At 41.0% G+C, this 70676-nt stretch overlaps 6 protein-coding genes across 10 annotated transcripts in view; 4 read left to right on the top strand and 2 right to left on the bottom strand.

The window, feature by feature from the left end:
• oatx (organic anion transporter X) overlaps positions 1-12608 on the top strand; it is a gene marked incomplete at its 5' end in the record, with an annotated part of 15379 nt that extends 2771 nt beyond the window's left edge. The window contains 14 exons of the mRNA XM_083772771.1: positions 1429-1605; positions 1970-2043; positions 2234-2369; positions 3304-3407; positions 7554-7708; positions 7901-8069; positions 8485-8608; positions 8905-9020; positions 9411-9465; positions 9949-10108; positions 10403-10511; positions 10661-10739; positions 10827-10954; positions 12119-12608. Coding sequence (XP_083628897.1) covers positions 1429-1605; positions 1970-2043; positions 2234-2369; positions 3304-3407; positions 7554-7708; positions 7901-8069; positions 8485-8608; positions 8905-9020; positions 9411-9465; positions 9949-10108; positions 10403-10511; positions 10661-10739; positions 10827-10954; positions 12119-12263 — 1731 coding nt within the window. The 3' untranslated portion in view covers positions 12264-12608. The remainder of the gene's footprint in view (positions 1-1428; positions 1606-1969; positions 2044-2233; positions 2370-3303; positions 3408-7553; positions 7709-7900; positions 8070-8484; positions 8609-8904; positions 9021-9410; positions 9466-9948; positions 10109-10402; positions 10512-10660; positions 10740-10826; positions 10955-12118) is intronic.
• A 960-nt stretch (positions 12609-13568) lies between these two features.
• On the bottom strand, positions 13569-28791 carry tmprss15 (transmembrane serine protease 15; the record flags this gene model as incomplete). The annotated part of the gene is made up of 26 exons (XM_083789744.1): positions 13569-13733; positions 14140-14194; positions 14876-15015; positions 17083-17178; positions 18113-18294; positions 18923-19067; positions 19636-19725; positions 20171-20220; positions 20712-20807; positions 20928-21039; positions 21304-21414; positions 22468-22611; positions 22741-22869; positions 23390-23479; positions 23707-23848; positions 24097-24268; positions 24364-24469; positions 24607-24756; positions 24860-25000; positions 25165-25274; positions 25547-25655; positions 25753-25881; positions 27926-28068; positions 28167-28234; positions 28430-28551; positions 28668-28791. The coding sequence occupies 26 exons, from the start codon at positions 28789-28791 to the stop codon at positions 13624-13626; spliced, it is 3066 nt and encodes a 1021-aa protein (XP_083645870.1). The 3' UTR covers positions 13569-13623.
• Positions 28792-31748: 2957 nt separating this feature from the next.
• On the bottom strand, positions 31749-36294 carry LOC310863572 (deoxycytidine kinase 2). Its single transcript, XM_083772017.1, has 8 exons — positions 36133-36294; positions 35342-35457; positions 35136-35219; positions 33035-33144; positions 32700-32847; positions 32462-32577; positions 32285-32384; positions 31749-32036 (listed from the first exon to the last, which is right to left on the bottom strand). Exons 1-8 carry the CDS (start codon positions 36224-36226, stop codon positions 32010-32012), a joined length of 795 nt encoding a protein of 264 aa, XP_083628143.1. The 5' UTR covers positions 36227-36294; the 3' UTR covers positions 31749-32009.
• A 1135-nt stretch (positions 36295-37429) lies between these two features.
• Positions 37430-47325, top strand: LOC310873070 (heterogeneous nuclear ribonucleoprotein H2-like). Of its 3 annotated transcripts, none has more exons than XM_083785354.1 (11): positions 37430-37506; positions 38849-38945; positions 39519-39674; positions 40656-40799; positions 41081-41216; positions 42122-42297; positions 42491-42603; positions 42753-42888; positions 43178-43252; positions 44679-44774; positions 45848-47325. In XM_083785354.1, exons 2-11 carry the CDS (start codon positions 38864-38866, stop codon positions 45916-45918), a joined length of 1185 nt encoding a protein of 394 aa, XP_083641480.1. In that variant the 5' UTR covers positions 37430-37506; positions 38849-38863; the 3' UTR covers positions 45919-47325. The 3 variants fall into 3 exon arrangements, with proteins under 3 accessions (XP_083641480.1, XP_083641479.1, XP_083641481.1); XM_083785353.1 differs by having other exon boundaries at positions 42122-42309; XM_083785355.1 differs by having other exon boundaries at positions 42122-42309; positions 45844-45883.
• A 1077-nt stretch (positions 47326-48402) lies between these two features.
• Positions 48403-58694, top strand: hnrnph1l (heterogeneous nuclear ribonucleoprotein H1, like). 3 transcript variants are annotated; one of them, XR_014570452.1, is made up of 12 exons: positions 48403-48463; positions 50357-50453; positions 50685-50840; positions 51131-51274; positions 51958-52096; positions 52867-53042; positions 53235-53347; positions 53485-53620; positions 53843-53917; positions 56129-56221; positions 57266-57667; positions 58683-58694. XR_014570452.1 is itself a non-coding variant. In XM_083785382.1 (11 exons), the coding sequence occupies exons 2-11, from the start codon at positions 50372-50374 to the stop codon at positions 57334-57336; spliced, it is 1197 nt and encodes a 398-aa protein (XP_083641508.1). In that variant the 5' UTR covers positions 48403-48463; positions 50357-50371; the 3' UTR covers positions 57337-57696. The 3 variants fall into 3 exon arrangements, 1 of the variants encoding a protein (XP_083641508.1); XR_014570453.1 differs by having other exon boundaries at positions 52867-53054; XM_083785382.1 differs by lacking the exon at positions 58683-58694 and having other exon boundaries at positions 52867-53054; positions 57266-57696.
• A 3354-nt stretch (positions 58695-62048) lies between these two features.
• pfdn1 (prefoldin subunit 1) lies at positions 62049-69567 on the top strand. The gene is made up of 4 exons (XM_083773672.1): positions 62049-62110; positions 63581-63747; positions 66483-66567; positions 68985-69567. Exons 1-4 carry the CDS (start codon positions 62078-62080, stop codon positions 69066-69068), a joined length of 369 nt encoding a protein of 122 aa, XP_083629798.1. The 5' UTR covers positions 62049-62077; the 3' UTR covers positions 69069-69567.
• Positions 69568-70676: the final 1109 nt, after the last annotated feature.

The following is a 70676-nucleotide window of genomic DNA, read 5'->3' as shown; positions in this document are numbered from 1 at the left end:
TCGAAATGAGGACGTGTACATTAATCAATTGCTTAAGAAAACACATAAAAACACTGCAGTGTATTATAGCCTACATAATATTCTGTCTGTCTGTCTGTGCGTGCCGTAAACATGGAGTGCTGTCACTGTGTGGGACTGGGGAGTTATATCAGTGCGCTCATGCAGCGCTGTGCCTCCATGCCCAAAAGAACAGTGTGTGGCGGCTGCGTGCGTAGAGAGAGAGAGAGAGAGGAGGGGGGGGGGGGGTCCCAGACGGCACGACACATGCACGTTATATGAGTGTAATTTTATCACCATAGATTTCACTGTGTAGGCTATAGTTTATGAATGGAACACATTGATAAAGGTCCCCTCTGCTGCGTTTCCAATTGCTGCGAATGACAGTGTGAAGGCAAACCCCAGCCAATTGAAAATGCAATAATCCCAATTCCCCGCCCATACGGATCTGAGTCTACCGAAGTATTAGGTGAGAATGTGACCTAAGACTTGCACCTGCTGCTGGGAAGTTTGTTACAGATATATGGTGCATAAAAAGTAAAAACTGAACGTTGATTCTGCATTTTTAGTTCTGATTCTGGGGACATAAAGTAGACATACAGTATGTCCCTGAGTCATCTCCATGGTTCATGATATAGCACAAGATCAGAAACATTTGGAGATCCTTGATAGCAAAATGTTTAAGAGTCACTGAGAGGATAGTGTGTCCAGAACAGGACACATGCGCACACACATTCCTTACAGTGAAAGAGTATCTCATTTGGTTACATACATTTGATAAGATGGCTCAAATGACACGCACATGCACACAGACACACACATGCACACAGACACACACATGCACATACACACACAGACACACACACACACACACACACACACACATTGTGCTCTAAAGAGCACAATCTAAAGAGCACAAGACCTTAGTGTATCTTTTTGGTTACATTCACTTGATAAGATGGCTTGAATCTCTCACACACACACACACACACACACACACACACACACACACACACACACACACACACACACACTGATATCAATCGATCGATCGATTGAATACTTAATAATTTCCAAAAAAGCACAGGAAAGTACAGTTCATCGAAACATTTAATGACAGGCAAATATACAATACTATGCAAAATAGTAAACAACAACAAGATATCTATCTATCTATCTATCTATCTATCTATCTATCTATCTATCTATCTATCTATCTATCTATCTATCTATCTATCTATCTATCTATCTATCTATCTATCTATCTATCTATCTATCCATCCATCCATCCATCCATCCATCCATCCATCCATCCATCCATCCATCCATCCATCCATCCATCCATCCATCCATCTATCTATCGGTATGTTTAGTATTTAAATACAGTACATGAACATAAGTATCCTCTATCTATCCTATCCTCTTGGCTAGATAGGGGGGTTCGGGCGGTTCCAGTGGATGCATGTGTGCCTGATCAGTATCCCAGGTCTGCTCATGGCCAGCCAGAACCTGCTCAACAACTTCACAGCCGGCATGCCAGGCCATCACTGCAATCTGCCAGTGAACTACACAAGCAAAGCTGCTGCTCAGAACTTCTCAATACCTGAGGTATTGTCAATTTCTCTGTCTGTCTGTCTGTCTGTCTGTCTGTCTGTCTGTCTGTCTGTCTGCCTGCCTGCCTGCCTGCCTGCCTGTCTGTCTGTCTGTCTGTCTGTCTGCCTGCCTGCCTGCCTGCCTGCCTGCCTGCCTGCCTGCCTGCCTGCCTGCCTGCCTGCCTGCCTGCCTGCCTGCCTGCCTGCCTGTCTGTGTGTGTGTCTGTCTCTCTCTCTCTCTCTCTCTCTCTCTCTCTCTCTCTCTCTCTCTCTCTCTCTCTCTCTCTCTCTCTCTCTCTCTCTCTCTCTCTCTCTCTCTCTCTCTCTCTCTCTCTCTATGATGTTGATGTCATACAACTGATGTGGTTCTTTGATTGCAGGTGGACGAGAGGCATTTGCTACGCGCCTTCATCCCAACCGATGGAACTGGAACCAAACTGGCCAAATGCAGGAGGTATTATGAAAGAAAGAAAATGGCAGCAAAGAACAGAACAGCTGTGTGTGTGTGTGTGTGTGTGTGTGTGTGTGTGTGTGTGTGTGTGTGTGTGTGTGTGTGTGTGTGTGTGTGTGTGTGTGTGTGTGAAAGACACATGACATTTTAGAGGTCATTATTTCATAAATCATCAATCTTCTGTCTTGACGAGGTACGTGGAGCCACAGTGGTATCTGTTGAGCAACAACAGCCAGCTTGCTGTGAACGACACTCAACCAGAGACAGAGGACTGCACAGAGGGCTGGACATACGAGCGCACAGAGTTCCTAACCACCATCGTCTCAGAGGTACAGTTCTAACTTCTACAGAGACACGGCTTTCCCCTGAAGGGAAATGCACTTGAATATGCTCTGACATTTAGGGCATATTCTAGAGTCTAAATAAAGTGATGAGCAGTGTTGTTTTTGGCAGCAAATTTTGATTTTAGTTTTAGTCGTAGTCTCTGGAGTAGTTTTCATTTAGTTTCAGTCTAATTTTAGTCACCTGGAATGTTTTAGTGTTAGTCTAGTTTTAGTCGTCTAAATATACAGTTGATTTAGTCGAACAAAATGTATTTTGGTGGGCCTTGATGCCGTCGTAATGACAGTTTTTTTCCACTTGCTGAAAATAGCCATCCCTGATGAGCAGAGCGCTCACGTACTGCTACTAACTAATGTCTATTACAACTGCTGCTATTACAGACTGCTGCATGGGCGAGCGATGGCGCTTTGGCATGGGGGGTCAGATCAACATATGAATTCTGTACTGGCCATATAAGGAGCATGTCTTGAGTGTACAGGATATGATGAGGCCAGATCAACATAAGGAATGTCAGGACAGGTCAGCCCCATATGGAGATCTAAGGGTGGCAGCGGGGACAGTGTCTTGAGCGTACAGGGTTTGATGAGGTCAGATCAACATATGGAATGTCAGAACAGGTCAGCTCCATATGGCAGTGTCTTGAGTGTACAGGGTTTGTCTGTCTGACTGTCTGTCCCTGTCTCTCTGTCTGTCTGACTGTCTGTCCCTGTCTGTCTGACTGTCTGTCCCTGTCTCTCTGTCTGTCTGACTGTCTGTCCCTGTCTCTCTGTCTGTCTGACTGTCTGTCCCTGTCTCTCTGTCTGACTGTCTGTCCCTGTCTCTCTGTCTGTCTGTCTGACTGTCTGTCCCTGTCTGTCTGACTGTCTGTCCCTGTCTCTCTGTCTGTCTGACTGTCTCTCCCTGTCTCTCTGTCTATTCTAGTGGGATCTGGTGTGCACGCTGCGTCCTCTGAAGCAGATGAGTCAGACCATCTACATGGGCGGAGTCTTAACGGGAGCCATCATCTTTGGAGGCCTTTCTGACAGGTGTCATACGCACACACACACACGCACACACACACTCACGCGCGCACGCACACACACACACACACACACACTACAAACTCACAACGCATTGTTATTTTCATTATTTCAAAATATTACAAAATGCCCATACAGTAGATCAAGTGCAGCGCAAAAATAGGGCCTTTTGTATCCTCACCACAACCATCCACTCACACCTTTTCTGTTCTCTTAAGTCTTGACTCCGCTACTCTTTAGAGCTGTCATGATTATAAAATTGGACTTGACTACTAATTTTCATAAAAATACTTGTGATTAATTCATTAATGTATTGTTTGGCTTTAACAAAAATCGCACATGGGAAAGAACTAACTTAAATGTGCAAAGAAAGGACACACTGAATGTGTATAAATAAGTAAATAAAATATAATATAAATAAATAAATACAAAAAAAGAAAAAGAAAAAAGAAAAGACATTCTTTTGCAATTAGGCATACAACTCTTTTCTATTTATTTACCTCCCCAGCTCTTTGGGTCGCCACGTTGGAGACAAGACAAGCTCTTTGAGTCTCAAAACAAGGTTGTTGTTTGGGTTAAATGTCAGCCAGTTGATGAAAATGTCAGTGGTCAGAAACAAAAGGCTTTCTGGTGCGAGGAGACACGACAGCGAGGTCTTTATACTGTAACAACCTCTTTGTCCGGCAACCACGCATGCATCACCCACTAGCCTCGGTCCCAGGCTTACTTATCTGCGAAAAGAAAAAGCTATCGGCGGTTGTATCCTCCGGAATATCCGACAGATGTACAGTATTTCCCCCGGATACGATATTTTCCCGACCAATCACAACACTTGTTTCATTCGCGGAGAATGTAAACTGATTTGTAAAGCATCAACGTCATTTATCCTTTGGCGATCACCCACTGGTTATACTGCGGCTTTATACATAGCCACATGTAGGTAAGACATGACCTTTGACACAATCCTGTTTCTGGTTTGACCAGAAGGCCTGAGCAAGCAGGCATATGGCTCTATTAGCTCAATAGTAAAGATTTTAGCAATTATGCAGGAGTCAAGAGAACTGTGTTCAACTCTGGGGTCGAAGAGGAAAGTTACACCGTTAGCAAGGAATCAGTAGCATAGCTACATAAACAATACCCCATAACTCAGTTTGACTGTAACCAGTAAGCAGGTTACAGTCTTAAGTCTGTGAAAGATGGATTAGCATTCTCCAGATTTCTTTCTTTGTTTTTTCCACATGCAAATATACAGTAGGGCTTGTTCCCATTTGGGTGATTTATTACTGCTTAGTAGAGCTTTAAGACTCTTTGCTTTAAAGCAGAAATAACATTTTAAAACTGTTTTTAATATTTAATATCATATTGTCTATGTCCCTCAAACATTTCTTTTTTTTATGATCAGTACTTTATTTGATTTTTACTTTTTACAAATAAACAGAAAAATCTAACACAAGCAACAACAACAGAATACGTATGCATGGACATTATGTATGAGCACAAATACATAATATAAAACAAGGATAGACAAAGTTATTACTTGCGCAAGCAGAGCGCGCAAGTAATACTTTCGCCCGGTCTCCTTCGTCGTGACAGCTGTTCCGCCATTCGAGGCTTACGCAGAAAAACATCAAATCTGTGCCTGTGTTGCTGGACCAAATGACCACAAATGACCATATTTCCTACGTCATCATTTAGAGCTAGTCATACGTATACTATATACATAATCAGTAAAAAATAAAATAGCAAATTGTGCCTGATCTGCTGGGACCAGAGTACGTGGTGTGTATGTGTATGACTAGCTCTTAATGATGACGTAAGAAATATGGTCATTTGTGGTCATTTGGTCCAGCAACACAGGCACAGATTTTATGTTTTTCTGCGTAAGCCTCAAATGGCGGAACAGCTGTCACGGTTTTTGGCGCAAAGTAACCACAGTATACCGCTAATCAACTTACAACTACACACTTTATACAGTATAGAGTATAGAGTGTATACGTATATAGTATATGCCTATATACTATATATATTATACTATATATATTTCTTACGTCATCATTTAGAGCTAGTCATACACATACACACCACGTACTCTGGTCCCAGCAGATCAGGCACAATTTGCTATTTTATTTTTTACTGATTATGTATATAGTATACGTATGACTAGCTCTAAATGATGACGTAAGAAATATGGTCATTTGGTCCAGCAACACAGGCACAGATTTGATGTTTTTCTGCGTAAGCATCAAATGGCGGAACAGCTGTCACGGTTTTTGGCGCAAAGTAACCACAGTATACCGCTAATCTACTTACAACTACACACTTTATACAGTATAGAGTATAGAGTATATATGTATACGTATATAGTATATGCCTATATACTATATATATTATATATATTTCTTACTTTGTTAATACAATAATTATACTGTATAATATATTTTAATTCAGTTCATATACTTTTTTTTCTAAGTGTTTACATGCATAAAGTAGTAGGTAGTAAATAGTTACACCTAATAATTAGACATTTCAAATGTTCCTTCACAGAGATATTGAGATTCCACCGTTTACAGAAAAATTATACTGTATAACATATTTTAATTCAGTTTATATACCTTTTTTTTCAACACATATAAATGATTTATTTGTCTCTGAAAAACTAAAAAGGGATCCAGAATATATCTACAACGATAAAACAGTATTTCTTATATAGATAGAAACTTGAATCATACTTAATAATACTAGATGTTTATATGTATAAAGTAGGTAGCAAATAGTTACATCTAAACATTAATCATTTCAAACGTTCCTTCACAGAGATACTGAGATTTGACATTTTACAGCGGTCGAAAGGACTTGCGCGCTCTGCTTGCGCACTAGTTGGCCATTTATGGCCTACTAGTGTGCAACAAGCAAGTATGCACTCGACAGAGTGCAGTTCTAGTTTCTAACGGTTTGAGCCTCAATCACCACTCTGATATAACCAGTCCATGTCATTTTTATCTGGACTTTGAAAGCAGTTTTAGCCGCAGTACCACAATGTCCTGAGGTGGTGGGGGCGCTGATATGGTACAGGGCACGTACGGGCTGATGAAATATGGAGATACAAGGTTTCTGTCCAACAGCGTCAATTTACTATATGAGTCTGGACAGACGTAAACGGCAACTGGTTGATCGAGGCATACAACGGCATTGCAGTATTACTAGTTTAGTAGTTTTCAGTGTGAAAACTAAATTTAAATTGTGGACCAAGATCTGTGGCTGTGTGACTCTATCATGGCTGGAATGCAAGTGTTCCTTTTTAGTCAAAAGTACAGATCACAGCTGTTATCACACGGTATGAGAATTAACGGCACAGCAGCAGACTTTAAAAACAAAATGGAGAACACCAACAGCTGGGCGAATGCATAGGCAGTGATACTGCCTATATGTGCGCATGCACGTGTGTGCTTGCGTGCATGCATGTATGATAATTATTAAAGAAAAAGTGCCTCTCTGGGCACAGGTCTCCACCAGGCCAGGTCAGGTTGTGGCCTCCTGGTGGCGCTATATTAGGCCAATGTGAAAAGGCTGCTATTTCTTCTCACGCCTTTGATGGCAATTGGATGCTTTGAGGCATTTTGTTCCAAAAACGTGTTTTGCACAAATCCACCTGTTGGTGGCGCTATAACAGCCCAATGTGAAAAGTAGGAAAGTGCCTGAAAAGATTAACATAATTCATGTTCATGATTTGAGGTTTTTGTTCGAAACGGGCCAATCCCGCAAACTTTTAGGATTAGGATGGAATATGAAATATCGGACAGATCCGTCTTGAGCACATGACTATAGAGATACTGTAACAATTTGCGGGATTTTTGGACAGAATCTGGAGGAGTAATATAAAAAAATGTGTTTTACAAAAGTCGGCCTCCTGGTGGTGCTATGAAAGGCAGCTGTGAAAAATGCAGGTCAAAGGTTTTTCCTTGGCCTCTACGGAGTGTGCCTGCAAGCAGATTGGTGCAGTTATATAGGTAAAGATGTGTAAATCTGCCTCATGGTGGCGCTATAACAAGCCGTTCTACAAAGGTTTTGAGGCTCATCTTGGTGTTAGTAGAGCAAAAAACATATTCATTGCACATTAATGTCTCTAATAGTTTCTCACTCTCTATTTTCCAGGTATGGTAGGAAGGCAATCCTAATTTGGTCATACTTCCAGTTGGCTACATTGGGCTGTTTCACAGCTCTGTCTCAGTCCTACACCACCTTCTGTGTCCTTCGCTTCCTCACTGGAATGTCTGTGTCTGGGGTCATCCTCAATGCTGTGTCTCTAAGTAAACATATATAGGGTATCTTTACAAACACACGCCTCATGCATGCACGCACGCACGCACACACACACACACACACACACACATACACACACACTATACTCTATCTAAATCCCATCTAAATCTGTGACTCTTTTAATCTTAGCATCTTGCTCTCTCTCTCTCTCTCTCTCTCTCTCTCTCTCTCTCTCTCAGAGGTGGAGTGGATTCCTACCAAGTCACGGACCCTGGTGGGGACTCTGACCTCATTTTTCTTCACCTTCGGTCAGATGATCTTGGCTGGGATCGCCTCCAGTCTGAGGGACTGGAGGAAGCTGCAGGTGGCAGTGTGTGCACCCTACTACCTCTTCTTCGCCTGGAGCTGGTCAGTCCATGGCTATTCAGTCCAACTCATTTACAGACAACAATTCAATGATCCTATACAAGTGCTTTGCGGCTAGAGTTTACAGTAACATTGGTTTATGTGAAGGGAAGGCGATGTCAAGGCCCAGGGAACGTCACCACGAATACAATTCACCTAGATATTTAGGTCAAGGGATTTTTAGGATGATTGATTTACTGCAATATTGCAATACGTGATTACATTTATGCTACACGGGGTGTTCACTTTATTTTAGATTATCTTGCTGAAAAAAGCAAGATGTTTTTCAAATATCCATTACAGAACCAGTGCAAAATGTCATATTCAAGACAAGTGGTGGGTCACAAAGATCATGTAGTCTGAGAATAACATTGATTGAGCTTCCATCTGACATTGAGAGTCATTTCTGATTGACCAGGTGGTACTCGGAGTCAGCTCGTTGGTTGGTTCTGAATCGCCGTTCGGAGGAAGCTCTGGCGACCCTGCATAGAGTGGCCAGGCTGAACGGAAAACCAGAGATGGTGGAAAAGATTACACTGGAGGTAACCTGTCAACCTGTCACATGCACTGAGCTTGTATCTTGTATGACTTATTTCCCCCCTGATTAGATCAAATTGGTATCCCGGCCTGTAAATGTATTTTCTGTTTACTTGGAGAAGCAGTATTATGTATTTTGCCTGCTATCAGAATATAGAGCAAATGACCACATATTGTAACAACAAAACCGTTTACTGCACTTACATAATAAATAATGACACAAGTTTGTGTGTGTGTGTGTGTGTGTGTGTGTGTGTGTGTGTGTGTGTGTGTGTGTGTGTGTGTGTGTGTGCGTGCGTAGGTCCTAGAGTCCCATATGTATAAAGAGATAGAGTCCAGTAAGCAGACCTATACAGCGTATGACTTGTTGAAGACCAAACAAATGAGACGGATATCAATCTGCCTGGTAGCTGTATGGTGAGAAAACAATGGCATATATTTTAGGACATACAATTTTGTTGGTTTGCTCAGTCTATGGTAATGCTGTATGATCATTTACCTTCGAAATATACAAAAATGCGCAAAATATACATTATATTCTATAATTCTACTCTGTATTGGAGAAATGTGAGAAAGGTGATTTTAAAGGAGAATGCATTATGTTTAGCATCTAAACGCATTCAGGAAATGCTATCTGATATCCAGGAATTCACTTAGTGGAAACAGGAAATTGCATACATTATCCAAGAGATAGAATAGTTGAGTAGTTTTTCTTTTCTTTATTGATTAGTTTTTTATTACTATGAAGTACTTTTAAGCTGGAACTAGTATGCGCAGCTGTATGAGTTTCTTCTTTATTGCCTATAGGTTTTCTACCAGTTTTGCATATTATGGTCTGGCTATGGACCTACAGAAGTTTGGGGTAAGTGCTTCAGATATTTTTCATTTGTATTTGTCAATATCCATCCATCCATCCATCCATCCATCTTCAACCGCTATTTGTCAATATCTAAAACACAATTCAATTCCAATTCAAAATCCAAGACTAAACAGGAAGTTCAGGAACCTCCATTTTTGCTGCATACCATGTAGCATATTTAGGCATTTGAGACCAACCTACACAGGGACCATGAGTTGTCCCTGACTTGCAGGGACGATGTAAGTCAGGAACGATGCAAGTTGAGAATGCATTATTGTAGTGATACGCATAAAATATGGATGTTAATGGCTCATCATGGATTTGTTCAGCATGACAATATCTTAAGGTGTGGTATGAATAAAAAATGAGCGAGGTGGTGGAGTTAGTTGCTTTAGGCCAGGGGTTCTCAACGTTTTTGGCCGGGGCTAGGTGATTTCCTCCTGACAGCAACGAATAATAATGCAATCCCATTGTCTCATTTGGCAGGTGAACATCTACCTCATGCAGATCATCTTTGGTGCTGTGGACTTTCCTGCCAAGCTGTATGCACTGGGCATGCTCACTTTCTGCGGGCGACGAGTTACCCAGGCAACCTGCCTAATCTTCTCTGCCATCATCATCTTCGCCAACATCTTTGTTCCTTCAAGTTAGAAACACACATGCACATACCGCACGCACGCATATGCGCGCACGCACACACACACACACACGCACGCAATATTAAAGGTGCATGCATCGCGATGTGACACATTATGAGCTTGTAGATCGTCTATTTTCTCGTCTTTTTTGGTACTTTAAGCATTTTGATACCAATACTTTTGCACTTCTCAAGTATTCATTTTTTTCCCCTTTTTACTTGGGAAGACTTTTACTGTACTTGTAACAGAGTATGTGTGAGCCACAAGTTGTGCATAATGTGTTCTCCTCTTCTCCTCTGCAGACATGCAGACCGCCAGGACAGCGATGGCCTGTATAGGGAAAGCTTTCACCTCTGCCTCCTTCACCTGCGTGTATCTCTACACTGGGGAGCTGTACCCTACTGTTATCAGGTACATCTCATGTGTGCAGTATGTAGGGGCTACCTGAGGGGCAAAAGTAGAATGAATGAAACAAAGAAAGAAAGAAAGATACCCAAGATGTGATGAGAGGATGAAGTGGAACTGTTTGATACATTGCCTCTTCTATTTTATATTTCTAGACAGACAGGGATGGGGTTTGTGTCGACCATGTCACGGATTGGCAGTATGGCAGCTCCTGCTGTGCTCATATTGGATGAGGTATGACTGTAACTACAGTAACTATAGCACACACTGACTAATTCATATCACCTGGCAAACTTTCCATAATAATTCTTTCTCCCGCAGGTGTTCCCATCACTTCCCAGTGTGGTGTATGGCGGGGCTGCAATGATAGCTGGGGTATTCGCCTGTTTCCTGCCGGAGACTCTGGATATCCCCCTCCCTGACACCATAGAAGATGTGGAGGAGAGATGGTATGCTGTTAGCGTTAGCATTATCTCATCATGTAAAATGAGTATTATTGCGACCGCTGGTACATTTCTCATTTCTCAGTTAGTTAGTTAAATAGTCACGCCCAGGCATGACCATATATGGCCATGCATCGTGACATCACATCACATCATCATGAGATCCCTGATGTCATCAATATTAAGCCCATATATGGAGACCCCTGATGCCATCAATATTGACCAGCAACTCTACATCTGACCTCAAACCCTCAAGGCCTATTCATAGTCTGGATTTTCGGTGGTGAGGTGACCACCGGAGCTGTAATAACGTGGTGCGGTGGTGAGGTGACCACCGGAGCTGTAATAACGTGGTGCGGTGGTGAGGTGACCACCAGAGCTGTAATAACGTGGTGCGGTGGTGAGGTGACCACCGGAGCTGTAATAACGTGGTGCGGTGGTGAGGTGACCACCGGAGCTGTAATAACATGGTGCGGTGGTGAGGTGACCACCAGAGCTGTAATAACGTGGTGTGGTGGTGAGGTGACCACCAGAGCTGTAATAACGTGGTGCGGTGGTGAGGTGACCACCAGAGCTGTAATAACGTGGTGCGGTGGTGAGGTGACCACCAGAGCTGTAATAACGTGGTGCGGTGGTGAGGTGACCACCGGAGCTGTAATAACGTGGTGCGGTGGTGAGGTGACCACCAGAGCTGTAATAACGTGGTGCGGTGGTGAGGTGACCACCGGAGCTGTAATAACGTGGTGCGGTGTTGACCACCAGAGCTGTAATAACGTGGTGCGGTGGTGAGGTGACCACCAGAGCTGTAATAACGTGGTGCGGTGGTGAGGTGACCACCGGAGCTGTAATAACGTGGTGCGGTGGTGAGTGAAAACAGAGAGAAGGGCTGGGGAGAGCGATGGCTTGTTCTTCACCGTGGCTCCGTGACGTCATGTTGTAGTTGCGGTGGTCATCAAACCCTGTACACTCAAGACACTGCCCCCGCTGCCACCCTTAGATCTCCATACATGGAGCTGACCTGTTCTGACATTTCATAATGTTGATCTGACCTGAATGTGAATTCCAGGAGGTTTCATGGAAAGGTTTACCCAGTGTGTCTTCTAGCCTACTTTGGTGGATCAGCTGTGTAATAACGTCTGTCTGTCTGTCTGTCTGTCTGACTGACTGTAGGTCCAATACAAAACCAGACGATTGGCAGCAGCAAGGCGAGGTCCTGAAGGAGGGTGTGGTTTCCAAAGAGGATGGCGTTACTAAGGAGAGCGTGGCCATGAAAGACTTGAAGGATGGAGAAGGGACTGGACTCAATGCACTCTGACCAATCAGAAGCACTTCCCATACAAAATAAGAATGGAATTCTGCACTGGCTGATTATGTCTGCGAGTCAATCAGTTAAAATGAACATTTGGGGAATATAAGAGATCATATGTAAACAGGATTACATTAATATGATTATAATTACAGTTATGAACTCTGAACTCAGTGCTATGTCCAACCTATACTGCCAGGCAGTATGGTAACTGGTCTGGATTACAGTTAATTGTAATGGTTACTGAAACATAAAACTTCTTTTAGAATGCATATGTCACTTGATACTGTTAGCAGTTGATTGTTTATTACATTATCAAGTACTGGTATGTTGATAAAAAAAAGCACAGGTCTCCATCTGCAAGGGGGCATAAAGCTAATACAAGTTGCTCTTTAAACGGAACACTAAAGAAGTTGGTTAGGAAAGAAATAACACACTCTGACAAAAAATGATTTGAAGAATATTTTTTATTTTATGTAAAAATATTGATTTTGGTCTGCTTTTGCCTTTTTTATATTAATTGAAAATAATTGGCCTTCATAATTTTGTTTCTCCCTAATTTACATTACAAATATACCTTCTGTTCTTTTGCTTGCAATGATAGGGTGATGTGATGCTTGATTTCAACTTCACATTTCACACCAACATCTATACCAATGCCATCCTACCATCTACAGACTACACTACAGCTACACTGTATGGATGCTTTCCCCCTGACATCCCCTTGCTTTCTATACATCAGTCCCAGTCTGAAGTATAGAAAGTATAGCAAGTATCCGGCTCATACGTGAGGTTGGGATTTTCAGGAGGTTGTTGGTGGTTGATTTGTAATTGGATATCTATTTTATACTATTAGGTACATATTGACATTAGAAAACATCATTTGAATATGAACAGCTAAATCTAACTGATAGCAGAGCCCATTGACTATACTTGTTTTCCTTTAAAATTCCACTTGGTAAGAGAACACAGAAGAAAATTACCCATTACAAAGTATAAACTGAAGAACTTCCAAAATCTTTGACACAGACACGTTCTCCGACAGAAATTGTTTGGTCTGAATAAAGAGGCATTAAAGGCCAACTTGTAGGTTAACAGCTATATTTCGGTTGTGACCATACCAAAAATAGACAATAAAAATAGATAGAAAATAGAATAAAAACATGAGATGATAAATTAATTTCAGAGAATAAATTGTTAATCTGCCCTAACTTCATTTGGACAGCTTGACTCAAACTTAACAATTTCTTCTAAACTAAACTGATTATGAAAGCATGTTAGAGATTTCTTAACCAGACATAACATTAAGTGCAGATGTGTTTTATGAGGACGGTTGACACTACTAGTATGCTTCCCTATGGAGGGTCAGTCAAGATGAAGAACGTCTGATGCGGGCGATCCAGTCTGTGAAGTGAGAAACCAGGGCATAAACGCCAGGCCTCTCAGGGCGTCCACAGCCAACCCCAAAAGACGTTACACCTGTTGGAATGTTTCAGTTGAACTGATTCAGTTGATTCAAATTTCAAGCATTTTGTTGAAGTAAATTAATTTACGTTGCAGTAAAACAAATATATATATATACTGTAAAAGCATGTTTTCCTCCAGGTCTCATATAGGTGCCATTGGATGTTGTTAAAGGGAGGAGATAGGGGGTCATTTCTTTCAGAAATAAATCTGTTTTTAGGAGCCGACCTGCACACTGTGCACAGCCGACCTGTAGTACATGCCAAATTAACCTCACTATTTTAAACACTGAGGTTTATTTATACGCAAAAGGCTATGCATTTGGACCATTATGAGTTGTGTGTGTGTGTGTGTGTGTGTGTGTGTGTGTGTATGTGTGTGTGCGTGCATGCTTGCGTGTGTGCGTGTGTTGCTAACACACCTGTTAGCAACCAGTGTCCCTTCTCTTCACACATAAGAGGACCCCCAGAGTCTCCCTAGAACACAAAACAAACCAGCAGGATCATCACGACAAAGAGGTTTACAACAAACCAGAATTCGACAAAGCAAAAATAACATAGCGAGCTACGTAGATAAGCCAGCTTAACCTAAGAAAATGCAAACAAAACTAAGTTGGTAGTGTCCATTTACAGTAACTTAACTTGACAAAGACCAGTAGTAGTGGAAAGTACATTTACGCATGTACTGTTTCCAATTTCCAGTACTTTTACTTCTAGGCCTACTTCACTACATCTGAGATCCAAATTTATACTTTTACCCCACTACAATTATTTGCAAACTTTAATTACTATTTACTTTGTAGATTTGAATGAACAAAACATACTTTAACCATTGCAGCACTATACACATTCTGTAGGAAAATAGCAGATCTACAAGCTCACAATAGTAGTGTCAACTAACAGTAACTTAACTTTGTGAGTTTGTACATATTTTCCATTTTATACATACATAGGCTACATACAAAAACTTGAAACTTTTGGTACTTTAAGTACATTTTGATGGCAATACTTTTGTACTTTTACGTACATTTGAATTCCGGACTTTTACTTGTAACTGAGTACTTCTATTGCAGTATTGGTACTTTTACTTTTGAAGTAAAAATGTAGTACTTTTTCCACCACTGACAAAGACGTCAGTGACTATCTGAGTTCAGCTACCTGGCAGGAGTCGACCCCTCCCTCAGCGTAGCCAGCACACACCATGCTGGCAGTGATGTTGTATTCAGGCAGCTGCTCCTGGCACAGCGCCCGGCTCACCAGAGGGACCGACGCCTCCTGCAACACATTAGCTGTGGAGCCTGTCGAGAACATAACAGCGTTGTGTCTTTGATATAGCATCAGTGGGTTAGCCAACATTGTCCTCGGACACTCGCTAGACTAAACTAAAATGAAATGAAAATATTTAGACTCAACTAAGAAATAATAAATTGCTCAATACTGAAAGCTACACGAGAACAAGACAACAATCTAAAAACATTGTATTTATTAATTTAAAAAATATAATCAATCTTCCTCTGTGGAGCATGAATGCACTATCAAATATCATGGCAATCAGTCAATTACCTTTCGACCCTTGTGGGTCTTCGTCGGGAATGACGAAGACCTGCAAGGGTGGAAACATTGTGACATCTTATTTATTATTTATATTAATAAACATGGTAGCTTAAGATCGGTGTGCGGACCTCCTTCCTCCTATCTGTACGGACTTTTCTGTTTGGATTCATGGGCTGTCGAGGCCAGAAAGTCCTTTTTTGCCACTCAGCAGGCATTCCTGCATAACTTCCGGGTTTGATGATGATGTCACGCGCATATACCCTCTATTTCCAATCCGTCATTTACACGTGCGAGTTAGATTGGCCTTCAGATAAAGCAGGGGGAACAGTCACGAGGGGAGCATGCATGTGCTCAGCAATCCATCTATAGCATTTTGATTTATCTTGTGTGCATTTGAAAGTTGTGACTAAATGAAAAGGATGTGGTGTCACCACCAGCAGCAGTATGTATGGGCATTACGTGGGGAGCATGAAGGTGCAAAGCTATTTCTTTGGCAATCCAGCCTATATTTTCACCGATGTTTGTGAACAAAGGTAAATGTAATCTGTTGCATTTAATGGGGATTGGGAAAGAGTCTGTAATTCTGTCAGGTCCAGGCCATGGAGATCCAAATTACAGATGTGTTTCATCTGCTCAGGGATTCATTCAGACTCAGAGCACCAGGTAAATGCAAGTAAATACAAGGTGGAATAGAAAGGCTCTGCTACTGGAATTGCATTTTAGCACAGCTGCCATTAATTCCAAGGGAAAACTAGAAAAAGTGCCCTTCTGGGCACAGGTCTCCACCAGGATTTCTTCCTCAGCCTAGTGGGAATATGCGTGCACAGTTTCATCGCAATCGGACGCTGCGTTGAGGAGTTGTGGCGATTTGTACAGCACTCCTGTGAACTTTGGAAGCCAATCTTAACCAATCAGGATGGAGTGTGAGAAATCTGAAAGACCGGTTTCGTTGAATGGCTCTAGAGAGACTGTGTACCAATTTGCGTGATGTTTGGACAAAATCTGTAGGTGTACTGTGCAAAAACTTGTTTTGCACAAAGCGGCCTCCTGGTGGCGCTATAACAGGCCGTTCTGGAAAGTTTGGGGCAGAGGTTCATCGTTGGCATCCAGGGAGTGTGTGTGCAAAATTTGGCATCGACCGGGTTGTTTTGCACAAAGCGGCCTCCTGGTGGCGCTATAACAGGCCGTTCTGGAAAGTTTGGGGCAGAGGTTCATCGTTGGCATCCAGGGAGTGTGTGTGCAAAATTTGGCATCGACCGGGTTAACGGTGGCCGAGATTAGCTGTTCACGGACACACGGACACACACACGGACGGACGGACACACGGACGGACGGAGTGCAAAACATACTCTCCCCACATGCCTTCGGCCTGGTGGAGACAATAATTGGTCATCAACACATGGTCCTAAGGCCCCCTTGTGCAACTTGAGCACTTAAACCCTCAATACTTATAGAGGGTATTATAGAATGTAAACACAATACTTTGACATTGACATACTGTGTTATATTGTATGTACAAATTCATGTTTTGACATTATACTGTTTAGACTGCTTATACATGCTTGGTTTACCTATATTCCTAGATTACTATTTCTATGCATTTGATGTATTACCTCGTGTTTGATGCAAAATGCCTATAATGTAAATTGTAAATTGATATACAAGCAGCTCATTTCAGTGAATGTTCCTCCCCAGAATAGGGATGATAGGGTTCAAGTAGTTAAATTCTTTCACCTGGTGGTGGTCTGATCAGGGAGTAGTTACAGTACACCTGGGAGCAGAACTAATCACACTGATTTAACTATTCTAACCTTGCTCGGCATCCCTCCCCCAGCCAGTGATAAAACACTTCCTTCCTGCTTCAAACCGCTGGTCGTCCTGAGGCAGGCAGATGGGCTGGATGTAATCTGGAAACAAACAAAAAACACTAATGATTTCTTGTCAAGGAAAGACTGTAGAGCAGTGGTTTCCCTGTAAATAACGTTTTCATCCAAGGCACCCCTGAATTACCACATTGTTACTATAGCAGTGAACCAAACGTAGCAGAAATAGCAGAAAACCACGTTTTCATGTCAAGGACTCCCAAAATGATACTCATTAGTCATTAGCTACTGACATTTGAAAATATATGCCAAGGACCCCCATAAGAGAAGAATTGACGGCTCTAGCAGTGATTTTCAAGCATTTTAATTTCAAGGGCCCCCGGTTTGACCTGAGTTAGGCTAATTAGGCATTTATATCTCTGAGAATTTGTATTGTAAAATCAATGTTCATTTAACTTTGAGAGTGTACAAATGGAACCAAGTCCATTTGGTTCCAAATCATCATTTATCTGCCTCAAGGACCCCTGGGGGTCCCCGGACCCCACTTTGGGAACCACTGTACTATAGCACCTTACATCTATGTCATATATACGGTATGTAAATACATAAATCTTAGATACAGTATGTGTCACATGAGGATAAAACATGAGAAAATAGTAGACCCTCTCTAGTAGTAGACTAGAGAGGGTCTGGGTCAGGCCATTCATTGAGACATTGGGTCACACATGGTGTCCTTGAGGCGTCTGGTCTGACCCCATCATGTTCACTCATTTTAGGTCTCTTACTCTCAGCAGTACTATTTTGGCCGTTCATTGCATGTCATACTGTGCAATGGAAACAAGGGTAGAATCTTGATTATGCATTTTGTCATACTGTGTGAGCTGAATTAAGTCGGCTGTCACATTGTGTGACGACATCATAACCTACAGCAGCTGTTGTAGGCTATGTCGCTGCACGTCTTGCCTTAATAAAACAATCAGATAAAGAACTAAAATGGTAAACCGCCATGATTCCTTACGAGTGAAGTTGACGGGTGTCTGTAAATGCATCATGGCGATGTCTGCCTCCTTGGTTCGCCTGTTGTAGTGTTTGTGCATGATTATCTGATCGACTTGTCGTTTCTGGACATCCGGGGAGTTGGAAGCACTGTGGGAGTGTAGACCCAACACTATAGACCAATATTTGAGATGAATATTCTTCCTGTGAAATGTGAAATGTTTTAGGAATTTAATATGAACACAATCGTTGTTTCAAGAGCATGCGCATTGTCCTGATGGTAGTGGAATAGTCTGCCTTTAAGATATAAATGTAATTTCTGTCATTTAAAGCTGCATTCCATAACTTCTTTTTTGTGAATACAAAATTCTGTTATTATTTTTGACCAATCGTTATGGTAGTGTACTAATGTAGTGTGGTTGGTCATGCAAGTGGTACTGATTGAAGCTCAAAACGCAATAAGTTGAAATATTGCCTTTTACGTGGGGGACATGGGTTCGAATCTCAGGTAGGACATTCAGATTGCAGCTTTCTTTTTTTTTTAAGATATTTTTTTGCGGCTTACGCCTTTTATTGATTTTTTAAGGGACAGAAAGTAGGCTGACAGGAAACGGGAGAGAGATGGGGGGATGACATGCGGTAAAGGCCGTGTCGGGTCCGGGAGTCGAACCCGCGGCACACCGCGACTGGATCACCAGTCCGGTGCCCAGACCGTTACGCTACGGCCTGGGCCCAGATTGCAGCTTTAAGATTTTATTTATTATGTCTATGGGTATTGCTAGGTCTATAAAGAAGAACATTTAAAAAGACAAAATAAACTGAATTTCCTTACCCAAAGACACAGTGTGCTGCAGTCACCAGCCACTCGTTGTCAATCAACGATGCGCCACAGACATGACGGTTTCTCCAGTACAGAGAAGTCATCCAGGGCCACGCCCCTTTCTGAGCATCTGTCCCATTGACCACTCTGCTATCAACTGGGGGGAAAACAAAACATATTTTAATTATTTTAAATAATCTACACTTCTCCCATTTTTGTTAAAAGCAGGAGAGGTCAAGACCATATATAAAGGACAGAAATGACATTTCTTTCGCACAGCAATTCTAGCTGGGAGATTCGACGCATTGGGAGGAAAACTGGTGCTGGAGTTTCAGTTGAATGCATCAAAGTTAATGAGAGCCGAGTGGACAAGCATATGAACAAAACAATATTGTACTGAGGTTTCTAAAATGCACCTGACTGGGCAGTATTGCTCTTTAGATACCTCAATCAAATGATAGTGTGCAGATAGTGTGACAAGATGCCTTGTCAGAAAACAAGGCATCAGAAAACATTATTTTATTTTCCTGAACTGATTATTTTAACAAGGTCGCAATTTTTGTGTATTTTCGACACACAATTGCTGTTTATTGACTATTGATTTTCCTACACCATCAGTCCACCCAGCTCTCCTGTGTTTACATGTTTGATAAATAATACACATGCGTCCAAAATGATGTGCATATAAGGTTTAATAAATCTGGCCTCTGCATTCATTTTATTACCTTCACTTTCTTTCTCTCCATTCTCACTTGTTCCTTCTCTAGGTGATCCACTGTCTCCCAGCTCCATGGAGACCAAACGAACACCACAAGCTAAACACAGGGGCTGGATTTAATTCCTCAGGATAATACAAACGTGTGACTCAGTTAAAAAATTGCAACAATTTGTATTGCTTTGTATTGTATACTTTACAGGAGTTTACATGCTCAATAATATCAGTGTAGGAAATACAGAGAATGATAATGATCTTTATTAGCACCGTAAAATGCAACTCAAAGTGCTTTACACAAAAAAGAAAGATCGTTAAATCAAGTACCGGTACATAAAATTAAGAGGACATTTAAAAAGCAAGCATAACAACTACGGTAATAAAATGAGCAGATAACTAAAAGACACTCCGAATAAATGAGCAGGAGAATAGGTAAAAATAAGCTATCGAATGAGTCATTGAGATAGGCAAGGCAAAAATTAATATAATAATAAACTTTGTTTGTATATTATGTCTTTTGTATGTGTTAAGATCTAGATAACACTCACGTTGGTTGTCACACGTCAGCGAAATCACCTGCTCACCAACACAGGTTTCACTAGTATGGAGTTGAAAATAATGCATTTTAATGTAACATATTTATATGTCTTTAAAGGAGCACTTCTCCCATTTTTAACCTTATCTTAATATAAATGGTCCTTACGAATTATAAGATAGCTCAGTTTCACACTCTGTGGCTCATTGGTGGGCTATTTGGACAGTTCCGAAATGACATCATCGATGGGGATTCCACGATAGCCTAATAGAAACTAGAAAACTTGAAAAGTAGCATGCTGAAAGAAATAGAAAATATTTGTTCTTACTTCTTGCATAATACTAATAAAATGAAATGAAATAAAGTTTAAAAATGATCAAACCTGCCTACTGATGATGTCAGTGGGAGGCAGTTATCTAAACTCTCCACAGCCCCCATTTGAGACACAGACTGCTTGACAGAAATGGAATCATCTTAAAATGAGCGTTGAAAGACCAGTTATATGAAGTGGTCCTTTGATGGTACCAAAACTGAATAACATTTTAGAAATGTACCTGACATTAAGCTCCAATGTCCCATTGTCACTGACTTTGATAGTTGCAAAGGGAGAATCACCTGCCACTGCTGAAACCACGTTTGACCTCCCTGCCCTGCAGAGTCAGAAATTATGTGAACATAAATAGGATATTTTTGGGGAAACTTTCTGATGATGTCTAATATAGTGTAACACTTATAATGCTTTAAACTATCTGGACTACACACGCTCTTACCTGTACCCCAGATAACTGCACATAAAGGGAGAAAGGCTGGTGTGCCAGGCTTGTGCGCAGACCGTGTACAGAGAGCTCTGCTGCTGAACTTGTAGACGTTCGGTGCCGTTCACTGACAACACATGGACTAAAACACACAGACTGTTACATTATGTTGTTACAATATATGTTGTTGTTATGTTATATTATAGACGTAGTAGCTTACGTGACATGACATATTACATGATTGTCATTTGAATTTTCCGCAGTAGATGAAAGACACAAGTAGGAAGGCATTGCAGGTTCACAGAACTTCACACCATACCATTGCCTGATGCCACGAACAACATTCATAGACTGAGGTGCTGCCATCTAGTGGACATGCAGGATAACTCACCACAGTCCGCCTCATCTGAAGCATCAGGACAGTCAACAACACCGTCACACTGAGCGTTACCATGGATACAGTCTCCTGCCTGACACTGGTACAGGCCTGCTGCACAGGACTCTGTATGGGCCGGGAGGCACACAATGTGAGTCATTATGCAGACTTTTTCAAATGTATAAAACTAGAATTTCAACTTTATATTGTGCCCTTCACATGTAGTAGTGGATGGCCACACATCGTAGACACACGCACACCCAGGGTAAATTGTATATGTATTGTACTGAGGCTCATAATAGGAGCGTCCCCCCCGCCTGTCCAACACAGCAGAAAGAAAAAGAAAGGGTTGGATAAAGTGTTTGTTCAGTGAAGACGTGCTGGTCTTCTAGTGTCACACTGCATGTATTTAGCAGCACTGACTTCTTACCTGCGCCGGCGACTTTCGTAAATGTATACAAAATCATTTGAAAATATGTGTTGTGACTTGTGAGGTTGTAGATCTGCAATTTTCTAATTGCCAAAGTATATATAGGCCTGCAGCCCTATAGGTCTTAAGTGGTTATGTAATAATCAAAATATACAAATACGGTAACCAGTAACTAAAGCTTTCCAAAGATTATAGTGGAGTAAAAGTACAATATTTGCCTTTGAGATGTATGTAGTACACAGAAAAGCACAATAGAGCATGCACATCCACTAACTAACGCCAGGTGCCGGGTGGAGGTAAATAATAGAAAAGAAGATAAGGTCTTTCACTCCGCACACTGGAACAAGCTCCAAAGCAAAATGTATTAAGCTTCCTTACACCATATAGTGGACCTGGTCATGCATGGTCCTATGGTGTAAGAAACCTTAATACACACAAAAAGCTTTGGAGCTAATTCCAGGGTGTGGACCTTATATTCTTTTCTCTGAAAATTGGAGTACTCCATTAAAGTTAAAAAAGTACTGTACTTGAATACATGTACTTAGTTACTTTAAACCACTGTTGATTACCATCTATTTGACTGTTGCAGATTGGAGCCTATTGGCCACCATTCATAAGTCATAAGTCATTCAACTTTCTTCTTCATTCCTGTCTGTCTGGTGCAAGAAGGATTCCAACCAGCAACTGTTTGGTTAGCAGCACATACTGTATCTAAACTCTGCTGCGGTGTTTCCAGTCTGTATAACTACCTGGTGATCCCAGGTTTAAGCCAGAGGTGAAGTTGGCGCTGAATCCTTTGCCATGTCCGGAGCTGTCAGAATAGAACCTCACTGTCATCCGATTGGTTGTGGAGATCAGGTCGGGGAAGGGTCTTTCACTGCCAGTGAACACACCTGGGTAAATTAATTGTACTTGAATATAACATTATATCTGTATCGCTTCTTCCTCTACCTGTATTGTACGTACGCTCCTTACAATCAAAGATCAAGACATTGCGGGTAAAAAAAACCTATTTCACTCACCGAGTAATTCTGAGTTGCTGTCAGAGGTCCCGTCACGGACCTCTACCGTGTCATAGGTTGCCTCCACATCAAAGTCCAGGAAGTGGAGCTGGATGTTCCAGCCTTCCCTCGCGTGAAGTGTCCACAGGCCTACAAGAACACATTTGAATACTCAAGTGGGTTCTTCTATTTGCTTTATGTAGGCTGGCGGTTTCCCCAGCACTCACTGAACACACTGGGAAGTGTTATGTCAGATTTTGTCCTGCTCACTATTGAACCATTGGATGAAATTGGTGAAGACTGGAAACACTGGACTCCACCAGCAGAGGTGTTACATACAGTAGTAGGGCAGTGATTCTCAAACTTTTTTTGGGGGGGGGGGGGGGGGTTTTATACTTTTATTGATAGGTAGAAAGTAGTGTGACAGGAAATGGGGAGAGAGATGGGGGGTGACAAGCTGCAAAGGTCGTCTGGATCAGGACTCAAACCCGCGACACGCTGTCAGGCTAGATTACCAGCGTAGGTACCTTGAACACTAGGCCAGCCCGGGCACTTCTATCGAATACCACCGCAGTAGGCATCAGTTAAAGACTATGGTTGTAATAGCCATGTTTTCTGTTGTGATGGTGCATAACTGAAGGAACATAGAGCAATATATTAAATGACATACACTTAGCTTGATTTCCATAGGAGTGTGGGTAGTTTGGGGAAGTGAATGTTGAGTTGGGCTCCCAGAGGTCAAAAGGTCCTCCACAGTCCGCTGGCCAGGGACAAACAACAAAGAACATTGGGACATTAGGTTTACAATGTAATGATGTAATTACCTAGATAGATAGATAGATAGATAGATAGATAGATAGATAGATAGATAGATAGATAGATAGATAGATAGATAGATAGATAGATAGATAGATAGATAGATAGATAGATAGATAGATAGATAGATAGATAGATCTATCCTTTATAGCCGATACAGCAGCAACCTACGTGGCATAGGAGGTGGTGTAGTGGGGATGGGGACTGGGGTAGGTTCTGGGGGACCTTCACCACAGGGACCGCCAGTCAAGCTCAGGTCATCCAGAGCAATATCGTTCCTCATCCCCCCTTTCTTCAGAGCCTCAAACACAACCTGATAGAAACACACAGTGATTCAGATTCTTTATTTTGGCAGACATGCTATATTTAAATAGAACGGTGAAGTTTATTTGAATAGCTGCACATTTCAACAAGGCAATTCAAAGTGCTTACATAAAACATTAAGCAATGGAAACAAATGAAGAACATATAGATTGAATTGGAAACACATATTCAGGAAGATTAAGAAAGGACATTTGAATACAGTTGTTCTACAGGGCCAGGAAGCTCTGCTGTACTGACCATGACCTCTGTGGTGTAGTTGAGGGTGACCTGGCCATAGTTCCAGTTATCGCCATAGTTGCCATCTTTCTGAAACACTACGGTAACCACAGGCTTGACCTGGACTTCCGCCACTGTCCTCCCAACAACCAAAACTCGGAGACGATGAACATCATCTCCAAACATGTGGTACCTGCCGTGGGACATAGAATTCCTCTAAAAGAGTCTGATCTTTAATATTCTAAACGGAATTTAAATCAAATGTGTGTGTGTATACTATGTTCTTACCAGAACTTCAGACACATGGACTGAGTGGGCAGAGTCAGTGGTAAGCAATGCATCCGGAAGCTTTTCTCCCAATTGCCAGGGCTTGGTTGAGTGACAACGTAATATCCTGAGTGTGGTCATGAATGATGAGAAGTTATGTGTTAAATAAGAAATAATATAGCATAGTAGTAGTGCTGCTGTTATACAATAGGCTAATATTGAATATGATATGATGAAATTAAAACAAATCCTACAATAACCAACCTGAGAAATTCCCTAGTGTATGGTCAAAATTTGGCCCAGTAAATGGTGGGAAGGTTGGACCGTGGGTTCGAATCCAGTCACCATCATCCTCAGGATCTTGCCTCCAGAAACACATGCCTTGTTCAAAGTTACAGTTCACTTTCTCTTCATCTGGAAACAACATACTAGTTTATATGAGCACTTATCCACTGAACACCATGGTCAGATACAGTCAGGAACACATATGTATTTATGCTTTGGGTGTTGTTTTTACTGGAGAGGTTGGTGGTGTTGGCTGTGCTGAAGGTGGCATTGAATCCTGGGAGATTGTTGAACTCGTCAGAGGAAAACTCCACAGTCGATTGGTCGGACAGCAGCCACACGGTCCCTGGGGGGGAGGAGCCTGACAACACAGCTGAAAATACAAACCTTGAGGTCACATTTAAGATGACAGTTTTGGTCAATTGGTCAGCAAATAATAGATAGTGTGATTTAGTGCAGTGGCATTTGAATTTATACTTTTACAATGGTAATGTTATGTAATGTGTGTGTTAATTTGACCATAGAATACAAACTTACTGACAAGATGTTTTGATGAACCAACACCCTCATACAGTCTCAATGTATCAGTATCCTCCTCCGTTTGAAATACATGGAAGTTCATTTTTACAGAGAGCCCTTTCTCCACTCTGAAATGAACACACACACACACACACACACACACACACACACACACACACACCCTCACACACACACACACACACACACACTCATGGTTCTCCTGACCCGGGAAGGAAAGTAGTTTCGAAATTCTTCATGACTTTTTTCCCCAGAAATTATTTTTCTATATTTGGCAAAAAATGCTATGTTTTTATTTCATTGTGAAAATAAATTGAAATAATAATTTATAAAGTTGTAGGAAATGATAAACAGTGATATAGGCTGTCAGTAATTGAACTACCTTATGATCCAGCGACAGATGGTGCTGCTGTTATAAGGAAGAGGGAAGTTTGATGAATGGAATGAGCCTGTGGGTCCAAGGAGGAGGAACTGTCCGTCACAGGTGGTGGCTGTGGACAGTTGAGTTGAGGACATGAACATTTGAATTTGTAATTCAAAATGTAATAAATATTACTATTTAAAAATAAAAATCTCAATTCCATTCACCACAGAGACTTGCTTCTTCGTCAGAACCATTGGGACAATCTTCTACTCCATCACAGAACTGAGCTGTGGCTATGCAGCTAGAGCCGTCTCCACAAGCCGTCTGGTACGGTGGACAAGTGACTGTGGGAGCTGTGAACACGGAAGAATATCATGAAACACTGCCTAAACAGTCCTTTACATTACATTTACCTTTAAATGTCCACCATCAATATCACAGGCAATCGATGTTAACATGTTTCAGGTTTCAGAGGCCTAGATAGTTGAGTTCTATTCAATTGTGCCTAGAATGGTTATGTATGATAGAGAAGTGGTAGGTATAGTGAAAAAGGATTGGGCTAAGCTCTGTTGTCATGGTTAAATTAGCTCAAACAGACTAGTTGACTTAACTTTTCTTTCCATGGTGGAGTACATATCTCTGACCTTCGGTTCCAGTCAGCCTAGATGATATGACATGACCAGAACTGCCCCCCCCCCCCTCTTTATACTCTGGAACTGACTCATGAAGTTACACTGGCCGAGTGTTACTTCCTGTATCATTTGTTTCAATTTAAAAGACCTCAGTCAGTGTTTCATTATGTTGCAGCCTTAGCCAAATGTTTTAATGTATAGTTAACAGTTCATTTAGTATTTTCCTCCCTCTCTGAAATCTGAAATTACCTTGTATACAGATTTATTTGATTGTAATAGTAGTCGATCTCTATACTCGATACTATAGACGGTGACTGCTTAATTAAGTTAATTTAGGACCTTCTAGCAGTTAATTTCGTTGTATTAAACACATTTCTTCCATGTAGCCCATGTTTGTCTCCACCAGGCCGAAGGCATGTGGGGAGAGTATGTTTTGCACTCCGTCCGTCCGCGTGTCCGTCCGTGTGTCCGTGTGTCCGTGAACAGCTAATCTCGGCCACCGTTAACCCGGTCGATGCCATATTTTGCACACACACTCCCTGGATGCCAACCATGAACCTCTGCCCCAAACTTTCCAGAACGGCCTGTTATAGCGCCACCAGGAGGCCGCTTTGTGCAAAACAAGTTTTTCGATGCCATATTTTGCACACACACTCCCTGGATGCCAACCATGAACCTCTGCCCCAAACTTTCCAGAACGGCCTGTTATAGCGCCACCAGGAGGCCGCTTTGTGCAAAACAAGTTTTTGCACAGTACACCTACAGATTTTGTCCAAACATCACGCAAATTGGTACACAGTCTCTCTAGAGCCATTCAACGAAACGGGTCTTTCAGATTTATCAGACTCCATCCTGATTGGTTAAGATTGGCTTCCAAAGTTCACAGGAGTGCTCAGTTTCAAACAAAATGCTGCAAATCATGAACACATCGCGTGATTTCCGTGAAATTGTGCACCCACATTCCCACTAGGCCGAGGACGAAATGCCACATGAACAATTTCAACTCAGCCTCAAGGTGGCGCTATAACTGGCCGAAAAGTGTTTTTACCTCCAACTGCACGGATCTGTGGATAACCTGGTGGAGACCTGTGCCCGGAAGGGCACTTTTTCTAGTTTGTAATGGGATCATCGAATTGTATGCTACCTAATAAGTATTCAAAAGTACAAATTACAAAGTACATTTTATGTTTAATATCAATGCATTGCTGTAAAATGAAAAATATCAATAATAGTTCAAATCTACAACCTGATGTAGAGGTTGTTGCTGCTACTGTAGAGGTTGTTGTTGCTACTGTTGGTTCAACTGTTGTCATCTCTTCTTGTGCTAAATAAAACAAACAAGTTCACTTCATTAGCTCTGTGCACTTCTAAAGCACACTGGAGTACATACATGCGATTTACATGTACATATTCAAAAGTACAAATTATAAAGTACATTATATTTTTAATTTAATTCAATTGCTGTATTCAAATATACAAGTACCGGTACATGTTAGTGCTGCGAAGCTCACGTGCACTCAGAATACCCTTACCTACAATTTCAGTCAAAAGTGAATGTACAAAATTTAAACAATTTAAACAATTTCAAGGGGTAGAGGTCGAGGAATCTTAATAGCCTTGTGTATGGTTTTTTTCTGTATTTATCCTGCCTAGCTGTAGTATAACCATTATGTTTTCTCAGTACTGAAAAGCACTTTGACCAAAATTTGATGTATAAAGGTAACGTTAAGTCTTATGTAGGCTACAGTGTATGCACCCAGTATACCCGAGATTAGGATACTGTCGACGTCAACCACCAAGGGTCCATTGCCAGGGTTGCGGAGGCCCGAAACCAGCTGTTCCTCTGCCTCCTTCACATCGACAGGCTGATGGAACCACAGGTTAAAGTTCACCGCCACACTACCCTTACTGCAGACAGATCAATAGATATATTGATAGATAGAATTAAATGGATAGTCACAGAACCAACCAATAACCATCTATCAGAATCAAAATAATTGCTTTACCTGAATTCCAAAACATGACATGCTTTGAAGGCGTCACCGAGAGAACTGCTACTGTACACCTCTGATACCTGAGAGCAATTATAAGCTCATTACTTCATGTTGAAATATAAGACAGAAAATGTACAGGTTAAAACATAGATTAAATCAATTTCCCAAATAATTTCTTCATTCATCAAGACAGTTTATGACATAAAAAGAAAGGAAAAATTAGGTACCGTTAGTCATCACCTCCTATAAGGATATGGTTAAACCCTAACTCTTACCAGCCGTTGGACATCAAATGCAAGGGATTTGAACTGGAGGCTGGAGGTGTTTTTGAGCTCCTCTGTAAAGACGGCTCCTTCCTTTATCACCATCCGACCACTGATGACTGCCTCGGAGGCCTCTGTATAAAGTTTCAGCATTCAAGGATTTAAAGTATTCTATTGTATTGTAAATACAATACTTTTGTATTTTGTAATTATGAATTAATTCTTTATTATTATTACATAGCCTACTGACCTTTAGGCTGCTGAATGAGTGAGAAGGCAATGATGATAAGCCCCACGCAGACCACCAGTAGTGCAGCACACACAACACTCAGCCCCACCTCCATGGACGAGCATCGCTTCTTTCCACAACCCATTGTTCACTAGCTGCACATATAGAAATGGAATACTCCAGAAAATGATCTACTTGTATGCTAGGACATACTGTATATTTGAGATAAATATATCTTGAACATATTGTGGTGAAAGAAATTAAACAATTTACAGTTTGTACAAAAATAGCCTATATATATTACAAATTGTAGAGGCTGCCTATCTTCAAATATAACTGTGTTTTTGTTCTCCTCAAAAGCCAGAAAGCCATAGTGAACCCCCAGACTGTCCTCCATGCTAGTGCTACCATGAAAGTACCCTTGACCAAGACAGCCCTGACAACACTGCAGTGGCCTGCATCAAGGCTGTTGGCACACTGGAGAGCTCCCAAATGTATAAGCCAAGTCAACCTGCATGTTTAAATGAAAGTGTTAGTTAATTGAATAGTATGGAATGTCCTCTTATCCAACTTGCCTGGTTCAATAAGAACACTTTCTTGGTTGGCGCATCTGAATCTGACAAGTCTTGTATGATTCCTTTCCTGGTGTATCTCAAGATGTTGTGTCCCTGTTGTGTCTGTAGGATAATTTTTCACAGTAAGTCATGCCCATTTCACATCTTAAACCCCAGAACGCTCCACCCAGGACTCTCCCACTGATTACTGTACAGAAGTACAGATCTATCTGTACACATATCTACTTGTTTATCTGCAGGGGTATTTACTTAAGTAAAGGTAATAAATCAAATGTATTGATGTTGCAATGCAGCTGTTTATCCGTTAAATAAGCAGTCCCCTACACTGAAAATACTTCAGGAATATCCATATATACCCATGTCGCTCAAATATTTGCTTAAGTACAATATTTGAATGAATGTGCAAAGTAATTTTGTCCCTGTATATCTTCAGCATACAAGTAATGAATTAATAGGGTTACATTTATTGTTCCATAAATGCAGAGCAAGTCAAAAAGCACAGTATTACCACTGATAACCGGTCCATCTATTGGTACTGTTAATTAATAACTGGGGCAGAGGGCGTGATCGCACACGTGCGACACACGCACGCACGCGCGCACACACGCACACACACTGCTTCAAACTGTCACAAATATGAAACAATACTTATTCACAGCCCTATAATCCAGGGTTCTTCTCCAAGCCACTGTGCAGCTCGATCAGTCGGGAGTTAACTCCCTTGCTCAAGGGCACTTCAAAATTGTCATCAAGTTTTCTGCCATTCTGGGGATTCGAATGAGCAACCCTGTAACTTTGACACTGGGCCCTCATTTCTGATGCTGGATGTAATTTAATACAGAAATGCATAACTTGGCAACCAGTTGTATGCTTCTAGGATGCGGACAGGCCTGGCAAAACAAAAGTTAAAGCAATGAAGAGGACAGGAAAAAGACGAGAGGAAATAAGGGGAGATGAAAGAAGAGTGAAAGGTAAAAAAAAAAGAACAAAATTAGAGATTTGCTTAATTATCTCACATGCCCGTGTCAATGAACAGACCTGCCAATCAAACATTAACTTTGAGCGTGTGTTATATCAGTGTACCAAGTCCAACATCTAGTAAAGCTGTCAAACCAGCACTGATACACAGACATTAACTCCTTATTAACAGTAATAAATCACACCCCTTACCACACCACCAGACCATGCAAAAATGCATTTCCCACAGCACAAAGTATCAAGGTAGGGTAAGTGATATAATTTTTTGTTAGTTTTTTTTGTCAAAAGGTTAAATCACTATATTCTGAGTAATTGCTAGTGTTTTTTTCAGTAACAGGGGTATCCCTGTCTCTCCAGCTCTTTAATGAATATAATACATTTTCAGGTAGGTGAACATTTTTAGTAGTCATTTATCAGCTTAATTTCTTTGTGTTCCAGTTCCAATTTTGTCTGCTAATTTCTGTGTCATCACTTCCAATTCCACTTGTTTAATCTCTATCCTGACAGCGTTCTCCATCCTGATTGGATCAAATTGGTATCCTGACCTGAAAATGCTTTAACATCTGTTACTGAACCAACACTATATAGCAATGAGTACTATCACAATATAGTTATTTAACACTTTAACCAAAGTAAATCACTTAACTATAGTATTGTGTCATGATAGATGATAGTATGCTGTATATCTATAAACAGTAACAGCTGGAAGCCCTTAAAGCATTTGATACATTGTTAAAATCCAATTAGCTTGAATTCTATACTGAGAGGCATATTAAAGATTTAAATAATCTGCTAGTATTGTCAAACATACAACTTCATTCCAAAACCATTATCATTTAACATTAAAAGCAGTGTATAATAAAAGATAACATGGGCTATCTTGTGTTGGTTTATTTACAAAAATTGTGGACGCAAAACTTGTTTTTCTTTTAGAAATAAAAGAGAAAGGAGCGCATATACATTTGCCTGGAGTAAAAAACAACTAGGTACAACTATAACTGGGTGTCAAAATTGATGCAAAAAGGGATGAGACCAAGACACTAGTCTGGCTACTGCATAGCAAGAATTAAAAAAAAATCCACATATGCATTGCAGCAACAATGCCTTCCTGAATTGACTGATGAAGGTACTGTTGCCACATGATGTAGGTGGATTTACTATTAAAGGCTTTTTTACTTTTCCACTAGAATGCCTTGGTCTCTTCCTTTTTTTGCATGTTTTTCTTTTAGTTTCAAATACCATTTAATGCAGATTAATGCTTAATTTATATGGTTGTCATTTGCAGAAAATAGGCGCTTCACAAGGCACTGTGAGCTTGTTTGTACTATAGATTAAGTAGATTAAGTAACAGGCAAATTAATCAAGTATAAATCAAGCTTTTATGTCTATGAAAAAACAAACACCAATTAGAACCATTTGCATTTACAATCACTGCAGTACAGTCAAAGCCATTCTATACAAAATACAACTGTACAAAAATAAAAACAAATATATACACACATCCCACTCACATCTGACTGACCCTTTACTGGGAAAAAAAAAGGAAATGTATCAAAATATATTATGCAAAAAAGGACTCATGACTTAAGACATTATACTGTCTACATTGTCAAAATGGATCCCAAACACTAAATTTTGTCTCATTAAAATCACAACGCTTTCTGCAACTGATTTTGTGAACCAGCTTGGTCCCTTGGTTGGAGTGTGGTGCTGGGAGGGCGATGCCACCACAGCAACGGATAACGGCAGTATTAATGAGGTCTTTGGGACGTCATCAGTCAGAGGCCAGTGGCGATTGGTCGGTTAAATGCTACAATGTGCTCAGAAACTCTGTGACCTGCAACAACAAAGGGAGAACATGTTATATCATATCCTTTAACATAACTTCTATAAACCTGCATGATCCCTCGTCATTTAAAGTTAAATGTAAATTGACATTTCCATTATTACTACAAAATAATCTAGTTCTGAGATAACCCTTCGTTTTAATATAAAATTCAGCTCATTATGAAAACAGGCGATTATAGATTTTTTAAAACTAGTCAATGATTTTAACTCGTTTACGCAGCGACATCGCTGTCTGACCTTTTCGATGGCGGCTTCTTGTTTTATGCGGTCATTCTTAAAGTCATCGTTGACGTCCAACACCAAGATGGGTAGGTCGTGCAAGTAGCTGAAGTCAAGCCTAAGACACACAAGACAGTTTAGACACTATGCATTTATTTATTATTTTCCAACAATGACCCTAGCCCAAGGACTCACTTTGTGCTTCTGTGGTAGAGCCAGCACTCATGTTTGTAGTGCAACTGTTCTAGGTACTCCAGAGGGATTCCCTGCTCCTCCTCTCTGCCTCGCATCTGCAACCGCTGCATACATCTCTGCAAACATGGGGGGAAAAAATCATTGAAACTAATGAATAACTGGATTAATAAGTGTGAAGAGAGAAATTTATTGAGCAGTCAAGGCTTTCCAATTCCAGACCAAACTCCCAAACAACTACCTGAGGGTCAGCTCGGAGGTAGATCATAGCGTCCAACTCAATCTGGGACTCAAACTGTGACAGCAGCCAGCCGTGCCAGTCCTGGTAGATGGACCACTCAGTCTCGTTCAGGTCGCCCGACTCAAAGAGATTAGAGGCAAAAACATACCTTGTGGGAATACGAGACAGAAATAGATGGCATCAGTGGTCACAGGAAGAGCAATAATAAAAATGTGCATGGAAGGGAAAGAAAATGGAGGGTCAATAAAGTAATGCCCAATTGTTTCTAGGTTGTGCATTGTATCGCAGAATGTATCCGGTTTACAAGCTCACAGCAAGCTCCATTCGCTCCTTACCGGTCACTGTAGACAGAGCGTTCGTAGAACTGGACCGGGTGCTCAGCCTGCTGCAGTTTGGCTGAAGGTGGCTGCATTTGAGAACGGACACGACTCAAACAAGCATAGCTCTGGGGGAGAGAGAGAACAGCACGTTTACTTTGTTCAATGTCCTCCGAAGTGTGATGGAGAATTATAATGTCACTGTACTATATGTTGCTAACAAAACAAGATCCTTTGTGCAGTGTTCCGTCTTATCTTGTGTGCATGTAGTAGAGCACATAGAAGTTAGACGCCCTTTCCGGCTCTGGAGCGTATGTGCTCAAGGGAGGGCAAAACTTTCCCCTTGCGAAGCTCAGTGGAAGCGTGAGTGTGTGCGTCACAGAGCGCATGTGGCAGCGGTGGCCGAACGGATTGCGGATCGGTCTTGATACCGGAAGGTGGCCAGTTCGAATCAGCGGTCCGACACGTTAAAAATTACCACCGCTGAAGTGCCCTTGGACAAGGCATTGAACCACTACCATGAAATGTTCTATGAAATAAGCAGGGCCTGGCTGTAAACAAGTATCTGATTCTGATGCGTAGTCCAGTTACCCTGGGTAAACATAGTACCTTTCCTTTCTGTTCAGGTCTGATCAATCCCAGAAAAGATGCGCTGTGATTGGCCAGTAATCACTTGAGTGGCAACGTGACGTAATGTGCCTTCCAAACTTCCGGCGTACTTCCTCCCCCACTGTAAAAATTTCGACCCCTTCTTCAACACACATGGCTCCAACGAACTGCAGCGTGAGAAATCTATTTTTTGAGTGGTGCAACCACTCCAAGGAACAGCAATGTCCCTATAGCCAAATCCCAATACCCCAAATCTTGACCACTCGCTCACACACTCGATCACTCCAGCATGGCAGTGTTATGGTGAAATTGGTGACCTGCCAAAATCTTGTGGACTTGTGGCCTGAATACCACTATTGAACTCGGCATTGATTTACATTCGGAAACTGACATTATGTGATTGTATACACACATTTCAGCAGGTCACCAATTTCCCCGTAACACCACCATGCTGGAGTGATCGAGTGCGAGTGGCCAAGACTTTGGGTAATGGAATTTGGCTTATGTCCCCATGTTTAGAGTACCAACAGGGGGCACTGTTGCACCACTCACTTCAGACCGGTCTGATCTATGGTGGAGCGTCCCAATCTATTGAGGCTACTGTGCAGTGCAGCACAGTCAAGTTTATAACAAAAGGTTTTATATGGCATTAGGATATACTAGACCGGTGCCAGGCTGTGTAGAGCACAGAGTCGGTAACAATGGAAGTGGGAGAACCATGCCCCACACGGCTATGCAATGCCCGTTGTACCCATGTCAGAGTACCCGTTCCACCAATCTGTCTGTGTCCCTTTTATGACCATATATGGAGATTTCTGTATCCGTCTCTCTGCGTCCCTTTATTCCTATATATAGTGACTGGAGTGGTGTGATGTCAGAACAGGCCAGCTCCATTATGTGAACTCTGTGCAGGGGCCCTGTCCAGAGTGACACTCTTCTGAGGTGTCAACTTTCAAGATATGGTGAGCAATGCTTGCAAACTTTAAACAAGAGTGATTTGTAAATTATTTTTTGTTCATGACAAGAAAGCAGTGGCAAGCATGCATAGTCAAAATTCTACATGTGCACTTAGTATTGCATTTCTGTACCTGCCGCGACACTTGTTGTACATAATTATGTGTCATAATGCATTGCACATGATGCATCGAAATGCTATAGTCACGAAGTTAAACTAATGTGCTTCCAATCCAAACCAATTCATGGTCACTAATAATCAGTGATACAAATAGCCTGCATGCTTAGACTCACTAAATTGAGAAAGGACACAATCATGTCAGCCTCCAGGGTCATGGGATGCAATACTGTACTCTAGTCTAAAGTTGTTGTTAAAGTAGGACTCATAATAAAATGTCCCTGGGAGCCATCTAAAATACCACCCCTGGGTCCCAGGACCCATTACATTGAAAATCCATTTACATCACTGAATTATAACTTTGATTAATATGGAACAATACCCAAATATGTATTAGTGTCATCACATATAACTGGCATTGAAGGAACTGGGACAGACCTGGAAGGTGTAAGACCAGCGACTGGGTTTGTCATACAGCATCTGAAGCAGGTTCCCTCCACTCTTCTGGGAGGAGCTCAACTCCTGCAGAAAAACAACAACATGAACCTCTTCTCACATTACTCACGTTCACCGGTCCCCCTCCCAATGCTCATTTGCCATGCGTTTGCTGTACACTGTAATCAGTTTTGATCATTAGATAGTACCTCATAGATGTCACCATTATTCTGAACGTTGCACCACTTGCCGATGGGCTCAGGGATCACCTCCCAATCATCTGACGTTTTCTCAAGGAGACGCACAAACGTTGACTTGCCAGCAGCTGAAAGTGCACACAGACAGTTAGACACACACACCTACACACATGTTAACACACCTGACCTAGCCAACTCTAATACTGTGGTCTGCTCTGCATTAGTAGACTCATCACATCATCCTCTCTGTGAAGAAGTTAATTAATGCAGCTGCACACTGAAGTGAAACTACGGCTACATAGAAATAGTAGATTGTATATTTAATAGGCCTATGTCAAACCACTCCACTGCAGAAAGTTAGTAACAACTTTAAATGTCACATTGTTTGTGTATTATTAGCCTTAGATCTCGTAGATGTATTGTTACATGATGTTGACATCGTAGGTATACAAATGTCAACATTGATAAAATACAGTGTTAAGGAATGATAATTTAGTGCATATAGATTTATGATGCATACATTCCATTAAAGACTTGAAAGAACACTGAATTTGGCGCCATGCATGAGACTCGCGGCGGGATATTTGTTATTGTCCTGTAAAACATGTAGATTAATTTCACACCACTATTTATTTTAGCGGGCATTAACATTAACACGAATACATTGGACCAGAGTACGTCGTTGAAAAGCATTTTTAAACAGCATATTAAGTGCCATGATGCAAGATTACTTCATTCGGCAGAATCGGCACCAATATGACTGAGAATATAAATCGGTTTTAAATTACCAAGCAGTCACTCACCTATATTTCCTTCAATTGATATCTTCTTTGCTCTTTTCTCGAAGCTGTTGTCAAAGCTAGGACTGGGACATATTCTTTTCGGCGGGGTTGCCATTGTGTACTAGCAAACAGAGAGCAGCAGCTGCCTCAGATTAGAGAGTATTAGTACAGACAAGCAGCAGATGCGCGGGTTCCAAGTGAAGTATTAACTGAAGCACAAAATCGAAGTCCGCGCCTAAAGAGCGTCCACTTCCTAAGGGGGTGGGGCCGGTTTTCGTTGGACCAAGATGCTCTGGACGAAGATAACCCTCTTTGTTCTGTTATGGGTCGTATTAAAATGGTTGACTTCGCATGATTGATTGATTGATTGAAAATTGTATTAACAGTTTTTAGAATGGGTACATTAACAGTTCAACGAAATATACAGTTCAATACAAAATCTGCTAAGAGGAATCATGAAACAGAAAAAAAAGCACTAATACTTGTTTACATACGTTCTCCATTTTCAACAATAAAACTTTTCAGAAGTTATTTGTAGTTTGTTTGATAATATTTACAGCTCACGGAAAAGTGTGTACGTGTGTGCCTTAGTTAAATCCAGAGTTATTATTTTAAGAACACAGATCTTGTAATGCAAGGGGGTCCGCGACTGACAGTGTGAGTGACAGGGAATAAATCTGAGAGCTGTAAAGGCCTATTCATAGTCTGGAGTCCGAAAATCCAGACTATGAGTAAAGGCTCATACATAGTCTGGATTTTCGGTGCGGTGGTCACGGTCACCTCACCTCACCTGCTCACCACCGAAAATCCAGACTATGAATAGACTTTGATTGATATTTATTAACAGTTTGTAGAATTTACAGTACATTTTAAGCACAAACTCAATACAAAGACTGTCAACTGTGAGTGGACGACCCAATTAAGCATTACACTTGTTTACAACAGGGTCCACATTGTTCAATTCATCAAAACATTTAAATAATGGGAAGCAAAAAAGGGAAAAGATACAATATACAGTGAGGGAAAATGGGGTGGGGGGGTGATGGGGGGATTCAGATTTTACAGAGGCCAGTTTCGAATTGGCGGCGAATAGGCGGCCTTAAGAAGTGTGGCTCCACCTTTTAGAGGGCTCCACACGTCCACTCACACGCAGCGCAGGCAAGGCAACCGGTAGGTTATCTCTGCTTTCTGTACGATCTTTGGTTCAAGGCTACGGACCGGAAGTAGTCCCACGGCGGCCTAGTATCTGCTAACCTCGCCTCACCAGGCTTTCCACCGCCTCTGTATCTGCCGTATTCGGAGGTGGCACATGCGCACTGCAGTGTGGTTGTAGACGTCTCGACGAGGAAAACGGGACAAACCGCCACGCCGAAAAACATTTAATTTCTGACCAAGGTAAACCTATTTTACTGTCCTATACGCGTCTCTGTTATTACATGCACGTTGTGTTTCAGTTAGCGTTAACAAATAGCAGCCAGAAATGGGTTCATAAACATCATGTAAATTGTGTAATGTAAATGTTGCTGTATTGGTCTGTGTGTGAGGCCTGTGCGTGTGTCTTTGTGTGGCGCCGACCAGGCAGCAGCATGCTGCTTTGTGCTAAAAGTTGATTTATAGATTATAATACACGCTTGCTTTTTACTCCAAATGTTGCGTAAAACATTTGTGGTTCGTACTTTGGGGGCTGATTGTTATTGTTCGTTTGATTAGGGCCTCCGTGCCCCAGTCGTTATCTCTTCGCTAACCCATTCATTCCACCAGGCTAACCGGTAGTAGGATTAAACAATAAACATACAATCAGTTTCGATTTACTCCAAACCCCCACGTTAATCGGACTCGTGAAAGTAGACGAAACAAGAATTTCGGCATATTATTAAAACATTTAAAAGTGTACTCTCGATCGACTTGTTTTCAGGCGTTAGCAAGATAGCTAACCAATGCTTACGTGTTATCAATTTATTATGGGAAAATCAAATTTACATTCTCTACAATCAAAGAACAAGACACACAATTTGAGATGGGAGGGGGGAAAAGCCTATATTCCAAATATTTTCACCGTGAACAAAGCCAGTAAATATGTATTTATTTGCAATAGGGGGCGACATACTGTAGTAGTTCGAACATGAAGCCTAATGGTCTCTAATCTCTATGCATGGTTAATGTGAGCAGGACAGGGACAAACAAAAAATAATTATGCCCTCTGACCGTGTGGCAGTAGTATGAGAAAGCATATTTAGATTGTGTAAATGTCCTTAGTTGACTGCAATTCCCAGGGGCCTGTACCTTTTCCACCAGCCACCAGGGGACACCTCCTGTTTCTTTTCTTTTTTACACATCTTTTTTTTGGGTGAACACGTATGTCTAATCTGACTGCTATTTTTGACAAATGACTGTTTGGAATTGCCCCCATGCAGAATAGATGGTCACTGTAGAGCTCAATACTCTGATAGGAGAGTGTGGATTGTCCAGAGTTGGTATGGGGCTAGACTGCACTCTCGCATCGCAGGGATGCTGTGATTCATTTGGTTAATGTCGTTACATTGTCACCACTCGCCAACACCAACCTACTGATATAATCTTCGTCTGGTCACAAGTAATCTGCCGGCTGTACTAGAGTAGTGGTACTAGTGACGGAAACGTCTTTTTATTACCTAAAGCTGTTAAGAATAATTATTATTATCGCTGCTGTCTTTAGCCGATTTAGCCTCTAACTATTGGATCTGTCTAATAATTTCAGGGCAGCAGATTGAGGATGGCTGATGAGGGCTATGTGGTAAGGATACGGGGTCTGCCATGGTCCTGCTCCCTGGAAGAGATTTCAAGATTCTTCTCTGGTAAGATGAATGCAATCAATGCGTCATAACTCATAAGTAATTATTGGATAGAGATGGTAATGCATGGATTGAAAATTCTGCCAATTATACAAGGAAAAGTGGCCAACAACTGCAGTGGTATCCACGTAACAGACTTCAGAATTATATAAACACATATGTTATGTACGTGTATGAGTGTCGTACTGTTCTTTCTGCTTTGGCAATGTAAACGTATGTTTTCTCATGCCAATAAAGCCCTTTGAATTGAATTGAATTGAGTGTCAGCCTTGTTATATGACATTATGTGTACTAACACTAGTTCACTGGCTGTCTGTAACACAATCAGACCTCTGGTCATTAGACGCTGGCCTAGATAAGAATACGATCTGGTGAGGGTGCAACTCACTATGCGATACTCTCTCAGGCCTATTGTTAATTCCTCTGTGTGGGTGTGGGACCGGGTGTCATAAATGCTAAATCATGACTCTGTGGATGGATTATTGCATTGTTTTGGTTTGTATATCTTTTTGGGGTGAAGAACCTTTCATTAAATATGGTATATAAACCAAATCGACTTGATTTGCCTCGTTCCAGACTGTAAACTGGCTGATGATGGTAGCAGCATCCACTTCACCTACACCCGAGAGGGCCGACCCAGTGGAGAGGCCTTTGTCGAGATGGAGACTGAAGAGGACCTGAAACGGGCTGTTAAGAAAGACAGAGAGACCCTGGGACACAGATATGTAGAAGGTAAGGGAAACATGAATAACAATGTGTAAGGTGGTCTTTCATCCTTTCATGTATGAGACAATGAAGGAACAGAACACTACAGGGCATGGGAGGAAATAATTATAAGAATAAAGCAATTTGAATTGAAATAAAATTCTGCTGTTCCTGGACAAAAGACTGATAGTGTTGGCAGACCATTTAAATGCATATGCATGGTCCTGACCTAGACAAAGGACAGGTAGGTACTGGTCAATTAACACATGTTTGTATTGCATAGTCATGTGACTGAGTATTGACGTAGGCTGTTTTATATAAAACATTTAACTTGCGGAAATCATTGTCTACTAAAAATAATAATATTGTAATTATTTGACTTCTATACATTACTGTGTATTACAAATAATTGTGCAATTAGATCGTGAATGACTGCGCCGTCATGTCAGTGGGATCAGTTGCACGAGTAGTACACGATCCAATGGTAGCCCATGCGTTCCGCCGGGACCAGAAGCGCCACTTAACGTGAATGAATCATTTGAACATTGGAACGAAATTAACGTTTTTTTTTCCCACCACAGGAGAGTAAATCATAAAAGTCAAATAATTAAAAGACACAAATGCATCTCATTCTAGTAATAGAGTATGCAACTGGGATTGGGTGTGAAGGAAGGGGCACAGAAACAACACATTGCATGATAAGAGAGGGTTTGTTTTGGACTGGGTTGAGAATGGTGTATGTATGCATTTCATTCACAAGATAAATCACTTAATCATGACAAAATATTTTATCAATATGACGGAGCCAACATTTAATCTGTTATACTGTGTGTGTGTGTGTGTGTGTGTGTGTGTGTGTGTGTGTGTGTGTGTGTGTGTGTGTGTGTAAGGAAATGGCAGTCATGTGACTGATAAAACGTTGCATTTATGGAAATAATTCTCAACTAATAAAAGAATAACTACATTGGGTACATATATCACAACTGTGTGTGTGTGTGTGTGTGGCAGTGTTTAAATCCAACAGTGTGGAGATGGACTGGGTTTTGAAGCACACTGGCCCAGGTTGTTCAGAGCCTGAGGGGGAGGGTCTGGTCCGACTGCGAGGTCTCCCCTTTGGCTGCAGCAAGGAGGAAATTGTTCAGTTCTTCTCTGGTAATGAACACTACCTCTTCCTTCTCTCTCTCCCCTGTACACAGTAATAATAGCAACTAATGCTATAAATATATACGTGTATGTGTGTGTGTGTGTGTGTGTGTGTAAATATAAATATTTTGATCCCATGTAATACCGGCTGAGTACGGGACATATCTGAACATATCATTTTTTTGTGCCGCACTATATATTGTAGTTGTAATTTTATGTATGTTTAGTTTGTTGCTGTGATCTGGAAATGGCTTACCAATTTAATCTATACCTGTCTGTTTGTTGTAAAGGATTGGAGATTGTTCCCAATGGCATCACGTTGCCCATGGACTACCAGGAGAGTACAGGAGAGGCCTTTGTCCAATTCGCAAACCAAGAAATCGCTGAGAGGGCCCTAAAGAAGCATAAGGAACGGATTGGACACAGGTAACTGACCAGGCAGTGACTGTGGAAATGATGGAATTAATTTACGTAATCTTTTGTGCAGAAAGATTAGATGCACAATACTGAACTTGTGGCCCATGTGCGATCATTTCCATAGTCATTTTGGCCTACATTGCTTTTAAAAAACAGCTTTATACAGTAAACCATATTTAAAAAATAACAGCACATGCTGGCATAAAAATAAACTCACTATATAGATTATATATAGATATAAAGTGTGGTTTCGGAGGGGTATAATGGGAAAATACTAACCCACCACCACAGAGACCTGGGGTCAGTTCCCAGCAGCTGTCTCTGCTTGACAGAGCACTGCAATTTGGCATTTGGCAGTGTTCACAGATGGAAAGCCAGTAGAGGACTGTGTCCTTTGTAGAACTAGAAGTTCATTTTCCAGCTGTATTGGAGATATCCTCCTACTTAACCAATGCCTTTCCCCCCCCTTCTTTTTGGTCTGGTGGTTACCTCTAAATGAAATTACTTGAACTGGATGGAAACAATTTTTCATTGCAAACCAATACTGTATTTGTTATACAAAGATGCTGTCCATATTGGGACGGTGTCAGGCTTTATTTTCAAAGCAGTAGGCTTGTCAGCAGATAATTTCTCTGCTGTTAAAAAAACCCTACATTTAATTTACGTGTCACCAAATGTATTGGTATGCACTCTCCAATTCGTGTTTTGGGGCGCCTGTTAAGCGGTGTGACCTCCCAGTGAAACTCCTCGTCAGGTGAAAAAGAAGCGTCCTCTGTGTATTGGAGGAGGCACGTGGAGTACACCCTCTCCAGGCCAATAGTGGCAGTGACTGTGACTGCAGTACATGGTAAATGTTGACGATATCATAAATATATACAGTTTATATAAATACTTCACGTGTTATGTGCCTGTAGGTACATTGAGATCTTTAAGTCGAGCCGGGCAGAGGTGCGGACCCACTATGAGCCTCCTCGTAAAGCCATGGGAGGCATGCAGCGGCCAGGACCCTACGACAGGCCGGGGGGAGGAGGCAGAGGGGGAGGTTACAACGGCATGAGTCGAGGAGGTTCCCACGACAGGATGAGGAGGGGTGGGTACGGAGGTGAGGAGCAGTTGGACCGCTTTGGCAAGGTCTCTAGAAATTGCCCTGTAAAAAGGGAGAAAAAAAAAGTCACAGGCGAAACTCTCCTTCAGCAAGAAGACATCACTTCACTCCGGGCCACTTGTCTGTTGCAGTTCTTTATGTAAATAACCTTCCTCTTCCCACTCCTCTCTTGCTCTAGGAGGTGGCTCAGATCGCTATAGTGACAGTGGTTCTAGCTTTCAGAGTACAACAGGACACTGTGTCCACATGAGAGGACTGCCCTACCGAGCTTCAGAGACGGACATATTCAACGTGAGCATGAACACTCACATACTGTATATACTGTACATTCACACACATGTCAATTAATACAATTATCCTTGAACCCTCAGTTCAAGTTGTGTTGCATGTATTTCTTTCCTTTAATTAACAGCACTGTGTGTGATGTGCTCTTCATGCAGTTCTTCTCTCCTCTGAACCCTGTGCGTGTGCACATCGAGGTGGGACACGATGGCAGGGTGACCGGGGAGGCAGATGTGGAGTTTGCCACACATGAAGACGCTGTGGCGGCAATGTCCAAAGACAAGGCCAACATGCGTGAGTCTCTTTGCAAACCCAGACATAGACTAATTATTCAAAAAATTGTTGATGCTGGAAACACATTTTTTTTTAAATATTTTTTAGTGTTGATGCTGTAAACAAATATTGTCGTTTTGATTGAAATACGTCTTTTTGTATATGATACAAAATGGATGAATATCAAAAATAATGTATATATTCAGGGTTGCAGATATTTAAAAGGTATCAGGAAACTTTAATCCAACATTGATCAAATCGCCCCTACATTCAGAATGCATAAAACAGTAGGTGTCTTCTTCTTCCACAGAGCATCGTTATGTGGAGCTGTTCCTCAACTCAACAGCAGGGGGCAGTAACGGTGGCTATGGGGGCCAAATGATGGGTAGGTGTCTAGAAAGATGAGCCTGACAACTTCTTACTTTAAAAACGGCAAAGAATGCAATAACTCACAATCACAGTGGACGATGACAAATATAAGAAACATGCGTCACTCGGAAGTATGTAATATTTTAGTGCCACAGTGCCCAATGAACAGTTTGGGTGTGTTATGTGTTACTATTTATAAATGTCAAATATTTATTCTTTTGGTAACTTTCTTGCTGTGCACATCATGCACAACGAATATCACATTGTATTTCCGACCACATTTTTCTTCAAGGGTATTTGTGAAGATCCGATATGGATAGAGTCCACAGGGATGCATCTAGTCAAGTCAGTTGTGTCTTCTCACATCGGTGACTTCTCTCCTTAGAACACTCTTCTAATAAAAGCACCCTGTTACCAAAGTGTTTTCTTCCCAGTTGAAAATGCTTCCACACCCATGAGTTGAATATATTGAAACCCTCTGCAAGCAGATAAATGAGCAGAAATTCAAACTCTCACCGCATCGCAGCGGGACACGTTGTGAACTTGTAAATCAGCTATTTTCGGCATGCAGCCAAAAATATCTTGTTAGTCAACTAAAAGTAAAACATTTCAGGTGACTAAAATATGGCTCAAACTTAACAGTATTTTATTCAAAAGGCTATGACTAAAACGAAATCGCTGTCAAAATCACTGCTATTGGAACTGGAAGAACAAGTCCGAACTGGTCTTTTTTTCCCCAAAATGTAGACGAACACTAAAACGGAACGTAAACTGATTAGCAACAGATGCTAATTTTCTAAATGTTCTAGATGTCATAAAATGGTATCGAATGCCGCAGCATGTGTGCGGCCATAAACCAGCCAAAATGATGCAGCATGCCTGGTCTTCAACTTGCCAAGATCCCCCCCCTATGCCCTTTCTGCTCACCCCATTTTCTCCCGGGAATAAAACACTGACGGGCCTACGAGGCAACCAAAGGCACTCCACCTCCATAGATTAAAGGCCTGATCCTTGTTATCATGTTTGTTTCTCAATGGCAGTCCATACTGTCCGACCACCGAACTTTTCGTCAGAAAGATCAGACTTAAATTTTTTCTCCAAAGTAGAGTTTGGCGAGTCACATCATCTGGGAGTGCAGCTTTCAGAACAAAAATTCGGAGGAATGCATTTCAGAAATTGCGAGTGATGTCATGTTGTAGTTGTACCGGAGCTTTCCGACGAAAAGTTTGATGGTCGGAGACAGTATGGACTGCCCTTTAGGCTTGTTTTTTCTAGACCACAAATGTTGAGAATGTAATTTAGATTGACCAGTTTCATAGTTTACCTGGAATTGTAGTTTCTTGATGGCATTATACTGTTTGCATTGTATGTGATTAACTCGTATTTCTCTGGATAAGAGCGTCTGCTAAATAAGCTAAATTGTAATGTTCTCTATCTCCTAGGAGGTAACCAGTCGTCCTATGGTAACCAGGGAATGGGAGGAGGCTACTCTGGAAGCTACAACAATAATTCAGGCATGGGGGGCTACAATGATTACAGTAAGCACCAACTCCCTGATCTCTCTCTCACATAAAATGTCTTGTCCTGTTATCCTGGCATGGCTTATTAGTTTATTTGTATACTAATAGAAGTATACGTTTTGTGATGGCCATTCAAAGTGCTTTACAGAAGGCATAAAACTGCATCTACAAAGAACTGAATTATTAAATGGATAAAGCTTTTAAAAAAAGCAGTATTGGAAAATCATCAAATTGCAATTATGGGTTTTATTTTCTTATTCCCACACTATCGGCAGTAAACTCATATTCATCAGAGGTATCATATTATGCTTCTGTTCTGCCACCAACATGTGAAATGGTCCCAGTCATTTACTGGGCCAACAATAGAGCTTGTTTTTCAAAGATGCTTAAAGGTGCTGTGAGTGATATTTTGGGGGTTAAAACAAAATAATGTTTTTGCTTTGTTAGAAAGTTAAAGTTCTCATACTTGGATAGTAATCAAATCAAATTGCTAAGTGTTTGTTTAGTAACAGGAGTCTCCCAGTCTCTCTAGCTCTTTAGTAAACAGAAAATACATTTTCAGGTGGATCACCAATTTCATCAATCAGGATCTTCACCACTTCCAATTTCAATTGTTTATCCTGTATAAATTCTCTCTCCTGAAGGGATGAAATCGGAATCCAACCAGAAAAAAATGTGTATTGTTCACTAAAGTGTAGCCCCACAATCTCCGAATGCTATATAGAGTCTGGAACTACACCTACACCGACTGTAAAGATGAAACGGAAGTGGGGAGGAGGCTCCTCGTGATAGACCTTCCTTTGCTCCAGACTGTATTACGGAAGCATTTGAAAATTGCAAGAGGCAACGCGAGACTAGAGAGACGAGGAATGATTGCTATAAGCGTGTCTAGCCATTTAACACGTATACTATTTATTACACCACCTTTAATGTTAGTGTTTCCCTGAACACTTTATATACACCATATACTGGCTCTCAAAAATATTGGGAAAATAATATAGTTGCTACATAAATGCATTTTCTATTACTATTTTATTTTTATTTTTTACTTACTTAGAGATCCTGATGTATCTATTCCTCCTTCTTGTTAGGTAACCAGGGCGGAATGAACAGCAGTTACTATGGCAACAGCCGCAGCATGAACGGCGGATGGGGCATGTAACCATGGCGATGGAAGGGGGCTGGGGGTCTATTCACTTGGCTTCATTCAATTCCGTACACCTTGTTGTGTGACAGATGGTGACATGAGCATTTCTTATGAATGAGTTTTTTTTCCTTCCGTTTTTGAATGCTTAAAGTAAATCCTTGTGGACCGACTGAATTCAGAGAATTGAACCCAGTCCCAGATGGGTACTCCAGAACATTACATTTGAAAGAGTTGGGACAACAGTCCAGTAGACACTTTCTGATATGTTTTAAAAAAAACTCAATTAGCTTATATGTATTTATTTGTTTTATTTTTCTCTTTTTCCAAGTAAAAATTTGGTTTTGATTTGTACCTCTCAGCGTGACATTCGATTTGTAGGAACTATTAAGCTACCAAATTATTATGTATGTCATATGCGGCGATATGCCCATGTCCCAACTCATCCATGTATAAGGTTCTGTGATACCTCAACAGGTGCCATGTTTCATTTGGGAGGGGTATTTTTTGTTTAGACAGATTTTTGTACAGATTAGATTTTTATTCTGGTACCAACCTGTGTGTGTGTTTGTTTTTCTTTCCCCCCTTTTTTATGCATTTAAATACCAGAATACCAGGTTGGTACCAGAATACCAGTTTGGTACCATCCTTGGAACGCATTTCAGGTATTTAAAGAATATTTAGTTTCCCCTCAACATGTACATTTTGATGACCTTCGGTAATGTCTGTCTGGTTTTATCAAGCTCATCTCAACCATTTCTAATATTTCTGAGGTTATTTTTGGACAACTGCCCACCATGTGTCTGCTTTTCTTGCTTCAGGTGCTATTTGGCCCTGGCCCACTGTTGTTCTCAAAATATAACCGCTTGAACCCTTATATCCCTATTCTGGTCAAAATAAGTGTAATAGACACATTGTGAGTTTCCATATCGGCTGATTTCAGCAAAGATTTGGTCCAGAGGAGCAAATTAGTGGGACAAGCATGGGCCCCTGTGGTTAAAACTTATTAGTGTTTTTGTTTGTGACTCGGCTCTTTAAAATTGTGATTTTCAGTGAAGAGTCCATTTGGAACAACAAAATGTACTACAATTGGCCAGACTGAAGTAAATATCTCAGAAAATGTCCTGTATTTGGCCCTTTTTATTTAGAGGTCGCATATCTTTTTTCATGTATTGATTACTTTGCATCTAACACAATGTATTACACTTGAGAGAATGTCTGTTGTATAGAAGACGTAATGAAGCGCACAGCTCATTTTCGAGTGGAAGGAGTAGCAGATCTTTTAAACCGTTATGGTCATAACTTTTACAAATCCCACTTGTTCCTTTGGTTCTGCTGTCTTAAATAAACATTGATACCAATGCTGTGTATGTAATGTCTTGAGTATGAGTGAACTGTGTGCAACCGACTTGTAATGTATTTGAATCTGGAAAGAGAACAACCTTACAGTTAAGTCTGATTTTGCCCTTGCACACACAGAATGGCAAGCTCTGTGAGCCTGTGCCACTCTCGGAACACCTGAGCTTGAATTAAGCGTCATACAGCTGTTTTTCTGTGCTTGATATATTTTGTGAAGCATCTATTGACCAACACCACTGTTGGTACATTTTAAATCCTTGTTTCCTGTGGATAGTATAGAAGACTTTTCTGACTTGGCCATTTGCACTTCGACTGTAAATGTGTAATTTACAAGTGTTATGTACAATCTGTCACCAGTAATCTGGCATATATCTAAATTTCTAGCTGCATGCTAATTTAAGCCACTTTTCCAGGTCATTGCAGCAGCATTTGTGATGACCGCTGCTATGGACATTTTTTTTATAGCCCAAGGAGTGTTTCGTGCAAAACTATCCGGATTCAGAATCATGAAAAAATTGTCATAATTAACATTAATTACATTTTGCCTGCATATAGTTTATTAATGGTACCCCAATTTTCAGCAGCTGTCACAGATTCGCTTAAGCCTAGGGAAACTGAAATTGAATTTCAGTCTTTGTGAGATGTGTTACTACACTTTTACCAACATACATTGGTGAATTAACTCTACAACAGTTATGTTTACCAGAGGTTATCTCTGCTTTCTCTACAGCCAAATTCCAATACCCAGAATCTCGGCTACTCGCTCACTCTCACTCAGTCACTCCAGCAAGGTGGTGTTATGGTGGAATTGGTGACCTGCTGAAATATGTGACAACCGTGTAGACAATCACATAATGTAAATGTGTCCTAATGTCAATTGTTGCAGTTTGTTCATTAGCAGAGTTCAACCTAACTGTATTTAGGCCATGTATTTAAAGACTTCCATGTAATAGTTGTGTGAACAAGATGGTCACATATTTTGCAGGTCACCAATTTCACCGTAATTTGCCATGCTGGAGTGAGCGAGTGTGAGTGAGCGAGTGGCCGAGATATTGGGTATTGGAATTTGGCTTTTGATCTTTGGTTCAAGGCTACGGACCGGAAGTAGTCACCCGGAGTATTCGGAGGTGGCACATGCGCAGTGTGGTTGTAGAGGAAAAACGGGACAACCGCCACGCCGAAAAACATTTAATTTCTGACCAAGGTAAACCTATTTTACTGTCCTATACGCGTCTCTGTTATTACATGCACGTTGTGTTTCAGTTAGCCTTAACAAATAGCAGCCAGAAACAGGTTCATAAACATAATGTAAATAATGTAAATGTTGCTGTGTTGGTCTGTCTGTGAGGCCTGTGCGTTTATATTTGTGACTGTGGTGCCGACCAGGCAGCAGCATGCTGCTTTATTGTACTAAAAGTTGATTCATAGATTATAATACACGCTTCCTATATGTCCGCTTACTCTAAATGTTGCATAAAACATGTGTGGGTTCGTACTTTGGGGTCTGATTGTTATTGTTCGTTTGAAATTAGGGCATTTGTGCCCCAGTCGTTAGCTCTTCGCTACCCCATTCATTCCACCAGGCTAACCGTTAGTAGGATTACATAAGTTTCTATTTACAAAAAAAAAAAAACATGTAAATCGAACTCATGAAAATTGGCAAAACAGCAATTTCGGCATATTATTAAAACATTTTAAATTATACTCTCGATCGATTTGTTTTCTGGCGTTAGCAAGATGGCTAACCAGTAACCAATGCTTACGTGTTATCAATTTATTATGTGAAAATCAAATGTACAGTCCCTAATATCAAAGAACAAGACACACAATTTGAGATGGGAGGGGGGGAAAGCCTATAATTCGAAATATTTCACTTTGAACAAATCCAGTAAATATGTATTTATTTTCAATAGGGGGCGCCATACTGTAGTAGTTAGAACATGAAGCCTAGTATGCATGGTTAAATTGGTTAATGTGAGCAGGAAGGACAGGGTCAGAGGGCATGATGCACAGGTATCACTATTTTTGTTTTATCTCAGAAAGGTGTGTGTGTGTGTGTGTGTGTGTGTGTGTGTGTGTGTGTGTGTGTGTGTGTGTGTGTGTGTGTGTGTGTGTGTGTGTGTGTGTGTGTGTGTGTGTGTGTGTGTGTGTGTGTGTGTGTGTGTGTGTGTGTGTGTGTGTGTGTGTGTGTGTGTGTGTGTGTGTGTGTGTGTGTGTGCGTGTGCGTGTGTGTTGCACATCTAGCCATCACAACCCGGTTGGGTCTCAAAACCGCTAGCAACCATGATAGTAGTAGTTAGTTATGGCTGTTACTTTGGCCCACCAGCCACAGGGCAGTGCAAGGGTCTTCAGAGTAGTAGATTTTTCAGCAGATGGTGAGCAACGTTTTCAAAACCCATGTACTTAGTTGACTGCAATTCCCATGGGCCTGTACTTTTCCCACAAGGGGACATACCTCCTTTTTCCTTTTTACACATATTTTTGGAGAAAATGGGTGAACACGCTTGCAAGTTGCGTTGAGTGAGTTTCTATGTCTGACTGCTATTTTTGACAAATGTTTGGAATTGCCCCCAGAATAGATGGTCACTGTAGAGCTCAAGACTCTGATAGGAGAGTGTGGATTGTCCCGAGTTGGTATGGGGCTAGACTGCACTCTCACATCGCAGGGATGTTATGATGGTTAATGCCATGTGGTTAATGTCGTTAAATTGTCACCACTCGCCTCCAACAAACACCAACATACTGATATAATCTTCGTTTGGTCACAAGTAAGCTGCCAGCTGTACTAGAGTGACTGAAACCCCAGGCAATGTGTGTCTTTTAATTAACTGAAGCTGTTGAGAATAATTCTTTTCGGAATGCAGACGCAGATCTGACACACCAAAGGTCCAAAATGCGGAAATCACCCGTCGCTCCCGACAATGCGTTGGTCCGACATGCGTTGTCGTTGCGTAGGGTTTTGGGTAGGGTGTCAGTCTAATGACAGATCTAGGCAACGGGGTCTATTTTGTCTTAAGTATACCAACCTGTCAGGGGGGATCGCTGCTGTCTTTAGCCAATTTAACCTCTAACTATTGGATCTGTCTAATACTTTCAGGGCAGCAGATTGAGGATGTCTGATGAGGGCTATGTGGTAAGGATACGGGGTCTGCCATGGTCCTGCTCCCTGGAAGAGGTTTCAAGATTCTTCTCTGGTAAGATGAATGCAATCAATGCATCATACAATTATTGGATAGAGAGAGTAATGGATTAAAAAAATGTCTAGGTAGGTGTAGCGCCCAAGATTGCATTGACACTGGGTGAAAAAAATGGGTTGCAAAATTGTGGGATAAAAATTATAGAAAAAAAAAGAAAAAAAGCAAAATCATGACACTGGATGGATTATTGCATTTTTTCCCAAATTGACTTGATTTGCCTCGTTCCAGACTGTAAAGTGGCTGATAATGGTAGCAGCATCCACTTCACCTACACCCGAGAGGGCCGACCCAGTGGAGAGGCCTTTGTCGAGATGGAGACTGAAGAGGACCTGAAACGGGCTGTTAAGAAAGACAGAGAGACCCTGGGACACAGATATGTAGAAGGTAAGGGAAAACATGAATAATGACATGTAAGGTGGTCCTTCGTCCTTTCATGTATGAGACAATGAAGGAACAGAACACTTAAAGAGAAATACAGGGCATGGGAGGAAATAATGATAAGAATAAAGAGATTTGAATTGAAATAAATGTGTTTACACATCACAAGATAAATCACTTAATCATGACACACGAGTTGGTGTTGGCTGGACCTCACTCTCGCAGCAACTAACTATGACACATTTTATCAATATGATGGAGCCAAATTTCAAAGTGTGTGTGTGTGTGTGTGGCAGTGTTTAAATCCAACAGTGTGGAGATGGACTGGGTTTTGAAGCACACTGGCCCAGGTTGTTCAGAGCCTGAGGGGGAGGGTCTGGTCCGACTGCGAGGTCTCCCCTTTGGCTGCAGCAAGGAGGAAATTGTTCAGTTCTTCTCTGGTAATGAACACTACTTCTTCCTTCTCTCTCTCCCCTGTACACAGCAATATCCTCAGTGTTAAAGGAGAATTCCATGCTAAAAGACTAGTTGTTACGTCCCCACCAAAGAGGTCCAGGTGTTATTTTTGGCTATTGGCTATTTCCCCTAATATAAGCCCTCAATGAATTGAATTGAATGTGGCATTGGGGTGTTAAGCTAATTGGCTTTTTTTTGTTTGTATATATCCTCTCTTCATAATGTAAATAGTATACCAAGCGACACAATTTACTACTTATTTCGATGGAAAATAGCAAATTAGCACAAAAACCCAACCCCCATTGAGGGCTTATATTGGGGAAATAGCCAATAATGCACTTTTGCACAAAATAACACCTGGACCTCTTTGGTGGAGATGCAACGACTACAAATAAAGGTAAGAAGGCCTTCTAGCATGGAATTCTCCTTTATTGATAAGGAATGCTCCACTGTCATATTTGTGACATTAACTAGGCTGTCAACTGATGCTATATTTAATTTGATTTGAGTAAATGTATAATAAACATATAATTATTTTTGTTTTGTGCAGCACTATATATTATTGTAGTTGTAATGTAATTTCATGTATTTTTTGTTGGTTGCTGTGATCTGGAAATGGCTTACCAAATTCCAATTTAATCTATACCTGTCTGTGTTTGTTGTAAAGGATTGGAGATTGTTCCCAATGGCATCACGTTGCCCATGGACTACCAGGGTCGTAGTACAGGAGAGGCCTTTGTCCAATTCGCAAACCAAGACATCGCTGAGAGGGCCCTAAAGAAGCATAAGGAACGGATTGGACACAGGTGACTGACCAGTGCAGAAAGATTAGATGCACAATACTGAACTTGTAGCCCATATCCGATAATTTCCATAGTCATTTTGGCCTACATTGCTTTTAAAAAACAGCTTTATACAGTAAACCAGATTAAAAAAACAAACAGCACGTGCTTGCATAAAAATAAACTCACTATATAGATTATATATAGATATAAAGTGTGGTTTCGGAGGGGTATAATGGGAAAACACTAACCCACCACCACAGAGACCTGGCGTCAGTTCCCAGCAGCTGTCTCTCCAATGAACACATTAGGCAGTGTTCACAGCCGTTTTGGAGATATCCTCCAACTTAACCAATGCCTTTTTTCCCTTTCCCCCCCTTCTTTTTGGTCTGGTGGTTACCTCTAAATGAAATGACTTGGAACTGGATGGAAACAATTTTGCATTGCAAACCAATACTGTATTTGTCATACAAAGATGCTCTACTTCATATTGGGACGGTATCAGGTTTTGGTTTCAAAGCAGTAGGCTTGTCAGCAGAGAATTTCTCCGATGTTAAAAGCCCCTACTTTGAATTTACTAATTGTATTGGTAGGCACTGGGATATCCAATTCGTCTGGCTACGCAATATTTTAGAATGAGAAACTCCTGTTGATGTTTTGGGGCGCCTGTTAAGCGGTGTGACCTCCCAGTGAAACTCCTTGTCAGGTGAAAAAGAAGCGTTGACATGTGTATTGGAGGAGGCACGTGGTTATATACAGTTTATATAAATACTTCACGTGTTATGTGTCTGTAGGTACATTGAGATCTTTAAGTCGAGCCGGGCAGAGGTGCGGACCCACTATGAGCCTCCTCGTAAAGCCATGGGAGGCATGCAGCGGCCAGGACCCTACGACAGGCCGGGGGGAGGAGGCAGAGGGGGAGGTTACAACGGCATGAGCCGAGGAGGTTCCTACGACAGGATGAGGAGGGGTGGGTACGGAGGTGAGGAGCAGTTGGACCGCTTTGGCAAGGTCTCTAGAAATTGCCCTGTAAAAAGGGAGAAAAAAAAGTCACAGGCGAAACTCTCCTTCAGCAAGAAGACATCACTTCACTCCGGGCCACTTGTCTTTTGCAGTTCTTTATGTAAATAACCTTCCTCTTCCCACTCCTCTCTTGCTCTAGGAGGTGGCTCAGATCGCTATAGTGACAGTGGTTCTAGCTTTCAGAGTACAACAGGACACTGTGTCCACATGAGAGGACTGCCCTACCGAGCTTCAGAGACGGACATATTCAACGTGAGCATGAACACTCACATACTGTATATACTGTACATTCACACACATGTCAATTAATACAATTATCCTTGAACCCTCAGTTGTGTTGCATGTATTTTTCCTTTAATTAACAGAACTGTGTGTGATGTGCTCTTCAGTTCTTCTCTCCTCTGAACCCTGTGCGTGTGCACATCGAGGTGGGACACGATGGCAGGGTGACCGGGGAGGCAGATGTAGAGTTTGCCACACATGAAGACGCTGTGGCGGCAATGTCCAAAGACAAGGCCAACATGCGTGAGTCTCTTTGCAAACCCAGAAATTATTCCGAAAAATGGTTGATGCTGTAAACAAATATTGTCGTATATGATACAAAATGGATTAATATAAAAAAGAATGTATATATATTCAGGGTTGCAGATATTTAAAAGTTATCGGGGAAACTTAAATCCAACCTTTATCCAATCATCCCTACAATCAGAATGCATATAACAGTGGGTGTCTTCTTGTCTTCCACAGAGCATCGTTATGTGGAGCTGTTCCTCAACTCAACAGCAGGGGGCAGTAACAGTGGCTATGGTAGCCAAATGATGGGTAGGTCTCAAGAAAGATGAGCCTGACAAATAACTTAAATTCTTATTTTGAAAACAGCAAAGAATGCAAATAACTCACAATCACAGTGGATGATGACAAATATAAGAAACTGCTAGACAAACATGAGAAGGGCGCACAGCACACCGATACATTTCTATGTTTATAAGGCGATAAACATAGAAAAAGCCACAAATAGCCACAATGCTGGAAATGTATTAAAAGTAACTACCTGTAAGGTGGTCTTCAGGGAATGAAAATATTCCCTGAAGAATGAAAATATAAAACGTGCGTCACTTGGAAGTATGTAATATTTTAGTGCCACAGTGCCCAATGAACAGTTTGGGTGTGTGTTATAAATGTCAAATATTTCTTCTTTTGTAACTTTCTTGCTGTGCACATGCACAACAAATATCACATTGTATTTCCGACCACATTCCTCTTCAAGGGTATTTGTGTAGATCCAATAGTCCACAGGGATATTCATACACATAGTCAGTGCTCAGTGGTGTCTTCCCACATCGCTGTGACTTCTCTCTTTAGACCACTCTTCTAATAAAGGCGCCCTGTTAAAGGGACACTTCACCCTTTTTGCAAAAGAATATATGTTAATGACGTTTAGAAGCTTTAGATCACTTTCCTGGGGGTATTTGTGTGTAATATGTGGTTTTAGTTATTTTAGATTGGTCTCACTACCTTCCTGGACTACAATTCCCATAATTCTTTGGTGCACTGCTCCTCCTTGCGGATAGGGGGAGAGCTGTCTTACTGAGACAACATGTAGTCCAGGAAGGAAGTGAGCCCAGTGTCCATGACATCAGAGACAACAGGCTCACTGCTACAATCTAAAATATCTAAAACCACATATTACATACATAAAGCCCCCCAGGAAAGTGTTCTAAAGCTTCTAAACGTCATTAACATATATTTTTTTGCAAAAAGTGTCCCTTTAAGTGTTTTCTTCCCAGTCGCAAATGCTTCCACACACATGAGTTGAAAATATTGAAACGCTCGGCAAGCAGATAAATGAGTCGAACTCTCACCGCATCGCAGCGGGACACGTTGTGAACTTGTAGATTGGCTATTTTCGGCATGCAGCCAAAAATACATTGTTAGTCAACTAAAAGTAAAACATTTCAGGTGACTAAAATATGGCTAAAACTTAAAGGGTGGGAAGCAGAGACATTTCCTTTTTAAAATAATGATGCATATCATGCATAAGGATGTCCAGTTAAAAAAACGACTTTAATTTAATACTTAAGCACAGTTGTAATTCTAAGCAAAAACCTTCCAAACCATAGCTACTAGCCACTTCACAATTTCAGCTAGCAATTTCACAATCTCGTTACATCACGGTGAACACAGCTCAGCTTCTGAGCTTTTCCACCGCTTGTCACCACCGTGCAACTCTGCTTGAACATTTTATTCACAGAATAGGTTCGCTACAGTTCAAACGAAGGTGCAGGTCAATACAAAAACTGCTATAGGAGGATAAAACCAGAAAAAGCACGAATCAATTCATCAGAAAACGATGACAGCTCCGTCATAAAAAAGGTCTTCTCTTATGGGGGTCCCTGCCTGGCATATCTTTTCTAATGGGGGATCATTACTGTCAATTTGGCGGTCCTTCACATGAAAAGGTTTGGGAACCACTGCTTCATGCATTGCAAACGATTTGTTTCTAGGCTATAATAGCTGCTGCTGTGTAGTAGAAGAAACGGGGACGCTCAGAGCTGCCGTTTTTTTATTTATTTATCCCATGAAGCTCCGTACGACAAGTCACAGAACATCACTCCATTCACTACTCCATACACTGCATGAAAACTAAACAGTAGGCTATGCACAAGACAGAGCCTGACTTCCACTTCCAAAATTGCACTAGGCACTGATCAGCGTTTGTTGACCACCCTTCAACACACAGCCGGCCCCGGGGGTGACAGACACACAATCCTCCCTTGGATCATCACTGGCCTACAAGGCAACCAAAGGCACTCCACCTCTATAGATTAAAGGCCTGATCCTTGATGCTTGTTTTTTGTCTAGACCACACATTTTCAGGATGTAATTTAGATTTACCAGTTTCATAGTTTACCTGGAATTGGAGTTTCTTGATGGCATTATAATGTTTGCATTGTATGTATGTGATTATCTCGTATTGCTCTGGATAAGAGCGTCTGCTAAATAAGCTAAATTGTAATGTTATTCTTCTCCTAGGTAACCAGTCGTCCTATGGTAACCAGGGAATGGGAGGAGGCTACTCTGGAAGCTACAACAACAATTCTGGCATGGGGGGCTACAATGATTACAGTAAGCACCAACTCCCTGATCTCTCTCTCACACATAGGTTATTGGTGGTGTAATGTAAGGCATAAAATGTTATCCTGGCATGGCAAGTTTATTTGTATACTAAATACTAATGGTAGTATACATTTGTGATGGCCATTCAAAGTGCTTTACAGAAGGCATAAAACTGCATCTACAAAGAACTGAATGAATTATTAAATGGATGAAGCTGAAAAAAGAAATAAAAAAGCAGTATTGGAAAATCATCAAATTACAATTATAGGTTTTTATTTACTTATTCTCACTTATTCTCTCAGCAGTAAACTCATATCCATCAGAAGTATCATATTATGCTTCTGTTCTTCCACCGACATGTGAAATAGTCCCAGTCATTTACTGGGCCAACCCCTCTGAATAGAGCTTGTTTTTCAATGATGCTTAAAGGTGCTGTAAGTGATGTAAGTGGGGTTAAAACAAGTTTTTGTTTAGTAACAGCCAGGGCTCTCCCTGTCTCTCTAGCTTTTTAGTGAACAGAATATATATTTTCAGGTGGATCACCAATTTCATCAATCAGGATTATTAGCTTTGATTTGATCTTCACCACTTCCAATTTCAATTATTTATCCTGTATAAATTCTCTCTCCTGAAGGGATGAAATTGGAATCCAACCAGAAAGAAAATATGTTCTGTTCACTAAAGAGTTGGAGAGACGATATTCTTGCGTAGCCAGACAACTATTCCACAATCTCCGAATGCTATATAGAGTCTGGAACTACACCTACACCGACTGTAAAGATGAAACGGAAGTGGGGAGGAGGCTCTTTGTGATAGAGCTTCCGTTGCTCCAGACTGTATGAGAGCTCTGGCAACGCAAGACTAGAGACTTGTTAACACACATAAAAATAAGAATGACCGGTACACCACCTTTTAATGTTGTAGTGTTTCCTCGAACACTTGCTCTCAAAAATATTGGGAAAATAATATAGTTGCTACATGCATACATATTTTATTTTTTGCTTTTGTTTATTACTTAGAGATCCTGATGTATCTATTCCTCCTTCTTGTTAGGTAACCAGGGTGGAATGAACAGCAGTTACTATGGCAACAGCCGCAGCATGAACGGCGGATGGGGCATGTAACCATGGCGATGGAAGGGGGCTGGGGGTCGATTCACGTGGCTTCATTCAATTCCGTACACCTTGTTGTGTGACAGATGGTGACAAGAGCATTTCTTATGAATTAGTTCTGAGTCAGGTTTTTTCTCTTCCCTTCAGTTTTTTAATGCTTAAAGTAAATCCTTGTGGACCGACTGAATTCATAGAATTGAACCCAGTCCCAGATGGGTACTCCAGAACATTTCGTTTGAAAGAGTTGGGACAACAGTCCAATAGACACTTTCTGATATGTAAAAAAAAAAAACTCTATTAGCTTGAATATGTATTTATTTGTGTTTTATTTTTCTCTTTTCAAGTAAAACTTTGGTTTTGATTTGTACCTCAGCGTGACATTCGATTTGTAGGAACTATTAAGCTACCAAATTAATGTATGTCATATGCCCATGTCCCAACTCATCCATGTATAAGGTTCTGTGATACCTCAACAGGTGCCATGTTTCATTTGGGAGGGGTATTTTTTGTTTAGACAGATTTTTGTACAGATTAGATTTTTATTCTGGTACCAACCTGTGTGCGTGCGTGCATGCATGTATGGTTATGTGACTGTGTGTGTCTGTGTGTGTGTGTGTGTGTGTGTGTTTGTTTTTCTTTCCCCCCTTTTTTATGCATTTAAATACCAGAATACCAGGTTGGTACCAGAATACCAGTTTGGTACCATCCTTGGAATGCATTTCAGGTATTTAAAGAATATTGACTTTTCCCCTCAACATGTACATTTTGATGACCTTCTGTAATGTCTGTCTGGTTTTATCAAGCTCATCTCAACCGGTTTTAATATTTTAGAGATGTTTTTAAATGTTTTGCTTGGACCTTTCTACACTGTGGAGGGAAAGATTATTTTTTAACATGGCACATGACAACATATAATTTGTGTTGATATGTTAAGAGATGATGTGTAGAAAAGCTGCACAAATGTGTCATTCCCAAACTAGACATGAGGACACAAAATAAAACCTCATGTTGTCCAACCCTAGCGCCCCCTCCTCCTTTATTCTGTATTGTCTGAAAATGTAGGTCTGAGAACTGTTTCATTTTCAGAATGTTAAATGTGTTGAAACCCTGCATTTTTAAACTTTTCTTTCCATGTTTTTTAATCATCAAAACTGTTCTCATTTGTTACAATTACAATTGTGTCAATGTTGATGAGACCATCAGTGGTTCTCTCTAATTGGACAACTGCCTTTTCTTGCTTCAGGTGCTATTTGGCCCTGGCCCACTGGTGTTATCAAAATATAACCACTTGAACCCTTGTGTCCTGTCACTTGGTCAAAATAGGTCTAATAGACACATTGTGAGTCAGCCGTTTTCAGCAAAGATTTGGTCCAGAGGATCAAATTAGTGTGCCAAGGATGGGCCCCTGTGGGACCCCGGTCAATGAAATGTATAGGGTTTAAGTGGTTAAAACAGGATCTTGTCATCTTTTTGTTGCTTGGATTCTCACTGGTTCTGTATTAGTGTTTTTGTTTGACTCCACTCTTTAAAAGAATGTGATTTTCAGTGAACGAGTATTTGGAAAAACAAATACCCCATGTACAAAAATTGGCCAAAGACTGAAGTAAATAATTTACTTCAGTAAAGTAGAGGAAAAGTTTTGGAGATATTTAATATCTCAAACTTTGCCGTATTTGGCCGTTTTTATTTAGAGGTTGCATATCTTTTTTCATGTATGAATTACTTTATTTTGCATCTAACACATGAGCAACAAAATGTATTACACTGAGAGAATGTCTGTTGTATAGAAGACGTAATGAAGCGCACAGCTCATTTGAGTGTGGAAGGAGCAGCAGATCTTTTAAACAGTTATTGTCATAACTTTTACAAATCCCACTTGTTCCTTTGGTTCTGCTGTCTCAAATAAACATTGATACCAATGCTGTGTCTTGAATGTGAGTGATCTGTGTGCAACAGACTTGTAATGTATTTTAATCTGGAAAGAGAACAACCTTACAACCAACCTTTTAATTTTTCAAATTAAGCCACAGGTGCCCTTCCGTCAATTCCTTTGTTTCAGCTTTTCAAACATACTCTCCCCTGAACCCAAAGACGTTGGTTTCCTGGGTGCTGCCCGGCGGGTCATGGGTGATTTAAACTTTGTCCTTGTGCACAAAGAATGGCAAGCTCTACAGAAGCTATTTTTGGTGTGTGCCACTCGGAACACCTGAGCATGAATTAAGCATTACACTGTTTTTCCGTGCTTGATATATTTTGTGAAGCATCCAGTGAATGTTGGTGTTAGATTTTAAATCCTTGTTCCCTGTGGATAAAATAGTATAAAGGCTTAACTGACCCCTCACACAATTAAATCTGGTACATTTTGCCTGCATATAGGTTATTGCGACCGAAGGTCACGTTTACTATGAAAACCTGCATCTCCTGTCCATTTAGTCACCCACGTCTCCATATATGGTATCGCACCTAGTGACATCTCGTGACAGACATATGGATCTGACCTTTCACAATTTCTTCCGTGTTACTTCTGACATTCACTCCTACCCCACAAGGCAAAGAGATCATTTTGAATTACCCTATTGTCGCACGTCCAAACATCAATCTTTCATCAAATTTAGAGGCCCTCATCTATGGAACTCCCTAGATGATTCACTTAAATCCTCATTATCCTTGTCAATATTCAAAAAACATCTAAAGAAATATCTTATTTTTTCCTCTCTGTAGATTACATGTTTTACTTTGATGCGTTATATTTTCTTTTGTGTGTTTGTTGTTGTATTGTTTATTTCTTATAACTCTGTCTGTGTTTTTATTTCTTTACTGCACAGCTGCCCCCCTTTGCCAATTTATGTACTGTTCTTTATGAACTTTTAATCTTTTAAACCAATGACCTCTTCCTACAGGAAAGGATTCCATATAAGCCTTCTGGCTTCTTCCTTTCCTTGCATTGTATTTTTTGTTTCTTTGATATGTTATTGTCTATTTTTTGTACCACATGCTAAATAAATAAACCTAAACCTAAACCTAAAATAATATCGGATTTACTGTATATTCTGTTTTATGCAGCAGGTGTGTGGGGCTTTGAGGAGGCTACCGAATGTAAAAACATTCAGAGTAGAGCATTGAGGTGTTTTCTCGGGGTGCATAAGTATACCACTAAGTTGGCCATTGAAGGTGACAGGTTGGGAAAGCTGCCTGACAAGGCAGCTGAGATGATCAGGGGAATCGCCTTACCCAACTGCCAGAGGAGAGGCTTACAAAAATTATATTTAATTGGAATAAAAGATGTAATCATCTGTGGATAAGAGAGGTCTCCTCACTTTTCTCAATTTCTGACTTAAACACATATTTTTAAAATAACCTTCATTATAACATTAATACAGTCAAATATAAACTGTCAATGTTACATCAGCAGAAATGGAGGGTGGACATTGTGAAAAAGGCGAAATTAAGAAGTTATATTCAATTTAAAGAGGACTACATGACTGAACCTTGCATTTCATTTAAAAAGAGGACAGAGGTCCCTCTGTGCTCAGTTAAGATCTGGTGCTTTACCTCTGGCAGTTGAGGTTGGCAGATATACTGGCGTTCCTGAGGAGCAGCGACTGTGTGCTCTTTGTGACCTGGGAGTTGTAGAGGATGAGTTTCATTTTGTTTTTCTATTGTCCACTATACCATGATTTAAGAAACGTTTTATTTGAAAAAATTCAGGATAAGAACCCAGATCTGTTTTGGATGTCTGAGTGTTTTATGTTAAATTGGTTGTTCAGTAATGAAGTTTTTGTTTTTGGAAAATGTATAGAGAAGGCATGGCAGTTACGTTGGAGAACGATGTATCCATGAGTAACTGTCTATTTGTGTATATGTATTATTATATAAGTACAATTTTGTGAGTGTCTTGTAAGCCTGTGCGGGCTGGGCATCTTATGATGTAGGACACTTTAATAAAAACTCTATCTATCTATCTATCTATCTATCTACTGTAGCAGATATTTAATTTTATTATAATTATGTTGAAAAATAAATTTAAAGAAGCCTGAAAAGCCTTTTGTGATGATGAAGGCTGCAGATTATATCAGTGTTTTCTGGGGAAGCTTTTGAAAGAGTCAGTAAACATTAAGAGAAAAATACTACATTCAAGCTGTTAATGTTGGGATATGAGCGAACATTTCAATAACGGTGCATGCAGTTCCATAAGGAGCTGATAGTCATGCCAAAATGCCAGCGCTCACCCAGCACTGCCAGCAGTCTGCCGTCACCCAGGCGGATGTGCACTCGCCCTCAGGGCATCTTACTTGTTAATGGTACCCCAACTTTCAGAAACTGTCACAGATTCCCCTAGGCCTAGGGAAACTGAATGTCAGTCTTTGTGAGATGTGTTACTATAGTAACACATCTCACAAAGACTCACCAATGTATTGTGTGTTTGTAAAGGTGTCTAATATATATATTAGACACCTTTACAAACACACAATACATTGGTGAAGAAATGTATTGGTATTAGGATTTTTTCTCATATTTGTTTAATATCCCCCTTGGATATATGCTATGCACTGAGGTTGAGTAAGCTCAGGACTCCTACAACAATAAATCCATTACCATTACTGTGGAGTAATGTAATGTGACTTGATGAACCCATAGGTATTATAATATATCGGATGTGCCACTAGAGGGGGATATGTCATCTTACCCTCGTGTTTCCCCATAGAGATTTGCGCATGCGCTGTGGCTGTGTTACGCCCTTTTATTGTCCATCATGGCTGCGCCCGTAGACCTCGAATTAAAAAAGGTAAACGTTCAACGTATTCATCATTTATCCTCCTGAAAGTAACCGACGGTTCGATTTATAATAGTTGCTGTTGCACATAATGTATTATTGCATTCACGGTGACGTTTTAAAGAACAAGTGCACGACAAAAGACACGCTACTGTGCATTAGACTATCATCATGCAGTCATTTTAATAACTACAATGGCTGGTTTTGGTTGAGGGTCTTTAGTAATAAGTACTCTGTGAGCAATTTCAGCAATATATACAACATATATAATATATAGCTAAGCTAACCCTTAGCTGTCATGGTTTGTTATTCTTAATTAGGCAACTTTGGGAGATAAAACACGTTAGCCCCTTTTTTCGGGACCCTTATTTACTGTATTTCTGGAGAACCTCTCCCCAAGTGTAGACTACATGTCTGGGCTATCATGTGAATTGAAAAACGGGAATTATGTCGGATACAGTATTAATTATCTGGCCTTACATTTTGAATGACCTAATAACTAAAGTATATCAAATCATAATGGGAATGTCATTTACATTGTGAATGTCAGTCTAGGTGACATAAAAGCACATAACTAATTGACGAATTTCTCAAGCTTGCTTAAAGTGAATGGCACATCGAGTGGCAAAGCAACATGCAAAGTGAGTTTAACATTGTTTAACGTAGTTTAATGCAATCTGATAGGACTTTTCTGTTTGGACGTATGAGGCTGTCAAGGCCAGAAAGTAGTTTTTTGCCAGACAGTAGGCATTCCTGCATAACTTCCGGGTTTGGTGATGTCACGCGGATACCATACCCTCAATAGAGGGTATGTGCGTGACATCATCATCAAACCAGGAAGTTATTGCATTAAACAACATTAAACAATGTTAAACTCACTTTAAATGTTGCTTTGCCACTCGATGTGCCATTCACTTTAAGCATGCGCATACCCTCTATTGTCATAAAGCAGAGGAAAGGAAGATTAGGTCCCAGGTTCGATTCCCAGCCCTGGCAATGTGTCAAGGTATCCCTGAGCAAGACACTTGAATCCTAAGTGCTGCCCCCCTGCTCACTTAAGAAGCACTCTGCTGGATGAAGTTTACCCCACCACTGCACAACCCATCTTAATGTTTTTCCTGAAACACGAATATATTGCTATATCAGTGGTGCTCAGAACGTTATCATGGCTCGCCGGAATCGGATATCTGCTACTTTTGAATAGCCAAACAGTGTAAAATATAGCTAAGATCTCAAATGACGCAGATGCTTTCACAGTTGTTACTTTAACGTTTTTTTTCTTTTTCTTTTTCTTTTCTGCCTTTATTGATAGGTTGAAAGACTGAAAGTAGACTGACAGGAAATGGGGAGAGAGATGGGGGGGGAAAAGACACGCAGCAAAGGCTGTCTCAACAGCCTAGGTGCCCAGACGGTTGAGCTAACCTTCCAGGCCAGTTAATGAATCTTTGAATTTGATTGAATGGTCTCTTGTCCCGCCTCCAGGCCTTCACGGAGCTGCAGGCTAAGATGATTGACACCCAGCAGAAGGTGAAGTTGGCCGACCTGCAGGTTGAGCAGCTAAGCCATTTGAAGAAACACGCCAACCTGACGCACTCCGAGATCGGCTCTCTGCCCGACAACACGCGCATGTACGAGGGCATAGGACGCATGTAAGTCACCGCATCACCGGCATTTCTTGACAGGAGTCTCTACCGTGGATTTTTATGAAACAAAAACTTTGAAGATAGGGGATAATTCAAGCTTTCTGTACAGCTGCAAAAAGTGTACAGTATTTGTTAAAATCATGCTTTCATGTGTACACGCCCACCAGTTCATTAAGGTCACATTCTCACCTAATACTTCGGTAGAATACAAAACTCTGATGCTGGCATTCAAAGCAACCAAAGGTATGGCTCCCCCATATCTTACAAGTATGATTGAACCCTACAAACCCTCCCGCGCACTCAGATCAGCCAACGCAGGGAAACTGGAAGTACCCTCACTAAAAACGCCGGGACAACGCTCCACACGTCCCAAACTCTTCTCCCTTCTGGCTCCAAAACTGTGGAATGCACTTCCCATTGCAGTCAGAACTGCAGCATCACTCCCAATCTTCCGCCGTAGCCTGAAAACCCACCTTTTCAGACTCCATCATGGCCCATAGCACTTACCCTAACCCCTTAGATAGCATTTCTGTTGGCTTAGATAGCATTTGACACAGACTTATAGCATGTTATGTAGACAGCACTATAATTGTATTGTATATAGTCATGGCACGCCATAGTACATATGTATAGCATAGTAGTAAATATGTATAGTTTATATGTATAGTGTATGTATAGTTTCATTATATAGATATTCCACTGTTACTTTCTTAGCTTACGCATGTTTCATGATATTGATAAATGCTTTTATGTGATGTATTCCCATGCTTTTGTTCTTGCTTACATGTAAGTCACTCTGGATTAAGAGCGTCTGCTAAATGCCTAAATTGTAAATTGTAAATTGTAGACTCAATGCGTATGGGCGGAGAATTTGGGATTCTTTAATATTTAATTTGCTGCGGTTTGCCTTCACACTGTCATCCGCAGCAATTGGAAACGCAGCAGGGGGGACCTTTATCAATGTGTTCCATTCATAAACTAGCCTACACAGTGAAATCTATGGTGATAAAATCATCGTGCCGTCTGGGACTGGACCCCCCCCCCCCCCCCTCTCTCTCTCGCTCTCTCACTATACGCACGAAGCCACACACTGTTCTTTTGGGCATGGAGGCACAGCGCTGAGCGCACTGATATAACAGACAGCAGCGCAAAATGTTTACACGTTTATTGAGATGAAAGTTCCTACTCCCCATTAGTCCCCACACAGTGACAGCACTCCTGTGTCAATCATCTATTGTGATCCTGGGCTCTACACACCCTCCACCAACCTAGTCCCCATATATGGGGGACAAGGGGAGAGCAACGGACTTGAACTCATGCTTCCTTCATGCCTGAGTGTCCAAGTTGCTCCTTTACACCTGACAGGGGGAGTTTCCCTGGTTGGACGTAGCGCGTGGAAGGAACACGTTATTCCAACCAGTTCCTTTCCCCTCCATCAGGTGCTTCGGCTGGCCAGGGGGAGGCAGTTTAGTGACCAGGATTACTGCATGTTTTTTGTGAGGGTACCTACCCTAGGGGACACGGGGAGAACATGCAAACTCCACACAGAAAGGCCCTTTCGCCAACCCCACCTTCGGGTATGGGCACTGATGACACGGAGGAGGAAACACGCCGCCAGCACCCACAGCGTCCCGAGTGGGAATCGAACCCAGGACCTTCTAGCTGTGAGGCGACAGCACTACCAACTGTGCCACCGTGCCCCACACAGTGACAGCACTCCATGTTTACGGCACGCACAGACAGACAGACAGACAGAATATTCTGTAGGCTATAATACTATTACACTGCACTGCAGTGTTTGTGTTTTCTTAAGCAATTGATTAATGTACTCGTCCTCATTTCGAACAGGGCTTCAGTCTCCTCATTCGACCACGTCTATCCACGGTAACGGGACATCTTTGCGCTGCGTAAAATATGCCTTCTCCGTCTCCAACTGTGTTCAGCTCCTCACCCGCCACATTGTTTGCTTCATTTCCTTCCAAAAAAAAATCGAAAGCTTGGTGAACCTGGTGGTGTTTTGTTATGATGCCACATGTTAACATTTCATTTAATAAAGTTAAAATCTTTACAACCTGTGATCTGACAATAAAGCCTGTGCCAAAGTAATTTTGTAGAAGCTGAAACAACCGATCTATAAGCTCACAACGCATCACATCACACAGCGGTGTGAGTTTTTAGATCACCGAATTTCAGCGAGTGACACCGTCGTACGACAAAGCATAAGTCAGGCCTAACCCAATGAGATGCTGTTCTACTTTGCAGAGCTTCAATAATGTATCTATTCCACAATTGAGCTGATCTGATGATGCAGACAAGTACATTTGGAAGTGATAAAACAAAGCTATTAGAACTGTCTGGAACACTATAAAATTGAAGCTGATAACTCTCTGACATACTCTCTCCTGATATGGCCTCCTACCTGAAAATGTATTTTATGTTATTAAAGAGCTGGAGAGACCCTTTTTTTGCTTAACAAATAAAATCCAGAAAATACATTTGCAGAAATGTCCATACTACAATGAAGATGGTGTTGTGCATCTAGTGTCCAATCTGGTGTTCCGTCTGCTAAGCTTCAAATAACTTGGGAGACCACTTCCAACCACTGCAGATGTTATGTGTTATTTACTGTATATTGTATTAACAGTTTTCAATCATAGAGGCTTATTTTTAATCTTTAATGGATTATGAAAGTAACCCTGTGTAAAGTGTAAAATGTGTGTGTTCTCGGTTCTGCCTCTCAGGTTCATTCTCCAGTCCAAAGTAGAGATTAAAGACCAGCTCACAGAGAAACAGAAGACAGCAGACGAGAAGATTAAGGAGCTGGAGGTGATTGAAACACAAATGCACACAGTAATCGTACCGATTACACTTTTTATTAACGATTCAGAATACTTTGGGTTGAATTAAATTGCATTGATTTCGGTGATCGCATAGAGAAGCATTGCTAGAAGTAGAAACAACTCCTTTAAAACCATTGTTTTCCTATCGTATGGCGAATGCTACTCTCGCAGTGTTACATGTACCTCATATTTTCCAGGCTCTTTTGGGTACACCAAAATGGGTGCAAAGAATGGAGTCAGAGAGACTGAAAGGGGGAAACAAGCGAGTGTATGATAGAAAGTGATATTATATATATATATATATATATATAATACAGGTCCATCTCAATGAATTAGAATATAGTGTTAAAGTAAAATTTCTTCCGTAATATAATTCAAAAAGTGAAACTTTCATATATTCTCAATTCATTGTGCATAAAGTATTTAAAACCTTTTTTGCTTTAATTGTGAGGACTAGCCCTTACCCGTTGTGAGATATTTGCCCCGGTGCGTTTTTAATTCACTAATAAATTCATTATTAATAATGTGTCAAATCGAAAAAAGGGCTCTGTTACGCCCTCCATATTCATATGGTCAATGCCTGTGTGAAAAGTGGGAGCGATTGGTGCAGGCATTGAGGAGATAAGTGTTTGTTTCTGACAGACAGACACAGACACACTCAGACATTGTTAGAATTATAGTATGATGATGATTATGGCGTACAGCTCGTGAAAATCAAAAAAATCCTATCAACGAATTAAAATATTTTACGAGACCACTATGAAAATGATTTTTCTAAACGAGAAATGTCGACCATCTGAAAAGTATATTAATGTATTCATGTCCATAGTCTCAAGTTACACGCTGCTGTAAAAGGAAAATCAGCATCAACATAAAGCTTGTCAAATTGTACGGAGGCACACAGTGCTGTAAAATATCATAATAGATAGTTGTGTTGAGACTCTGGACATGACCAAACACAGTGATGATTTAGGCCGTGTTGATCCACTGACAGTGAAAACTTAATGGTTTCAACACAGCCATCTTTTTAGAGTACATTGAGCTTCAGTATGTTGACAAGCTTCATGGAGATGCTAATTTTCCTTTCCAGCTCGATTTGGCACCTGCCCACAATTGCCAAAACTACTAGTAACTGGTGTACTGACCATGGTATTACTGCTTAACTGACCAGCAAACTGGCCTGACCTGAACCCCACAGAGAATCTAGGTTGTATTGTCAAGAGGAAGGTGTGAGACATGAGACTGAACAATACAAATTAATTTACGGCTGTTATCAAAGCAAACCTGGGCTTCCATAACACCTCAACAGTGCCACAGGCTGATCACCTCCATGCCACGCCCCATTTTTTCAAAAGTAGCCCAGACCGGGGCACCAGATGGCCAAGTGGTCCAGGCACATGCCACATATAGGCTTTGGCCTGACAGCGCGTCGCTTGTTCGAGTCCCGTTCATGACTTCCTTTGCTGCATGTCTCTCCCCTTCTCTCTATCTCCCTCTTTCCTGTCCATCTTCACTTGATACTATCAATAAAGGCAGAAAAGCCAAAAAAAAGAAGTAGCCCAGACCAAGTATTAACTGCATACATTAATATACTTTTCAGATGGTCGACATTTCTCGTTTAAAAAAAACATTTTTTAGTGGTCTCGTAAAATATTCTAATTCTTTGAGACAGGATTTCTTTATTTTCATGAGCTGTACGCCACAATCATCGAGATTAAAACGAAAAAAAGGTTTTAAATACTTCACTTTATGCACAATGAATTGAGAATATATGAAAGTTTCACTTTTTGAATTATATTATGGAAGAAAATGAGCTTTTACACAATATTCTAATTCATTGAGATGGACCTGTGTATATAGAGTTTGGAATGATCCTTTTGAAAACAAAGGCTTATGTCCCTCGGTGAACAAAAAATGCTTATATGACTGCGGTCTGCTACTGTATTTTGGTAGTCCATTTTGTGTCTATATGTTAACCCATTCTGGCCGGGCACCCATTTTGTTGTTGGCATCATGTCGTGCTTTAGCTATTGAAAAATAGCAGATCTACAAGCTCATATCGCGCCACCGAGTGGCGCGATACGAGCTTGTAGGTCTGCTATTTTTGAAAAATCAAAGACACTTTTAGAATCTGATCTCAGGTCAGAATGGATTCATAATGAAACTGTCAGGATGTAATAGACATTTCTAGAATCTGATCTCAGGTCAGAATGGGTTAAGTGGTGAATGTATACTATTTAAAAGCAGCTGCAGTCCTTGGCTTAGGAGTAATGCTTCCAGCTTGTCTTGTCCAGTGAGCACAAATACTACAGCATCCAGTAGTGACATTTCAAACAACCAGTTTAAGTCATGGATGATAGTCATGTCTGCCTGTTGTGTGTGTGTTTAATGTATTTCCCACAGCAAAAGAAGGTGTACCTTGAGCACAGCGTAAAGGAAGCCGAGGACAACATCAGAGAGATGCTGCTGTCTAGGAGAGCCCACTGATACAACATACCCACGCAAAGCTAGCCTACGCCAAGATCCTGTTGTCCAGAAAAAAGCTCAGTGACTCACATTCATTGTTTTCTGTTGCCTGGTTGCATTTGAAACGCAACTGTTATACATTGGCACCATTTTTGCAATCTTCAGCGCTGGTCCAAAACTAAAAGGACAAAGAAAAGAAGAATCATTGAGTTACGGCGACTGTTCTTCGCGGCAGTGATGCTTAGCTGTTCCATTTCCACGCATGGTTCAACGCTACTGTAGCAAACCTTTGGTCAACTGTTGTTTTTGTTTGTTTTTGTTTTGAAAGGACTTTTGGCTTGATATACTTTATCTTGCTTTAGTATTCCACTATTTCTCACTTAATAATTAACATAACATTGTGGGTGTGCACACACACATGCACACACCTTAGTGGTTTACATTTGTATGTTGAAGTGCACTGTCATTGTAGCTGATTTGTTGTTTCAGTCAGTTTCATTAAAGCGAATCCTACATGTTATCTATCTGTCCGTCCATTCTGTGAACAGTTGATGAAATGTTTCTTTCCAAAATGATGTTTGTATAGTTGGTTATACTGTAGCAATAGCATGTTGGAATCTGACATAGAAGAGTGAGTGTTGTTCAAACCAAGTTCTCGTGAAACCTTCTCACAAAATCATTCTCCCTAGTTCACTAAGTTATCCTGTGTTCTCTCGGTACATGAATGTTTTTCTTGGCTACAGCTTATAAAGCCATTTTGGTGTCTTTCTGGATGCAACATCATTTCAGGTTCACCTTTACAACTGAAACACGTCTGTTGTATAGCCAATCTCACCCCAACACTGAAATAACACGTACACTACTAGTAGAAAGCCCCCACAATCCGTACATATTACACTGAAATCCTCCCCATGGACCGCAACGGAGGGGAAACGTCTTATTAGTTGAGCGCCATTCGAATGAGCCGACTCAGCCCCGTCCAAGTTGCAACACGATAGTCACAGAATTGTAAATAATGTGGAGCATTTGCCCCAACTGAGACAATGGGATGAAAGCCACGCTCCGTCAAAGTCAAAACAGTTAGTGTAATATGTACGGATTTGGGAGTAGTGTATGTACGGAATTGCCAATCCATATTATTTCATCATGTTTGGGTGAGATGGGTGAGTCAAACTTTACAAACTTGCTTTAGCAATGTAAACGTCTTTTTTTCTCATGCCTATAAAGCTCCATTGAGTTGAGTGCTGGTGAGTGCAGTACCTAACATTAATCTAACTGAGCTGAATGAAAATCGTTGGTCAAAACATTTTTGTATCTAAAGCTATTTCTTTCCATTCTTCTATGGTAAGCATCCCAAGTAATGTACAGAACCTGGCATTGCAAGGAATTCACTCCCAATTAGTAGTTGCATCAGAACTGATTACTCTCTCTGTCTCTCTCGCTGGTCTGCAAAATGTGTGTCAGAGGTCACTCATCAGGTTATCTTCACCTATCACATACTGTACCCTGTAAGCACAAACTGACTCGTTCTTCCACAGATAACGTAGTTTTGAAGATAATTTTGTTTGAACTATAATCTGTTTCCTATATTAGGCTCCTGATGCCTAGGTCTCACGTGGGAACCGTGGG

Source organism: Protomyctophum parallelum (assembly GCF_964188405.1).
Source record: "Protomyctophum parallelum genome assembly, chromosome: 1".
Classification (NCBI taxonomy): domain Eukaryota; kingdom Metazoa; phylum Chordata; class Actinopteri; order Myctophiformes; family Myctophidae; genus Protomyctophum; species Protomyctophum parallelum.
This window is presented reverse-complemented; position numbering and strand designations above follow the sequence as displayed.

Excerpts from the sequence above, each read along its gene's own strand:
- LOC310863572 (XM_083772017.1), bottom strand. The coding sequence starts at position 36,226 with ATGGCAACCCCGCCGAAAAGAATATGTCCCAGTCCTAGCTTTGACAAC. Across the intron at positions 33,145-35,135 it reads GCTGGTCTTACACCTTCCAG|AGCTATGCTTGTTTGAGTCG; the intron begins GTCTGTCCCAGT and ends TCTCTCCCCCAG. Across the intron at positions 32,848-33,034 it reads CGCTCTGTCTACAGTGACCG|GTATGTTTTTGCCTCTAATC; the intron begins GTAAGGAGCGAA and ends TATTCCCACAAG.
- LOC310873070 (XM_083785353.1), top strand. The coding sequence starts at position 38,864 with ATGGCTGATGAGGGCTATGTGGTAAGGATACGGGGTCTGCCATGGTCC. Across the intron at positions 40,800-41,080 it reads AATTGTTCAGTTCTTCTCTG|GATTGGAGATTGTTCCCAAT; the intron begins GTAATGAACACT and ends TTTGTTGTAAAG. Across the intron at positions 44,775-45,847 it reads GGGGGGCTACAATGATTACA|GTAACCAGGGCGGAATGAAC; the intron begins GTAAGCACCAAC and ends CCTTCTTGTTAG.
- hnrnph1l (XM_083785382.1), top strand. The coding sequence starts at position 50,372 with ATGTCTGATGAGGGCTATGTGGTAAGGATACGGGGTCTGCCATGGTCC. Across the intron at positions 53,348-53,484 it reads CAGAGACGGACATATTCAAC|TTCTTCTCTCCTCTGAACCC; the intron begins GTGAGCATGAAC and ends TGTGCTCTTCAG. Across the intron at positions 53,918-56,128 it reads CTATGGTAGCCAAATGATGG|GTAACCAGTCGTCCTATGGT; the intron begins GTAGGTCTCAAG and ends TTCTTCTCCTAG.
- pfdn1 (XM_083773672.1), top strand. The coding sequence starts at position 62,078 with ATGGCTGCGCCCGTAGACCTCGAATTAAAAAAG. Across the intron at positions 62,111-63,580 it reads TAGACCTCGAATTAAAAAAG|GCCTTCACGGAGCTGCAGGC; the intron begins GTAAACGTTCAA and ends TCCCGCCTCCAG. Across the intron at positions 63,748-66,482 it reads TACGAGGGCATAGGACGCAT|GTTCATTCTCCAGTCCAAAG; the intron begins GTAAGTCACCGC and ends TCTGCCTCTCAG.